Below are 70,995 nucleotides of genomic sequence, written 5' to 3'. Positions count from 1 at the left end.
TGCTCACGTTCTCTTTCCTGTTCCTGGCGCTCGTGTTCCCTCTGCCGTTCCTGGCGCTCGTGTTCCCTCTGCCGTTCCTGGGCTTCCAGTTCCTTTAATTTCACCTCGAGTTCCAGCCGTCACAGCTCTGCGGCGGGGGACTCTGCCCGCGATGGACCACCGCTAGCTGAGCGCGACCTGGCGGGCACCGCGTCTGTCTGACGGCGTCGAGCCCCTGCTCCTGTCGGCGAGTCCGAAACGCTTTCCGAGGCTGACCAGCCACTTTTTGCCGGGACAGGCTCTGCCCCCCCAGATCGGTCATTCTCTTCCAGCTGGGCAATCAGCTGAGCCTTGGTCACCTTCCCCACGGTTAGGCCCCTCTCTCTGCACAGCCCCACTAGCTCTGCCTTCAGGAGTCGGGTATAATCCATCTCCCCGCTAACTCCCGGGGTATCCACTCACCAGCAGCAGCTGCAGGAATGGCTCTGTTCCCCCTCTGGCTCTTGTGAGACTCCTTCCTTCTCTTGCGCTCAGTCAGCCACTGCTGGGAGCTCATTTGTGGGTGCAGTGCATCCCACTTCTGAGACCAGTGTGATGGGGTTCAGGGGTCCCCCGGCACTGCACCCCGTCCGCTGGCAGGAGTGACTTTCACTCAGCAGGTACAACAGAAGGTTTATTAGGCAACAGAAGCCCAGTTTCTCACAGAAGCGACAGTACAGCAGCCAGAGACAGTTTTTCCAACCCGTCCTGGGGAGAAGACCCCGAGGGGTGCCCCTCTGGGGTGTAGCTTTTCCCCTCCTCAGGCTGGCTGCCTTCCAGCTCTCCCTTTTCCTAGCCTCTAACTGCCGCCCCCGATTTAAAAACCCAGCTCAGCTCCTCCCTGCTCTTTGTTTAAGCAGAGGTGTTACCTGCCAGTTGTAGCCCCAGGGTTATCCTTAGCCACTGGGAGCTGCTGCTTGCCTCAGACATCCAGCCTGACTCACACATGCACCCCCCCCACTCCATCACACATGCTACAAGTGGATTAAGACAATGGGGTGTGATCTGTAGGGGCCATTCTATGTACACAGAGGGGCAAACCTGGAACAGTTTATTAATGTGTCTGCAGACAGAGCAGGAGAACTCCCAGCACATCTCCATAAAGCTTTCATAGATGTACTCTTTCATCCTGCTCAGTAGACTTCTGGGGAGGCCTGCCTTAGTCCAAACTCCATGGCAGAACACCTTTCCATGCCAAGCCAGCAGTAAGTGATCTGGTGTCATTGCAGCACAGGTCCAGGCTTCTGGCCACATTTTGTAAGCATCTGCTGCTTGTCATTCAGTGTGATTTGGAGAAGACTGAATGGATGAAGCAGGGGAAACTATGTGACTGATATCATGGAGGCAATGCACCTCTGTTTGTTCATCCCCAGTGAGTCATGGTGTGAACCCCTGTCTTGTAACCACATTCACATCCCTTGCCACTCTTCCCCTCCTCAAACTTCTGTGGGTAGGGAAAGTTGCACTCTCCTGGCAAAGGGTGTGCGTGCCAGTCACATGGCAACTCTGAGAACCGCAGCCCTGCCCTGCCGGCACGTCACCATGCTCCCCTTTTGCAAATGCAGAAGCTTGCATTGCTGCAGGGTTTCCCATGCTTTCAAAGCAGAAGTACTATTGTGAACCCCATTCTGTTCCTTATAATGTCTGCCAGCAAAGTCAGTTGAGAGCTCTGTGCTCTACCTGCTGCTTAGTGGCCATTTAAAAGCATAAGTTTGGCCTTGTACATAACACATAGAATCATAGAATCATAGGGTTGGAAGAGACCTCAGGAGGTTATCAGGTCCAACTCCCTGCTCAAAGCAGGGCCAATCCCAACTAAATCAGAGCCCCGTCAAGGCTTTGTCAAGTTGCAACTTAAGAATCTCTAGGGATGGAGATCTCACCATCTCGCTAGGTGACTTATTCCAGTGCTTCACCACCCTCCTGGTGAAATAGTTTTCCTAATATGCAGCCTAAGACCTCTCCCACTGCAACTTGAGACCATAGCTCCTCATTCTGTCATCTGTGATTACTGCAAACATCCTTTCTCCACCCTCTCTGTAACCCCTCTTCAGGTAATCCCCCTCATTCTTCTGTAGATTAAATAAGTTTAAATCCTTGCTTCTCCTCATAAATTCATGTTGACTATTCCTGATCACTTTTCTCTTTTCTAAGTGCTTCAAAATGGATTCTTTGAGGATTGCCTCCATGATTTTTCCAGGGACTGAGGTGAGGCTGACAGGTCTGTAGTTCCACAGATTCTCCTTTCCTTCCCACCCCCTCTTCATCCCTATTTTGTTGGACGCTACTCTTGATTCCCAGCATTGTTGGGTACCTCTCGCCTCCAGAACCTGAGAAAGAAACCAAAGCCCCATGGAATTAGAGGTGGGTCTGGAATTTCTAAAAGGGAGGTGGGATACGAATAGCTTTGGGCGGAAGGACCTTCATGGATGCCAGCTGCTTTATACAGCACTAGTTGCCTTTAAACACCACTATTCAAACAGCAGGGGTTGGCAGGACAGGTAGTACAATAGGTGGGTAGAAGGAAGATGGATGGAAGGAGGCAGAGGATGAGTGGCTGCCCATCACGACACAAAGGGCAGGGGGCACAAAGAGACCTGTCCTTGACCGTGCTTGCACTGTTCCAGTACTCCTGCACATGCTCTACTTGAGCCTGGCTTTTGGCAGTCTCCAATCCTGTCTCCAGTGTGGCTTTGGGTCTTAGCAACAGAACAAACTTCACGTGCATACAGTGTCTCCGGTTTGAAAACCTCCCCCAGCCCAGGGTGATAAGAAAAAATGAGACAGCTCCCAAGGAATGGGTACCCATGTGACAGATGTCAGTGGACACTGACTGGTCTGATTGTTTTAGCAGAGAGTCAATACGCACATAGACTGAGCAGCCTTCTCACTCCTAGGCTAGAGATAAGGGCCATGGCAGGTGGATGACAGACACTGAGAGGGGGAAGCTGGCCCAGCCACAGCTATTCTGAGGTTAGAGGACATGAGTTTCCAGTACACATGTGGAAACTGAGGCATAGAGCAAGAAGCGATGTGCCAGACAGTCTGCCACCAGAGTGCGCTGGTACAGCTGACACTAGAACCTGCCTCCTGTTTCCTCTGTTATAAAGACCAGACTCTACTGCCTCCCTAGAGCTGAGACCAGAACCCAGCAGTGCTGCCTCCTTGTCCAGTATACCTTATTGTTCTCCTCTCCAGCACCTTTCCTTAGCATGACATTACTAAGGGTCCCCGATAAAGCAGCTTTCTTCTTCCTGGGAAGTTTGTAGGTCCAGTCCCTGCTCTGTGCTGAGCTGGGATGACAGCATGCATGCAGTAGCAAACTCACAACCATCTTTATTTTGTTCAGCCACTAGAGGGGAACACAGACTCTTCTAGTATCAATTGCATTAGTATCAATGCTCCCTCTGGGTCTTTAGCAGGACAGGAGACAAAGCAGAAGGAAAAGTGACTGTAAGGGGCAGTTCTCTTTCTACAGAGGCTGAACAAGAGGAGACTTACCTGGTGGTCATGGAGTCAGCACCACTCCTCTTCCACCCCCAAGTCACTGAGTTCCAGCCAGTACATTTTAGGCTTAGGGAGGTAACTTGACAAAAAAATCTATGTGGGAAAACAGATGAAGAAAATAATTATGATCCAAGCAAGTTGTGAGGGGCATGAGGGGGGTTTCATGGGGCCTGTGTTTGCGACAAGTAGAGTCTGTAGCTGGAAATATTCACTCCTTCCCCTGGTTTTCCAACCCTTTCCATTAGGGCTGGCCACGCTACATTTCCCATGGTGCACCAGGCATTTTCATGGTACCTCACCCCATCTCTTCAAGAAGTCTGATTGTTGTGCAATGGGAGGTGTAGACAGACTGGGTAGCTTGACCACTGAAGAAAGGAGGCATGAGGTGTCTAGCCTCAGCTCCCACGAGGTACTGCTGCAGCTTGCCAAATTGAAATGTGACTGTTTTCAGCCAAAACTTTGCAGTATATCAGTTTTTGCCCCAACATGAATTTTTTCAGAGGAAAAAACTCCTCATTTTCTGACCAGCCGTACTTCAGATGCCACATCTATGCCCATTACCCTGCAAATATCTGCTTCAGAATGGGAAGTGGCCACTTCACTGCAAGTTGTGTGGGGCCAGAACTGTCTTTGTGATGTGTACATCACCAAGCCCAAGAGGGCTTCTAGGTGCTAACCTACTGCCAAAACAGTGGGCAGCCAGGAATGTTACCCCTGTGGTAAGCCAGGTCACCATGCATTGCAATGCAGGAGTAAGGACCTAGTGTGTCAACAGTGTGGCAAAAATGGACACAGTGAATGTGCCTGACACAAAACAAAAAGAGTCACCTCGCCCAAAGATGAACTACTCCATGTTTTGTCTTTGGCACTGGGCTCACATGAATACTTGGTAGCTCTATTGCTGGACAGCAAACCTGTACTCATGGAACTGGACACCAGTGCAGCCATTTTGCTGGTCTCAGCCTCTGTGTATAAGGAAAAGCTAAAGCACCTGCCACTAAAGGCCATGAAGATCATTCTGAAGACACATACAGGAGCAGTTGCACCACCATTGGGCACTACTGATGTTAAGGTGGAACTCGATGGACAGACTGCTGAATTGCCACTGTTTGTGGTAAAAGGCCACTGCTCAGCCTCGGTGGGTAGATCATAGCTTAGAACAGGGGTTGGCAAACCCTGGCACATGTGCCAAGTGAACTGATTTTCTTTAGCACACAGAGAAGTGCTCAGCCCCATCCATCCTCCTGCCATGCAGCTTCCTGCAGTAGCTCCCAGCATGGGGCCAGTGGCAACTCTGTGTCCCTGGCCACTGGTGATGGCTCCCTGCCTGGGTCTGGCGGCAGCTCCCTGCCCAGGGCTGGTGGTGGCTCTGCAGCCCTGGTCACTCGGGCTCCCCACCCAGGGCCAGAGGTAATTCAGCTCCCAGCCAGTGGTGTTGCCTGACAGAGCAGCAGAGCCCCGAGCCCCAAGCATCTGGTGCTGCTGGACCAAGGATGTTGCTGGACCAGAGAATCTGGGATAAGAGGTTTGACCTGTATAAAATTTTGGACTTAAAGATTTAAAGACTGAAATGGCACACCTCTGCATCTTAATTTATTTATTAATTAAACAGTTGTATCTAGGACAATTAGTGACTTTCAAAAGTATCATCGGAACTTGGACCATACATAGAGGTCAAAAGGTCAAATTTCAGCACTCCATCTCAGAAAGGTTGCTGACCCTTGGCTTAGGAAGATCCAGCTGATCTGGGCCGAAGTGCACTGGAAGAAGAGACAGCTCTGACCAAATTGTTAAAGAAACATACTGCTGTTTTTGGAGAGGATTTGGGAAATAATGAGGGGAATCACTGACCTCAGGAAGTAATTGATTCCACGCCACAGCCCAAAGTTATTATCTCCATTGTAAAGAGAAGAACACCAAGGAACAGACAGCTGAAGGAGTCAGTGGCCCAGCTGGAACTGAACCCAGGCCCCAGTTCTGTGCCTTACACAGCAGATTGTCCTTCTTCTCCACAGAGGCATAGGGGCAGCATGAGGGGCAGTGGGATGAAGGGAAGAAAAGGACTTTGGATTCCACTCTCACTCCTGTCGATGTCAGTTCAGGGAGCCTCTACGGAAGTCAGGAGAGCCTCTGCCTTTGCAACAGACCCCTTGAGACCAGACTCTGGCCTAGTGCCAAGATAAAAGGCTTTGCAGTGAGCTGCACGAGGCCAGGGATCTGCGTCGTCTGGGAGAAGGGTAGGAGGTAATAATGCTAGAGCCCCAAGGGGAATAGCTCTGCCCTGGGCCCCAGCGTGGGAAAGAAATGGACTGTATGGTCCAGTGCTAGTCAGCGTCATCACCTTTGCTTTCCAGAATCCTGTCCCATTGGCTGCACTTGCTGCAGTCACTACCAAGCATTCAAAGCAGTGATACACTGATCTAAGATGTTCAGGAGACAAATTAGCCACCACTGTTACTCCAAAGAGCCACAATAGGGTGAGTTCATGGTTTCTTTCACTGTAGTACTATCCACATTTAAACAGTATGACAGAGGAAATATAGAATATTATCTTCACACAATAAGTTAAAAGCTTAGTGCAAATAGATAACTTAATTAGTTAATAGCCTAGTAAAAGCATCCTGATTGGTTAATAATTACATCAGTGTTTGAATGTCAAATGCTGCAAAGAGCCACAGGAGACCCAGGACAGAGCCTCTGGCTGCTGGCAGCTCCCCGGCAGTTTGAGAATCGCCAGTTTAGTTAGATGATGACTGTTGAGCAGTACCACATCAGGCCGGCTGTGGGAGCTCCTCTCTCAGCTGTGGACTTGGGATCTCAGCTAGCACGGCCATACACAGATCCAGTGCTCACGTCCAAAGCAGGCAGCATTGTTCTATTTCCTGTGAAACAAAGTGAGCCACAATCCTCCCTCTGATGCCCAGCGTTGTTGGGTTCCCCTGGCCTCCAGAACCTGAGAAGAAAACTAGAGATCCCTGAAATGAGAATGAAGGTGGTCACGGACAGATATGTCTCCTCACTCCTAGATGTGGTGTCCTAGAGATCAGGGCCATAGAGGGTCAGTGACAGACAGAGTAGGGGGAATCTGGTGCAGCCACAGCTGTTCTCAGGGTTGGAGGACATCAGTTTTCAGTCCATGCTATTGGTGAGGAAACTGAAGCATAGAGCAAGAATTAATGCGCCTTGCAGCCTGTCACCAGAACACACTGGTGAGGCTGAGACTGTAACTCACAAACCCTAGTATCTCATTTTAGAGCACACTGATTCCTCCTCCTCCCCACCTCTCCCCAAGGATAGAACCCAGGAGTTATGCCTCTTTCTCCATTGACCACACCACAGGACTGTGCTGCTTCTCTCACCTGCTTTGCTCCTTAGCATGACATTCATAAGGCTGCACGGTAAAGAACTTTCTGCTCCCAGGTAACATCCCACATACAATGATGAGGTTAGAATGGAGACAGCTGACTCATAATGTCTTTATGTGATTTAGCCACTAGAGGGGACCATAGGCCCTTCTAGTATCATTTGCATTGTTCTCTACACTCCCTCTGGCTCTTTAGCTGGACAAGAGATAAAGCAGAAACAAGTGAATGTAAGGGGCAGTTCCGTCTCCCAAGAGGCTGAGCCAGGGGGGATTTGTTTAGTAGGCAGGGGCTGGAGGTCTCGGACCAGCGCCTGCGGGTGGACGAGCGGCGGCTCCATCTGCAGGAGCGGGCGCTGGCCTGGCACAAGGAGGCATGGGGGGCCTTATGCGCACATTTGAGCACATCGCGGACTACCTGACCCCCGCCATGCCGTGCCGGCCGCCGCTCTGCCCGCCCTGCCTGCTCCACCTGCTGCTCCACCCGCCGTCCCACCACCGTCCACCACCGAGGGGCCTTCCGCCGAGGGGGACCTGGGGCCTGCTGACACCCACTGGCCATATCTGCCGGTCTGCCCGGCCCCCAGCCAGACCCCTGTTATTTTATGATACCTGCCCCCCCACGTAAATAGTTCTCCCCTTCCTTGTGTTCCACTGTTTTTTGGTTATCATATAATATATAATATTTATATTTGTTGTAATAATATAATAATAAGAATTCAACGTTTTGTGGTTTCACGAACAACAGGTCTATTTTTATTTACAAGAAAAGTGGTGGGGGGTGTGCTCTTGGGTGCTCTGTGGTGTGGGCGTAGGGCCAGGGAGTGTTGTGGAGGATGTGGGGGTGCAGTGGGGGGTCTGCCAGCGTTCACCCCGCTGCCTGGTCGAAATGGGCCTGCAGGGCCTCCCGGACCCGGATCCCCTCGGGGTCCACCTGGCGACTGGGGGCAGCGGGTGGCTGCACGTCGGCCCTGCCAGCCTCCACAGCCCAGCCCTGAAAGAATGCCTCCCCCTTGCTCTCCACCAGGTTGTGGAGGGCGCTGCACGCGCCCACAATCTGGGGGATGTTGGTGGGGCCCGCATCAAGGCGGGTGAGGAGACACCTCCAGCGCCCTTTGAGGCGGCCAAATGTGCGCTCAACCACCTGGCGTGTGTTGAAGTGCTCCTGGCTGGCTGTGAGATGGCCTGTGTAAGGGTGCATGAGCCAGGGCCGGAGGGGGTACGCCACGTCTGCGACGACGCAGAGGGGCATGGTGGTGTCCCCCACAGGGATCTCCCACTGGGGGATGTAGGTCCCCGCCTCCAGCCGGCGGCACAGGCCCGAATTCCGGAATACCCGGGCGTCATGGGTGCTGCCAGGCCACCCAACATAAATGTCCAGGAAGCGGCCCTGGCTGTCCACCAAGGCCTGGAGGACCACTGAATGGTAGCCCTTCCTGTTCAGGAAGCGTCCTCCGCTGTGCTCCGGAGCTCGGATGGGGATATGGGTCCCATCTAGAGCCCCAAAGCAATTTGGGAAGCCCAGGGTGGCAAACCCCATGATGGCGGCATCTGGGTCCCCAAGCCGCACGAGCCTGTGGAGGAGCAGAGCGTTGATGGCGTGGACGACCTGCAGGGGAAGGACATGGGAGAGCACCAATGAGGGGTGTGCAGGGTGTGTCTGGCCCTCCCCTCCCAGGGCTCCCCTCCCCTCCCAGGGCTGCCTCCCCCTCCCCTTGGGTCCTCTTACCTCCATGAGGACAGCCCCGACAGTGGCCTTGCCCACGCCAAACTGCTGCCCCACGGATCAGTATCTGTCTGGAGTGACCAGCTTCCAGACAGCAATGCTGACCCGTTTCTCCACACTGAGGGCACGCTGCATGGCAGTGTTCTGGTGCCTCAGTGCGGAGGTGAGCCACTGGCAGAGCTCCAGGAATGTCTGCCAGCTCATACGAAAGTTCTGGAGCCAGTGGTTGTCATCCCACTCGCCAAGCACCAGCCGCTCCCACTAGTCGGTGCTCGTGGGGTAGCTCCACAGCCGGCAGCATGTGCGGCAGGGGGCGGGGGCGGAGGACAGCAGGGTCTGGGGTTGCTTCCCTGTGACCCTGTCTGCAGCTGTTCCTGGCACCCTTATTTCGATGTGTGCCGCTTTGGCATGTAGACGCTCCCCCACAGCGCCCACTTCGATGTGGTGCTGCCCAACGTCGACGGCACCAGCCCTGGAGGACATGTAGGCGTTATTCATCGAAATAGCTTATTTCGATGGCTATTTCGATGTAGCATACACGTGTAGACGTAGCCTGTGCGTGGAAGTGAAGTTGGTCTAATACAATGATTTGTGACTGCAGGTCACTGCTTCACTTGGATGATGAACCCTCTGATGTTACCTAGTGAGATCAGTCAATTGTCACTAGTGATTAATGATCAGCCTTCTGAGAGAGTCTGTCACGTGGGGGAGCAGCCCTCCCTGCAACCTCCCAGTGGCCAAGCAAGAGAAAGTGCACCCCAAGCTCCATGAATGGTCTTTAATTGTAGATTCTGGCTCCTGAGAAACAATTTCCTGCTCTTTCTCTGTTTTTCCTGCCTTCTTTCCTGGACAAGGAAGAAGAAAACCCCTTCTAAATGGAGGCTGCCCTGATGTTAGAACAAACAAGATGATGAACCCATACCTGAGTAGCCAAACAGCTCAACTATTTACAGAAGGTTTTACTAATTCACATTGACACAGGCCTGACCTCATGATGGGATACAGGGGTCCCCAGGCTCTTGCCCCCATCCACAGTCATGAGTGACTCCCTCTCACTAGGAAGAACAGGGGGTTATTATTTGACAGGGACACAGCGTACTACAGAGTTATCAGTATAGCAGCCAGAAAGAGTCAGTTCTATCCATCTTGGGGAGAGGAGACCCTCGGGGAGCCCTCAAGCCAGGGCCTTGGTTCCCTGCATTGTCCTTCTCCTTTAGCCCAAGATAACTGCCTTCCAACTCCACACACACTGCCAGCCTCTAATTCCAAACCAGCTGGCCTCCACCCATCCTTTGTTCAGGGGCAGAGGTGTTATCTGACAGCTTAGATTACAGCCAGCAGGGGGTGGTCTGCAGCCTGCGTGAGCTACTCAGGCTGTTATTCACACACGCAACCCCCGCTACATCACACCCCCTTTCTCTCTCTCTCTAATGGGCTTGGCATCCCTGCCCCCTTCTTGGCAGGTGAGGTTCAGGAGACTGTTTCAAACAGGGCAGTCAAAGCTCAGTTCTGCTGCCCTCTCCTCACTCTGTCAGGGGAACAAAGTGCTGTTTCTTTGCACTCTGATACCAAAGTCATTTGTAACCCACCCCCAGCTCAAAGGGGTCACATAGGCAAAGCACCTGCCTCTGCAAAGTTCCTAGTTCTTTTCTATGTAGCGGAATTGTTTGCCTTTGGGCCCTTCACAACGTCTCTTTGGAAAACTGACAACTGTCTTCAATTGTTTTTCCTCTAAGACTTGCTTTCCAGGAGATCTTACCTACCAGCTCCCCATGTTTGCTAAAGTCTGCCTTTTCGATGTTCATTTTCTTCATTTTCTATTTTCCCTCTTACCATCCCTTGGAACCATAAAGTATAGGTGCACCCTGGGCTCAGTGGCTGGCCCTTTTCATGATCATTTTCAGCCAAGCTGCATTCAACTTTAAAATTCTGTTTCTCCATATTTGTCAAACTCAGATTCAGAACAACCTCACCCCAGTAGCTTTCTCCAGTTTCTGAAATAAAAAAGAGCCTCCAATACATTCCAATAACTTGATTAGAAACAGAGAGGAAACCATGCTAGTCTATACACTATCAAAACAAAAAGCAGCCAAGTAGCATTTTAAAGACTAGCAAAATAGTTTATTAGGTGAGCTTTCGTCCCCATGAAAGCTCACCTAATAAACTATTTTTCTAGTCTTTAAAGTGCTACTTGACTGCTTTTTGTTTCAATAACTTGATGGTTAATTTGTCCTCTGGTGTGTTATTTTCCCATCAAAAGTCTAGATAGTTGAAATCTCCTATCACCAAGTCCTGTGCTTTAGATGATTTTGCTAGTAGAGCTAAGGTGTAGATTCTCAGGTGGAGAAGTAACCAATGTACTGTTCGGGAAGCCTCAGCGGGATTGTCCATAGAGCAGTACAAGGCCTTGAGGCAGAGGATATACACAGAGTGTTTCACCTCCTGAGCAGCAACTGATCCCTCGTCAAGCTGCTGACACCCATCTTCTAGCTCTCCAGGACTCCCCAGCCCCTCTGTCTTCCTGAGCCAGATCCTCTGGTCTTCCCCAGCCAAGGAACAGAGTTGGACTTACTGCCTACCCCCCCGCCCCCGCATAGCAATGTAGACACTTCAAAAGCAGAGCTCTGGGTGGAAGCAGTTCTAGGGCACAGCACACAGGGAATCAACCTCCATAAAGTTGAGAGCATCACTCTGAGCACTGCAGTTACTCAGGGCCAAAGTTCCTGCTAATTTTTTTTCTATTTAGGTGTGGAATAAATTTTGTTACATGCAGAGGTGCACCACCCGTAGGAACACACACTTCCGTCTGCGAGCGCACTGTTTGTCACCTGTGCAGTGCCTGAATCTCTTCTAGATGGGCCTCCCAAGTGCTCAGCTTACAACTAACGCTGCTCGGGGAGGAGTTTGCCCGCTGAGAACAAAGGTGTTTGTATGGATGATGGGAATAGCTAGACTTAACCAAGAGCTAAGTGGGAGAGAAAGAAACCCTCCTCATTGTGGGCAGCCTCAAATGAGCAAAGCCAGGAGTCGGACATAGGCCTCCTGAGTCCTGGGGCAGCTCCTTAACCACAGGTCCACCCTTCCCCAGGCCTGCTCAACTTTACCTCCTTTCTCTCTGCTGCTTTCTCCTGGCATGCTCAGTTCCACCTGCTCCGTGTTTTCCCATTTTTAATAGTAGCTGGCAGGCTGCATGACCGTAGAGGTTTCTGTTCCACCCCTGCGTGTTGGTGCAGTTTATATTGACAGGAGCTGTCCTCAGGCTTTTCTGTGGGAATGTATGCCTGTGCCCACACTTTCCATTCTGAATTGCTGGGGCAGGGACCATGGCTAAACCATTTCTTCTCCAAGTCAGTGAAGAATCAGAGAGCCTCCCTGGTCCCAATTTCCAGGCTCTCAAATTGCACATTTCCTGCTGACTCTCACTCTTCTAACTGGAAGTTTTAACATGGGCACATCGATCCCACAAGGGTAAATAAGCATTTGAAGAACTAAGGGGTCACTCTGCCCCAGTTTGGACACCCCAGGATCTGCTGAATCAGACACTCTCCTGTGGACTTTTCAGGGTTCATGAGGACATTTGCCAGGGAATAGAGGGTATCAGAACTGGCTACACCAACTGTAACTTGGCCAGAGGCTCACTCCCACCAGCGAGATAGGAGTTTAGGTTCAATGTCCACTCCCTAAGGAGAGACAGAGAATGTCCCACTGATGGAACCAATGTCACAGTTGTCTTTTGAGGGGCACATGGAGTGGGTCAGTAAACAGGCCAGCCATGCAAGAAGAAGTAGACAAAATCCTTCTTTTCCACTTGTAATTCTGGGGGAAGAAGTCCTCAGGAAGAAAGATGTGCAATTAAAGCAGGCTCCATGAGCAGCCATAGCCTCCCAGTGAGTCCATGGAGACAGCATTTCAGCATTTCACTGATAAGTCTAAATATTCTTGCTCATGGGAGTACAAAATCCACAAGGTCAGGTATTACACCATTCTAAGGATGGTCAAATCCAGCAAATTCACAAGCATGAAGAACAAATCAAAGACTGTGGAATCTGGTCTCCCCCATGATGGCCATTATAGGGGGGTTGTTGGATTGCCACCCTGACTTCTACACCCTTACTGCTAAACCAGCATCCCTGCCAGCAGCTCCTCCAGCTAGGGGAAGTTCCTGGAAGTGGGAATGAGGAGCCCAGTGCATGGTAGAATCCATCAGCTGGGGTGCTGCCAGACCTGCTCTTTCCTAGCTCCAAACTAGGAAACACAGGGTGCAGCAATAGTAAGGAAATAGAAGAATTCACCAGACTCCATTGACAACGCAGGAAGCCAAATCCAGTACCCAGGAGCCACGCAGAACCACACTGATATCTAAGAGACCAGGAATCACCAAGAGACTGACAACATGGGAACCACAATGATACATCATTGAGGATAACAGCAACAATGGGAGCCACGTAGGCATCAGGAGCCGGTGCTGGATGATTTTCTCACTTCTGTCACGATAGAACCAAAGCACAAGCACAGCTGCCATTTGGGGCGTACAGCATCGGGTGAAGGCTCAGAGCTGAGATGTACTCTAGGCAGCCTTCTGGGGGTCAGGTGACCCTTCCCATCTTAATTTTCCTACCACTATTCCTGCTTTCATACAGTTTTCAGGAAAAGGGCCACAAGGAGTGGGACTAGGGGTCAAATTTAGCTACGACAGACCAGGAAAGGGATCTTGGAGTTATAGTGGATAGTTCTCTGAAGACATCCACGCAGTGTGCAGCGGCAGTTAGTAAGGCAAATAGGATGTTAGGAATTATTAAAAAAGGGATCGATAATAAGACAAAAGATATCATACTTCCCCTATATAAAACTATGGTACGCCCACATCTTGAGTACTGCGTGCAGATGTGGTCTCCTCACCTCAAAAAAGATATATTGGCATTAGAAAAGGTTCAGAAAAGGGCGACTAAGATGATTAGGGGCTTGGAAAGGGTCCCATATGGGGAGAGGCTAGAGAGACTGGGACTTTTCAGTTTGGAAAAGAGGCGATTGAGGGGCGATATGATAGAGGTATATAAAATCGTGAATGGTGTGGAGAAAGTGAATATAGAAAAATTATTTACCTTTTCCCATAATACAAGAACTAGGGGACACCAAATGAAATTGATGGGTAGTAGGTTCAAAACTAATAAAAGGAAATTTTTCTTCACACAGCGCACAGTCAACCTGTGGAACTCCTTGCCCGAGGAGGCTGTGAAGGCCAGGACTCTATTAGGGTTTAAAAAAGAGCTTGATAAATTTTTGCAGGTTAGGTCCATAAATGGCTATTAGCCAGGGATAAAGTATGGTGCCCTAGCCTTCATAACAAGGGCAGGAGATGGATGGCAGGAGATAAATCACTTGATCATTGTCTTCTCTTCTCCTTCTCTGGGGCACCTGGCATTGGCCACCGTCGGCAGATGGGATGCTGGGCTGGATGGACCTTTGGTCTGACCCAGTATGGCCATTCTTATATTCTTATGTTCTTATGACTAATAGAGAGGGCAAACAACAACAACAACAACAACAACAACATGCTTGGAATACTTGGAAAGATCCAGGATCCTGCAGGGCTCCCTGGTTTGGTTCCAGTGAAATCAGCACAGAGTCACAGCTGTGTTTCCTCACTTTAGACATTAGGGGCATTTCTGATGAGCTTCTTCATTCTGGTTAATTTCTCGCTTTCTAATTCCAGATCTACTTCTGCACACAGTTCCATTCTGGAGTGTGTAAAAGTTTATAACATTGGGCCAGATCCTTAGCTGGTGTAAATGGGTGTATTAATCCCGGTGGAGTGATGCTGATTTTCACCAGATGGGGGTTTGACCTCATTGACTTCAATGGAATGATGCTATTTTACACCAGTGAGAGATCTGCTCCCCTAGCAGTCACTGTCAGGCATTTTCTGCATGGCAGTGTTCCACTGAGGAGGAAGGATGATAAATTTAGTTGGTATAAATCCATGTAACTCCACAGACGTTCATGGATTTTCATGGATTTATAGCAGCTGAGGACCAAGCATGTGATTTTTACTTGCTCTCAGATCATAAGGGGAAGGGAAAATTGTAGTTCTACACTGATAACTTGTGATCAAGAACCTGACCTCTCGGACCTTCATGATATCTGCTCAGAACAGCTCAGCCGGCTCTCACTCAGGTAGTGACTAGGGAGGATGCGCTTGTTTCCCAGCAACTGGTCGAAGAAGGAATTCTAGAGCCAAAAAAGCGTTAAGAGAACAAACACTTTGCTAGCAGGGCAATATAAAGCACCCTCCTCCCCAATTAATGTCCACCCTATACATAATACCAACATCATTCCAGCACCAACTGGCAAACAGAGAGTTAAAGAAATGTGTGCAGCCACTGAGAGCACATTTCTCAAGAAATGCAAAAGGAGGAAATAAGGCAAAGAAGAACATGCCCCTGCTCAGCACAATCTAGAAGCGGAACTATTAGGAAACATCTAAAAAAGAGGAATTCACTGAGCAGAAATTGACATTATACAGCCAAAGCCCATGTGTGTGTCCAGTATTGCTGACTAGAAGCTGGATGTACAATGTGCCAGGTTGAATAGTGACAGAGATATAGCTGTGATAGTCTGTATTCTATCAAAACAAAAAAAGCAGTCAAGTAGCACTTTAAAGACTAACAGAATAATTTATTAGGTGATGAGCTTTCATTGGACAGACTCACTTCTTCCAATCATTCTGTTAGTCTTTAAAATGCTACTTGACTTCTTTTTTGTTTTGGTAACGTACCAGGTTGTGTATGTGGAAACTGTGGAAGATGCCTTTCAAAATCCAGCACACCCAGAAGAATGGAAAGATTTACGGAATGTGTTTGAAAGGCAGTTTGGCCTAGGGAGGTCGCTTGTCTGGTTTCACGTCAGATGAGCCTCTTTTTGTCTCGTTTGTCTGCCATCTGAAAGCGTGAAAACCTGATGGTTAGATAGGGGATACCATTTGGAGCAGTACAGTGTTCTGCCCCACCAACAGGACTTATACAAAGCTTCCTACATCCAAAGTCAGGCTCAAAATGTTATCCCTCTGTAGTATGACCTTGAAAGCATTAGACAGATGAGGACACACTGGCAAGGACATAGTCACACAAGCTAATGAGGTAGGGACACATGCCATCTCCTGAAATGCCAGGATTTCTGCTATTTCAGGAATGTGTGAGCGGCACCCTTAGCTTGGATCAGCTTGTAAGAAAACCAAGGCTGCTTGCAAAGAGTCCTTCAAATGTCCAAAGAAGACAGATGATCCTTCCTGGAGATTCAGTTATCTGAAGAAATAGAAATATGTTCTGCAAGAGCTGGAAGGATAACAGGACAGTGCACTGATTTCCCAGGTCAAGAAACCAGATACCACTCTGAGACTGGAAATGCTTTGGAAGTGGAATGGAAAGGGTCCATTGGTGATGCTTCATATCTCCATAAATGTCACTGTATTTTGGGATGTCTCATGAGCAAGGGAAGATAGAACTCAGAAGATTATGGAAGTGAACTGCTGGATAAGAAAATGGTGGAGCGTTTTGGTTTTGTGGAACATCAGTTCACCTTCTGCACATTGAGGCTGTATGGTGTAGAAGGTCTGCACCGCAGCAGAAGGGAACCAGTCTCCTCGGAAACAGCCTGGCTACAGTAATCAGAAGATGATTTGTCATATGATGAATTTGGCCTCTCTGGCTGGCTCCCTGCTAGGGGCACTATGGTTCTACAACCCAGCCCCAAGAAGCAGCAGATTGAGAGGGGAAGGTGAGCAAAGGTGAGTTCTCCAAGCTTGCCTAGCTAGGAGTCTCTGGAGTGGCCATTTCAGAAACAACCAAGACCTACTCCTCCTTGGGCTAGAAGGGTGAGCAATAACCAGTCAGGGACCTACAGGCCCAAATAAAAGGCGTTCCTGGGTTCAGTGGTTCATTTCTGGACTTGGACCAGAGGATTGTTGTGGGGAGCTCCTCTCCAGCTTAAGGAGCCTGACAATCACAGTTCAAGGCTGGCTGAACTTACCAAATAGGGACTGCAGAGAGCGCAGAACATGCAGAGGCTGAAACTGCAAGAAAATGGGAGTTAAAAGGGCCCAGCAGGACTTGGTCCAGGAAAAACAGCCACAGAGGATTAGAGTGAGTAATGTGTGGCAGCTTTGCACAGGGTCCCGGCATTGGAACCAGGAACAGTGAGTGGGTCTGGGTTCTCTTACTGGTTACACATGAAAAGACATCAACCCCAGGAAGGAAACTGGGCTTTTTTGGGAGCCGAAATAGAGGGCAGAATTTAAAGGGCCTAGAAGTGGGCTGACAACTGTAGCAAGGGTATAGAGACAATTATTTGTCAGATTTTTGAATACGCTGGAATGTTTCATTTGGACTTCCTGATGTAGCTAGAGCACCAAGCCACTGAAGATCAGCCCAGGTTAGTCAGCAGCCTGCAGGAGGCCCTGGGAGCAAGAAAAAGGACTCTGGTACCAGACCCCGTTGCTCAGAGAGGCTCAGGAAGTTAGTGTTCCTTTGCAGGGCTAAACCAATAGACAAGGGAGAGGGTAAAAAGAGGGAAGCTGTGAGCACAGCACCAGCTGAAGATGCTGAGAACAAAATGAAACATGGAAGCGAAGGACATGAAGAGAAGGAATTTTTGAACTTAACCTCTAGACCAGTGCTAGGAGCCTAGGGAACAAATGAGAGATTGGAATTGTTCATTTATTAGCAAAATTGGATCTAGCTGGTAGTACTGTAGCCAGGTAGGATGACTCCAGTGACTGGAATGCTATTAACAATGGATGCGAGGCCCACTGTTAGGGATGGCAAAAGGGGGCAATCACCCCAAGGCCCAGGGATTCAAAAAGGGTCTCCATGTGTCACCGCTACCACGGTAGTGGTGAAGGCCAGAGCCCTGGGCCATTTAAATCACCACTGGCCCCTGCTGAAGTACTCCAGTCAGGTCTGAGGTTGCCTGGAGGGTGTGGCATGTGGCGTTCTGGGTGGTGCTGAGGCCTGGCTGCCTCTGCCCCTCCTCATTTTATCCAGTGCCCCCTTGATGGTTGTAACCTCTCTAGGGAGAAACCAGTGAAATGGCTGCAGATCTATCAGAGGCCTCAACTTTCTAATGAGCCGGGGGGGGGGGATGTTCAACCCCCGCTCTGCCACAGGCCCTGGCTTCACTCCACCTTTTCACACAAAGCCCTATGTCTGCACCACTTCTTCCCATCCCTGTTCTGCCACCTGTGCACCTCCAGCCTGATCTTCCCACCTCTTTTCACCCAGAGCTGCCATTAGGTGGGAGACACTGGGGGGAAGGGAAGGAGCTAATCCAGGGGGCTGCCAGGGGTGAACCCACCATTTTCCCCCCATCTGTACCACTGTCCTGGAGCACCCACAGAGTCAACGCCTGTGGGATCCATGTTCCGTCAGAGGAAGGACGAGATCAGGTATTAGTTTGTGTTGGCTGCGGACCATCATGTCAGTATGGGGAGCAGCTGATCACCTCCTTGTGCACCTGTCTGTAATAGAGATGATCATGAGGAACTTCAGTCTGAGTGACACATGCTGGGGGACCCCTGCTGCCACAGCTAACACGTCTTTGGCACATCCAAACATTAGAGACGACACTTTCCCCACTCAGAAAGCTGTTCAGCCACTGTGGGACAATTCTTTTTAACAGATCTTCTACTAACTGAGAAACAGAAAGTGGTCACAGAAGGAGGGGCATGTAGGACATGCCCTGCATGTGAGTCCACAGCCACAGGGGACAGGGCAGAGAAGAAGCTACCTAGAACCACAGTGTGCAGTACACTCCTCGTTCACCACAGCAAACTGTGGCAAACTTGGGGTGCCTCTCTAGCCTAGCCTAGCCACTCTACCCCCACCCACTACATAGTGTGACAAGTACGTGGCTGCAGGAGTGGAGGAGGCTGTTCTGGCCCACATGAGCTCCAGCCCAGGGGCAGCTTACATGGTTCAGCTTCAGCTCTGGGGAGGCTTCAGTGAGTAATCTTGTGGGTGGATGTGGGGTGCCTGGCTCAAAGGGGTGGCACCTCGTGGGGGCAGGGGCACTGTGACAATTCATTACACTTGCTGATGTAGGGAATGTGGCAGCAGGAATGCAATGCTGCTGAAGGCTGGGAGGAATGTGTCTCCCAGAGGTCATCTGCATGAGAATGCAAAGGGCGGCAGGTGTGATACTGAGGCTGGGAGGAGTGTGTCTCCCAGAGATCATTTGCATGAGAATGCAAAGGTGTGCATGTGTGATACCTTTTCAGGCAAAGCCTAATGGGTATCAAGTAAGCCATGAGATTTGGTCTATTGTAAACAAGTAGTTGTAAAATCACAATTTAAGCTGACACTTAGTGCGGGAGTTGTGAGATCTCACCAATGCTCTGGGTGGTTGTGGGGGACAGGGCAGTCGCCACAGATGCATAAGACATTGATTACACAGGGCTCCCTGGTTTAACGCATGGGAGAGGAGAAGGTAACTGGTTGAGTCAGCTTGCTGAGTGCCTGTGCTATATAGCTGTAATACTTGCTTGGGTAATTTTCTCTGCTTGTTGACAGAGGAGCTGGCTACTAAGGTGTTTGGGAAGCCCCCCTAGAAATATCAAGAGCTGAAATCAGAGTGGCAGCTGAGGCCATGCAGAGCTGAAATTGCAGTGTTGATGCTTCAGGGCAAACCCAAGTAGTGGGGATGGGGGCAAATAGCTGGAAGGAGAAGTGGGGGATGATGATGACAGTGACTAGCAGGCAGCTGGTAGGAGTGACAGCAACTGGTGGGCAGCTGGTAGGAGCTGCAGCAGACTGGAGGGCAGCTGGTAAGAGGGGCAGCAGACAGGCAGACGATGGTGACCGGCGGGTGGCTGGTAGGAGCAGTGGTGGACCAGCAGGTGGCAGCAAGGGGAGACTGCAGACAAGTGGACAGCTAGTACTGCCCTGGTGATGTATCTGTGGGCTTTGGGTTTGGGACTGCACCGCAGAAGGTACACCCTGTAACTGTGTGTGGGGTAAAGGGCCAAGAGCCCCAGCAAGAGACTGGGTTCTACTGCATATGGGGATGGTATCTGAGTAAAGGGGGTTTGTCTCTTCTTTGCTTAGATATACTGCATCTGTCACTGTAACCTTGGGGTAGGTTATGGTCGTTAAACAAGCCATTTCTATCTCAGACTCTGTGCTTGCGAGGTGGGGGAGGGGGGAAGAACTGCCTTACAGGCACCCAGCAAGGGGGTGAAATTGTCCCAGGCCACTGGGTGGGGGCTTGAGCCGGTTGGTTGTATCCTTGACAGGAAAACCCCACAGGAGTTGAACCCGGCCCTTCTGGCAGGCATCTGGCATTAATAGAAGGGTTACACTGACATTACAGAGTTTGGCTGCAGTTGCTCCCAGAGCTTTCTTCAGAGCTGTCCATCCATAGGATGAGGTGGAGAAACTGTCCCAGGCCCCATTCCTCAGGGCATGCTGGGGACAGGAGGAAGGGGAGGGCTGGTGCTTGCAGCAGGTGTCAGTCCAGTGCACTTATTCCTTTCATATTTTTTCCTGCGGTTTAACTGATCCCCACCCCACTCTATGTCCCCCGGATGAGCAATTGTGTCTCAGTTCCTTCTTCTGGCTCTTGGTATCGCTTGCTGACTGCTGCAGGGTCCAAGTGCTCCTCCATCTCAGTGGTGCTGCTCCGGCAGGCGGCCTGCACTGGGGAGCAGGACCTGCCCTGCCCTGCTCCTGCCCTTCCAGGCTTCCACCTTGGAGGATCAGACCCTTTCCTTTTCTTGCAGTGGGGCCCTTCACCAGCCTAGACGACCTCCTCCTAGCACAGATAAGTGCCAGCAGCTAGTCTCCATCATCTGTAGCCCAAAACTGGTATGCCTCAGTGCCCCACACCTCCCACTTCCAGTGCCATTCCCCCCTCTGTCCTTATCATCCCCAGCCTCGGGGTCCCTCTTGCCTTTTTCAGCTCTCCAGTAGCAGACTCCAGCCTTGGGGTTCCCCTCAATGCAGTACCAGGACCTAAGATCCCACAACTCCAGCAACGCCACCATGGCTGGCAAATTACAGAAAAAACATCAGAAAGCTTCCACCAATTTATGAGCTTCAAAACTTAACCTTTCTATGAGCCCTAAATTCTGACTGTTATTCTGATTGGAAATCTGCCTCCTGGGGATGTAGAGTAGCACTCATCCAAATCTGAGGTCATTTTACTAAGCGCCCCCGAGTTCAGGCTGCTCCCAAGCCTGTTCGCTTCTGTTAAATAGAGAGTGAGGTATTAAGCAGGGATAAATCACAGATAGACTTCATTGAGACAGATGGTGTGAATTCACCCCACTGTCACTGATCATAACTAAGAATGAGACAATCACAGCACCATTTAACAAAAGGAGTTTTGCAACAGATGCCTGTAGGGTGCTACAATTTGTAAATCATGGGTGCTGCCCCTTTGATTTTGATTAAAATGATTTTAATCTGTCTTCGGGGGCAGGGAGGAAGTGGTGGAAATTAGGTATGTGAATGATTCCTGGGAAAGGACCAGTATTAGGAGCCAGAGGAGTGGAGAAATTAGTGTTGGGGGTGGAGGGCAGGGGATGAGGGGATTGTGGTTAGGGAGATAAGTGGTGATGGGTGGGAGGGACTATAGAAAGATTGGGGGTTCAAGTGAGGAAGACATAGCCCCACCCAGCTCTTCCAGCGTGTCCCTAGATTTTGCTGCTCCGCCAAGGTCCAGTGCACCTCAGCTCTGCACTCTGACACATCTGCACCCCCAGCTGGCATGCAGTGGCCGGCATTAGAAGCCATGGAGATAAATGCGAAAACATAGTTGGGGTGTGCTACGAGGACTCATCGCTGAGGGAACAAGAACTGCCCTTCAAGCCCTTTGGCTTCTGAAACCCAAACACAGCAACAGCAAACAGGTATAATCCCAGTCAGGGCAGCTTCAGGGGCACAAAGGTTGTTTTCAAAGTAAAAAAAAAAAGAACTACTGAGCCAGCTCTGTCTGCAGAGAGCTGTGTGATTTGCCAGTCTGTCCACTGAAAGGGATGTAACACCACACCTAGATTACTGTGATCTGATGGCAGAGTTTGCTGCAAGGGAGCCCATGAGGATAGATTTCAGAATGGACGCAGTGTGACACTGAATATGATCAGTGAAGTTTTTTAATCAGAGGAGCTTAAGTATAAAAAAGTGCAACAATATAACATTATAATTCTTCAGCTGGGTGTTATCAATATTTAACCTGCAGCTAGCAGGTGCCCTTGAAGTTCACTGTAACTAGCCCCATACAGGGGCCTTTCCTGTCCCCTCCCACCTTGCCAGGATGGTCCTGGCTGTCCTGAAGGCTGCCTTACTAAGAAAGAGGCAGCCAGGAAGGAGAGAGGGGCTGGCTGGGGGTGAGCACCTTCCTGCTTCCCATGAGGGCTGCCCCAGCTGTTAGAAACCCACCTCCACACCCCTCAGCAGGTTTATAATACACGAACACTGGGATGTTGTTCAGTGGTATTTTCAAAAACACCTCAATATCTGTGGAATTTGCTTACTTGACTGTCCATTGTAAGACTTGCAAATCAAACAAGCAGCCACGTAGCACTTTAAAGGCTAACAAAATAACTGTGGTTCTAAATCACTTTAGAGAATTTTAGCTGTATTTTATGGTTGTGTGAATAAGACACTGGACTAGGAATCATACAATCTGGTTCGATTCCTGGCTTGTGCCACCAACTTCCTGAACGGCTATAGGAAAATCATTTAACCTCATTGTGCCTTCGTAAGGTGACCATCCATCCCGTTTTCAGCGGGATGGTCCCATGTTTGGGATACCAAAAGGCATCCCGACTTATTTTATAAAAGGGACCAATTGTCCCATATTTCCTGCACAGGCCCAGCTGCCTGCCAGAGAGCGCGTATTGTATGTCAGTACATGCTCTCTGCAGGAGAGGGAGCCTGCCGAGGCTTGGGGAAGGTGTGTGTGTGTGTGTGTGCGTGCGCGCGCGCAGCGCGCGCGCGCACAGCGGAGTGGAGCACACATGCTGCTCTGTCCTGGCTGCTTCTCCGAGGCTCAGGGAAACGGGGGAGCGCCATGGGAGATATGGTCACCCTAGCCGTTATTCCTAATCCATTAAGTTCCTGATAGTCCCCGACTTCCACAGACAGGCTTTTCTCTTTCCCTTTATCCTACTGCCTCCCTTATCCTATTTACAATGCTAGCTCTTTGCAGCAGGGCCTGTCTCTCACTCTGTCCATACAGCTCCTAACACAACTGGACTCTGCTCTCAGCTGGGATCTCTGGGCACTGCAGTATCACAAAGGGTGCAGAGTTTGAATACAAAATAGTAAATTGCTATAACAGTTAACAGAAGCAAGGGGGAATAGTTATCCATGTTTTCAGTAACAGTGTAACTACAGTCCAGAGAGATAAAGGGAGTTGCCCAAGGTTCTAATGCACATCAGTGACACTGCTGAGACAAGAAAGCAGCATCCTGACTCTCAGACAGTCACACAGTCTAGAGTCTCAGAGTCTCCGAATTTCACAATAGTTTTCCATGTGTCCACTGCATTTGGGTCATTATACTGAAGCTGTAAAAACACACATGTCTAATAGGCAATGATTTTTTTGGCGTGTGCTGGAACTTGCTGGTACTGAGTACCTGCAGCTCATCAGCCCCAGCTATTGGATTGGCTGGCAGGGAGAGGGTGGGAAAGTAGCTGAATACTGGCATCTCTTTTTGATTATTTATTTCTATTTTTATGTTTTTACAGAAAAGGCACAGTTAATCGGAATATAGTGGGCTTGTTGATTCAATAGGGGATCCTGACCCTTGGCAGACAGCTCACCCTGAGGTTCTCCTGATCATTGCAAACCCAACTGGCTGGTTCTAATCAAATACCTTCCCTTCCCTCCCCCAGATAGCTCAGTGGTTTGACCAGTGGCTTGCTGAACCCAGGGTTGTGAGCTCACTCCTTGAGGGAGCCATTTAGAGATCTGAGACACAAACAGATTAAAAAGAAATCTGTCAGGGATGGTGATAGGTCTTGCTGTGAGGGCACAGGATGGGACTCAATGACCTCTGAAGGTCCCTTCTAGCTCTGTGATATAGGTATATCTCCATATTTAAACATCCAGGTGAGGAAATCTACAAACAAAGGGAATAAAAATTTCAGCCCTCTACTTGCACATGCCCTCAACTTCTCCAGCCCAGACAGGCTGCAGTGTTACTGTAGCTACTGCACCGCATGCTGCTGGCTTTGGTGTGAACCATCAAGAACACCAGCCTTTCATCAGCCATGTGCATTACAGCCCTTCACCAAATCACTCTGCCCACCGCACTCAGCAGTTCACCCAGCAGCCACCTGCAATGGGGAGGAACTGAACTGGCAAGGGGAGCACCGTTCAGGGCACAGGCCACAGTTGGTGGCACATGGGCATGTGCACCTCAGCCAGGGATAAGCAGGGCGGGCAGCTTTCTAGCTTTCGGTGTCTGGGCTTTGCCTCCCTCCTTGGATGGTAGTCTGGTTGCAACAGTTTCCTCAGTGAAGACATAGGATCCTTTCTGACAAGCTTCCTCATTCTTGATAAACTCCCTGTTTCAAGGGGATGGGCTAGTTTGGAGCATGACTCCACACCGAGTAGGTGTCAGTTCATAATATAAGGGCCATCTATCAGGAAGATCTGCAGTTCTACACCAGTAACTGGTGATCCTCAGTCTAAGCCTTAAAAAGACAAGAAGTTGTGTGGCACTTATAGACTGTCAGATATTTTGAAGTATAAGCTTTAATGGGCAAAGACCTGCTTTGTCAGATGTGTGAGTGCGGGGGTTCCAGACGTATGCTCAGAGCAGCTTCTCTGATGTTCACTCAAACAGGAATGGCTGAGTTCACGCTTGTGTTCAAGAAGGCGCTTCAGCAAGTAAGCTTTGGAGAACATAGTCTGTTGGTAGGAAATATAATGAGGCCCCAATTAATGAGCCAGCACACGTGCTGTCATAGATTCTACTGACCAATAGCTAATGGAAAAGCAAAGAAATTTTTTTAACCACTGGAAAGGCATTGTTCACAAGCAGAGAGACGAGGATGTAAGGCAGGTGATCAACACCCGACTACCTCACCTCGGTCCAGACAGGACAGCGCTAACTACCAGGAAACACCTGAGAAATGGGAATTCCCTGAGCAGAAACTGACTTTATAAGGGTAAAACCCACAAGTGTGTGCAGTGTTTTTTTCCATTGATGGAAGGTTGATTTGTAATTGAAAAAACAGGTTTGTTACACTGATTAGACCAGACCTGTTCTTCTAGGACGGGGGCCACAAGAAAAGAGGACCTGGTTAGATCCACACCCGAGAGCGGGAAGAGGAACTTGAGTGTATTTTGTTGTCTATTTTCACCTTGAACTTGTACGCACCTGCATAGGAGGATGGGAGAGCCCCGAGTTCTCAAGAGAAAGGTCAGGCAAAGCCTTTAAGACTGGGCTTTATGGGACTATAGTTAAGCTTAGAGGTGGAAGCAACAGAGGTGATGTTTTAGTTGGTGTCTGCTATAGACAGCCAGATCAGGGAGATGAGGTAGATGAGGATTTCTGCAGACATCTAAGAGAAGCTTCCAAATCACAGGCCCTGGTTCTCATGGGAGACTTTAATTATCCAGACATTTGTAGGGAGACCAATGCAGCAGCACACAGACAATCCAGGAAGTTTTTGGAGAATGTTGGGGATAACTTCCTGGCACAAGTGCTGAAGGAACCGACCGGGGGCGTGCACAGCTTGATTTGCTGCTCACAAACAGGGAAGAACTAGTAGGAGAAATAGAAATGGGTGGCAACCAGGGCTGCAGTGATCATGAGATGGTAGATGGTAGATCTTTACAAAAGGAATCAATGTGAGCAGTAATATACAGACCCTTGATTTCAAATGAGCAGACTTCGACTCCTTGAGGGTACTGATGGGTAGAATCCCCTGAGAAACGTAGATGAAGAGGAAAGGAGTTCAGGACAACTGGCAATATTTTGAAGAAGTCTTGCTGAAGGCATAGGAGCAAACAATTCCGCTGCATAATAAGAAAAGCAAATATGGTAGGCAACCAGCTTGGCTTAACAGGGAAATCCTTGGTCAGCTTAAACTGAGAAAGAATGCATATAAAAATGGACACTTGGACAGATGACTAAGGAGGAGTGTAAATATACAGCAAGAAAATGCTGGGCAATAACCAGGACAGCAAAGGCACAACTAGAACTGCAGTTGGCAAGACTGGATATGAGTAAACACTGTGCTCTTGTAGGCAAGAAGGCTAACAGCATATTATGGTGCATTAGGAGGAGCATTTCGAGCAGATCTAGAGAGGTTGTTGTTCCCCTTTATTGGCACTGGTGAGGCCACATCTGGAATATTGTGTTCAATTTTGGGTCCCCCAGTATAAAAAGGAAGTGGATGTGCTGGAGCAAGTTCAGAGGAGGGTAACAAAAATGATTAAAGGACTGGAGCACATGACCCATGAGGAGAGGCTGAGGGATTTGGGCTTATTTAGTTTACAGAAGAGAAGACTGTACAGTGATTTAATAGCAGCCTTCAACTTCCTGAAGGGGAGCTCTAAAGAGGATGGAGAGAAACTGTTCTCGGTGGTGTCAGATATCAGAACAAGGAGCAATGGTCTGAAGTTACAGAAGGAGAGGAGTAGGTTGGATATTAGGAAAAACTACATCACCAGAAGGGTGGCGAAGCACTGGAATGCATTACCTAAAGAGGTGGTGGATTCTCCATCCTGGGAGGTTTTTAAGTCCCAGCTTGATAGGTTGTGGTTGGGATGACTTAGTTGGGGTTGATCCTGCTTGAAGCAGGGGGCTGGACTGGATGACCTCCTGAGGTCCCTTCCAGATCTATGATTCTATTGCCAATGGCCATCTGTCAGGAATCAAGGTTGGACAGAGCCAGTCTCTAAGCAACCTAATGAGCACAGCTGGCCTGTACCAAAGTGTGGGATCGGTGGGCAGGGTCAGCAGATCAGCTTTTAACCCCAGCAGCAGCAGTTCAGTAGCTGCTCAAAGTTTTTACTCCCAGTTATGATATAGCTCAAGCATCAGTGCAGCCCTGCTCCTGCCTTGCCTCATGCCAGGTAATCTGACCCTCAGCTCTAATTGCTTATCTCAGACATTGGCTCTGACCCTTGGCTCTGCACCCAGCTCCAATCCCAACATGGACTCTAGACTCCTGACTCCTTCCTCTTTCTCTGACCCTTGGCACTGGCATTTGGTATCTGGCTCTGACCTTGGTCTCTGGTTCCTGGCTAGTAGATCCTGCTGTGCACGCTAGACCTGACTGCTCACATCCCACTCTCTGAAACCACTGAGCATGGATAGTCATTAGCCACCTCTTTCATCTCCTTGGTAGGAGACAGCAGCCATGTTACGCTGTTACTACAGCACCACCTGGAACAGAGCTGATGTTCTGTCTGCATCTCCAAAGTGATAACTGCAGACAAGGGCTGAGGTGGACAGCACCATCTCAAGCATAAGTTACCACACTGTGATCTGATAAAAATCTGCTTTCCTGTTTTCTTTCTTGTTAATAAGAGCTACTTCTTAGAAAACGGCAGAGGCGTTACAACCACACCGCCTTAGATGACCACTTGCTTTAAGATTCATTAAGAATCACAGGACACAGAAATCTTTGACCATTATATTAGCAACCAAACAGTCAAACTAAGAAAATGTGATAGTTTCATCTAATCCATTATGACCATAATGTGCAAAGGAAATTGGATAGGCATGGGGACTCGCTGGTTAAGCAGGTGCACTGCAGAAAAGGATCTAAGGTTTCACGCAAACCACAAGTGGATTGGGAGTCTTCTGGGTGATGCTGACAATAAAAGGCACATGTCATTCTGAGGATGTAGTAACCACAACCAGGCAGTCAGAGATGAGAGGTGACTGTTCTCCTGTGCTCATCATGGGAGTACCATGTCTAGGTTTGGGTGCTGTGCTTCAAAAAGTATGAGGACAAATTGTACAGAGTCCAGAGGAGAGCAAAAGAAATGACCCAAGGTTTAGAAAAGATGGCCAGAAAGCAAAGGTAGAAAGACTTGGGCATATTTCGTCCAGAGTAAAGAAGGTTAAGTGGGGACATAACAATCTGCAAGTATATAAAATGTTGTTATAAGAAGGAGAGAGATCAAGGGTTGCTCGAGTCCCCCAAAGGTAGGAGAAGAAGAAATTAGTTTAGTTAGCACTGAGGGAGATTTAGTTTAGATATTAAGAAACTTTCTAAATCAAAGGATGGGTCAACACAGGAACATATGACACAGAGGTTGTGGATTCCCTGTGATTGCAAACTTTGAGAAGAGGTTGGACAAACACCTGTCAGGGATGTTCTAGGTCCACTTTCTCCTGCCTTAGCATGGTGGGGCGGGGAAATGGATTGTTTGACCTCCTGCCGTCTCTTGTAAGTGTACATTTCTGGGATTCTACGAAATGACGGCAGGGCCTCTGCACTCTGGTCTGTTTTTGCCATAGGGTATCAGTTACTCAGAAAAGTAAATGATGATGGGGCTGGGAGATATGGTCAGGCACAAGAAAGTGGGGTAGAGCATGGTGGTAAGACAATGTTTTTCTGTGTGCAACACTCATAGTTGATGTGAAGTATTCAACAGGACCTGAGTCATCTTGGCTTCCTGTCTGATTTCTCCAAGATAAGGAGGCCGCAACGCTCAGAATCCTCAGAACTCATCCTCTCCTGATAGTGTTTGAGCCACCATGGGAACCCGAGGTGATGTCCGTCCACTGAGTGAGTGAAACAAAGTCCATGGGCTGCAGTCTAGGATGGGTTTGGGAGAGTCCAGAGGAGTCCATGTGTCCATCTGCACTAGAACTAGAAGGTGGATGTTCCAGCTGGAGAAATCACAGTGGAGGTCACTTTCATCTAGCTAAACACTACAAAGAGAAGTGTTGCCATAGCTGGGGGAAGGGCTAGCTGCGCTGTGGTCTTGGACAGGGTTGTGTGCAGAGCAGCTAGCCACTGCTGTTACTTCACAGAATCATACAATTCTAGGGCTGGAAGGGACCTCAGAAGGTCATCTAATACAACCCCCTGCCTGAAGCAGGATGAACCCCAACTGTGCAAATATGGCCACACTTCTTTCTTAGCAGGGCAGCAGGGCAGAGCAGATCCAGATGTATCTCCTCACACTAGAATTTGCACCTGCATGGGTGTAACAGGCAATTTTCTCTGCTCCATCCAATGCTCACATTAGACGAACTGAGACTTCATGGAGACTCCCTGAAACACCCTTAAATTTATGGGGTCTGATTCCAGGGACTGTCTGAGATGGCCTCACCATGAGACCGGAGCCTGGATGGGACTAAGAAACCATTCATCCATTTTCGTAGACATTCAATCCCAGGGGATAACTGTGGATCAGTCTGGTGCTCAGGCTGGCAGTTGGAAGCTGTTAGCCTCGATTAGGTTTGAAATCTAAACTCTGCATGCCGATTGGCTGAGCGGTAGGCAGAGGGAGGGGCTCTCAGAAAGGCCAGAGCTTTTTAAACCCTGCTAGCAAGCGACCAAGGATCTTGCAAACAGGGTGGTTGCTAACAGGAGGGATTTTTTGAGAGGGGAGTTTAGAGGGGGAGCTTAGAGGGAGCTGGGGGACGCAGGTGGGCTTGGGGGAGTGTGGGAGGTGAGGGGGCGAGACCAAGGGGCGTTGGTGGTGGGCATGTGGTTTGGGGGCATGTGGTAAGGCTGCGCAGATGGCGGTGCCCATGGAGGCTGGTGGTGGCGTGCCCAGCTCAGATTGCCTGGGCTTTCAGGCCCAGTCCTGCGATCCCTGCACGCACATCCTGTAGCAACTTTGTGGGGCTCCATGGGCAGCCGCAGCCAGAAGAAGAGTTGGTAGCTTTGGCGGGGACCCAGGGTGCAGCTGGGCCGCGAGATCGGCACCTTCCTGGAGGACATGGGGCTGCAGCAGCACGTGGCTGGGTGTGGAGAGTCTGTGGGAGGAGGGGATCTGGGGGTGATGAGAGCTGATGGGGGACAGTGTGGTGAGGTGCAGGGACATGGGAGTGGATGGGGGGCAAGGGGGTGGGGAGGGGGGATCTGGGGGTGATGGGAGGCAGAGGGGTGGGGAGGAGGGTCCTGGGGAGGGGAGGAGGTCTATGGGGACACGTGGTGCCAGGGAGGTGCAAGAGGTAGTGGGATTGTTACCCACATTCTCCATGCCCCACTGCCTTGTGGGTTATCCTGGGAAGGAGCAAGGCTAAGGCAGTAAACCCTGACATTGACCCGGCAACTCCTGCAGCTGAGCTGGTATCAGATATAGAGGTTATTCTCTCCTTTGGACTACGTCAGTAAAGCCGAGAGGGGGACACTGGCGTCTGGGCAGCCCAGGGTCCCAAAAAAATTGCCCAGGCTCGCTCCTGGAGAGATACTCCAGCATCGCTTAACACCGTTGAACCAACACGGGAGGTAACAGATACCGGTTATAAACTCTTGCTCAATTGGCGTAGAAAACGAGTGCCAGGGGATGCCTCCGACGGTGGGAGAGATCATCGCATCTCACTGGACAGTCACTGCCCGCCTCAAGCTGGGCAGCCCCCAGCCAGAAGGGTACTGTCCTGCCACAGTTCACCTGCCTCACTGGGTGCGTGAGGCTTAAGGTTCCCAAACCTGACAAGTGACTGAAACTTGCGCATTAGGCAAACCAATAAGAAAATCAACAAGAAAAGGAAACCATCAAAGTTTTAAGCTTGCTTACTGAAATGTGCGGACCACGCTGATCGGTTTGACTGAAGATCTTCAGGACATCAGTGACACCCGAAAGACCACTGTCATCAATGAGGAACTGAAGAGGCTCCAAGCTGACATTGCTGCTCTGCAAGAGACGTGACTCGCAGATTCGGGATCTCTAAGGGAAAAGGACTACACCTTTTTCTGGCAGGGTAAAGCCCAAGATGGACTCAGGGAGCATGGTGTTGGCTTTGCCATCAGAAACGCCCTTCTACAAATGGTGGAATTAGTCATGGGAGGATCAGAAAGACTCCTTCTTGTCATACTTCAAACTTGCACCAGTCCTGTCCACCCGATCAGCGCTTACGCTCCAACCCTGTACGCCACACCAGAAGTAAAAGACAAGTTCTATGACATGCTTAGTGCTGCCATAGTGCAAATACCTGCTCGCGAACAACTGTACATTTTGGGTGACTTCAATGCAAGAGTTCGTGCCGATTGTGACTCATGGCCTTCCTAATTAGGCCACTTTGGTGTGGGAAAAATGAATGAAAATGGACAGCGTCTTCTCAAACTTTGCTTCCGTGCATCACAAACACATTTTTCCAAACCAAGCCACAGCACAGAGTGTCATGGAGACACCCACGCTCAAAACACTGGCATCATCTAGACGTGGTCATCACTAGACATGATAACCTCAGAAACGTTCTTCTGACACGCAGCTATCATAGTGCCGACTGCGATACAGATCACTCGGTAGTTTGCTCCAAACTCAAGGTGATTCCCAAGAAGCTGTACCGCTCTAAACCAACCAGAAGGCCCCGCATTGATGCCAGAAAGACAACAAACTGAGAGAGAGCCAAAAGGTCAGAGTGACCCTCGAGGAGAATCTGCGCAGCAGCCCTGGGGGTGCCGATGTGACATCCAGATGGCAGCATTTGAGGGATACAATTTACAACATGGCCTTGTCGGCGTTTGGAAGAAGAGCTAGAAACACAAATGACTGGTTCGAAGCTAACTCCGATGAGATGATTCCAGCCATCGAAAAGAAGCGCGCTGCACTCCTGGAGTACAAACGCTCACCGAGGCAGAGTACCCTGCAAGCGCTCAGAGCAGCCAGAAAAACAGTACAGCAGACAGCCAGGCGCTGTGCCAACAACCACTGTCTCCAGCTATGCAGCAGCATCCAGACCAGTGCTGACTCTGGTAATCTCAGGGGAATGTACGAGGGCACCAAGAAGGCATTAGGACCCACCCAGAACAAGATGGCACCTCTGAAATCCAAATCTGGTGAAGTCATCACCGACAAAGCCAAACAGATGGAGTGCTGGGTCAAGCACTACTCCGAGCTGTACTCACGCGAGAACGTTGTGGTTGATACAGCCCTCAATGCCGTCGAGCTCCTACCAGTAATGGACCAACTGGATCAGCAACCAACTGTGGACGAACTGAAGAAAGCCATCGACAGCATTGCAGTAGGAAAGGCTGCAGGCCAGGGTGGTATACCACCAGAGGTTATCAAATGTGCCACGGACACCGTCCTGGAACCCCTACGTGAGCTACTGTGCCTGTGCTGGAGAGAGGGTGAGGTTCCACAAGATATGCGGGATGCTAACATTGTAACCTTGTATAAGAACAAAGGAGACAGAAGCGACTGCAACAACTACCGTGGAATCTCCCTCCTAAGCATCACTGGTAAACTGTTCGCTCGCATCATCCTCGGCAGACTCCAGTAGATTGCTGAGAGGGTGTATCGCGAATTACAGTGCGGATTCTGCACAAAAAGATCTACCGTTGACATGGTCTTCTCTCTGAGGCAGCTGCAGGAGAATGCAGGGAGCAGAGAAAGCCACTCTACGTAGCCTCCATCGACCTGACCAAGGCCTTTGACTTGGTCAGCAGGGATGGACTGTTCAAACTGCTCCACAAGATAGGCTGTCCACCACGGTTACTCAAGATGATCCAGTCTTTCCACGAAGACATGAGAGGAACCATCCAATGTGACGGCACATTATCGGATGTTTTCAGCATCAGGAGCGGCGTCAAACAAGGATGCATCCTTGCTCCGACACTGTTTGGGATCTTCTTTGCACTCCTCCTGAAGCATGCCTTTCGACCTTCAACAGAGGGCGTCTTTTTGCACACAAGATCTGATGGGAAACTGTTTAATCTTGCAAGGCTGAAAGCTAAATCTAAGGTGAGGGAAGTTCTCATCAGAGATATGCTGTTCGCAGATGACGCTGCTGTACTCTCACACACAGAAGACCAGCTTCAGAAACTGCTGGATCAGTTCTCCAAAGCATGCAAGGACTTTGGGCTTACCATCAGCCTGAAGAAAACAAATGTACTTGGTCAGGACGTTGCTGAACCTCCATCAATCAGCACTGACAACTATGCATTAGAGGTCGTCCATGAGTTCGTTTACCTCGGGTCCACCATCACTGACACCCTGTCATTGGAGACTGAGCTAAATAGGAGGATTGGAAAAGCAGCCACAACTCTGTCCAGACTCAGCAAGAGAGTGTGGAATAACACAAGTTGTACACCCACACCAAAATGCAAGTCTGCAGAGCCTGCATCCTCAGCACCCTCCTTTAAGGCAGCGAGTCTTGGACCCTGTACGCCCGCCAGGAAAGGAGGCTGAACGTCTTCCACTTGCATTGCCTGAGGTGCATCCTTGGAATATCATGGAAGGACAGAGTGACCAACACCGCTGTCCCTGAGCAAGCTGGAATCCCATCCATGCACACCCTCCTCAGGCAGCATCGGCTCCGCTGGCTTGGCCACATCCACAGGATGAATGATGGAAGGATCCCAAAAGACATCCTGTATGGTGAGGTAGCCTCTGGCAAAAGACCTCCCGGATGCCCCCAGTTGTACTACAAAGATGTTTGCAAGACGGACCTCAGGGAGGTAGACATCGAGCCGGACAGCTGGAAGGAGCTGGCAGACGATCGCAGCAGATGGAGGCAGGAACTACACAAGGGCCTTCAGGAGGGTGTGATGAGGATCAGACAACTAGCAGAGGAGAAGAGAGCCCACAGAAAGCTCAGTAAGGACCTGCCAGACACCCATTACACAGGCAAAAGATGCAGCAAGGACTGTCACTCTCATGTCGGCCTTCACAGTCACAGTCAACGCTGCAAATGATGATTCCAAATGGAACTATGAAGGGCGCGATCCATATTCTACGTAGACTGAAGGATGTTTACTACTAGTCTGGTGCCTGGAAGCAGAGCAGCCAAAATGTTTCTCGTATTCATCCGCAAACTGTCTGTGCCCCAAAGGGCAAGCCCAGCAGCTGCTAATAGCCAGAGCGTAGGAGTATCTTGACCCTACCACTCACTTGTGGGGATGTGGTGGGGATGTGACAGAGCCAGGAGGCAAGGGGAATGTCGAGGTAGATGGTTAAGCCAGATTTCTGTAATGGCACAAAGCCGAGGATCCTAAATATTACTATGGTAATGAGAGCTATTAATGGAAGAATTGGTTAAATTGGTTTTACAATAGACTCACAGTAGCACAATCAAGCAAAATTTGTTCCGGAGACAAGGGCCAGGAGGTCTCTCTCTCTCTCTCTCACCTTATTTCTGTTTCAATAACAATTTAAAAATGTTTATTTTTCTTTCTCTAAAGTATTTTTCTTCGTGGTCCTCATCCACTCTCTGACACCAGGGAGCATTCAAGCATCAGCAGGTATGTTCCCAGCCTGACAGAACCGAATGTGATGCTGTGTGTGATGTGTTTGTGCCCATCACCACAGTGAACAGACCCTGCTTGCTCCAGCCCGGGAGGCTGACAAGTGAATCTGAGACTCTGGGGGCCAAATTGCTGTTGGGTGCATGTGAAAAAGGGCTCTGAGGGAGTGAGATAAACCTGGGGAATGGGACAGATGGTGCCAGGCAGCTCATTCTGGTTTCCATTCCCAGCAGGTGGCACAGAGAACTGCCCTGATATAATATGCCCAGCAAATGCCAAGTGTGTGAACAGCACCCACTGCACCTGCCTGGATGGATTCAAGCACCTTTGGAATCAGAGTGTCTTCGATGATACAACAGAGACCTGTGATGGTAACGGGGCTCCCTGACCTACCTCAGACAGGTCACGTACTAAAGGAGTGTGCAGGGAATGGGGCAGAGTGAAGGCTGAGCCGTTGGTCACTAGCATTTAACAAGGTTCAGCAGGTCTGTCTGGGAAAGGCAGGAGTTCTCCCAGCAGGGAGGCAGAGCTCTGGGAGGATGTTAATTGCAGCTACACACAATGCAGATTCACTGGCAGGAGGAGACATTTATGCCCCAGCCTTGTGCTTCTGCTAGAAAAGGCGGGTACGCTGAGGAGGCAGGGGGAATTGCTTGTCAATATTTAAAAATAACTCTGGAGATGATCCTGGTAATTACAGACTGGTAAGTCTAAAGTCAGTACTGGGCAAATTAATCAAAACTGTAATAAAGATTAAAACTCAGACACATTGATGACCATAATTTGTTGCGGGGCAGAAAGTCAAGATGGTATCTGTAAGGGGAAATCATACCTTACTATTATCAGACAGGTGGACGTGTTAGTCTGTATCTTCGGAAACAACAAGAAGTCCAGTGGCACCTTATAGACTAACAGATATTTTCTAGCATGAGCTTTCATGGGCAAAGACCCACTTCATCAGATACATGAGTCTTACTAATGCATACCCTAGTAATCTACTAGAGTTCTGTGAGGTGGTCAATAAACAGGTGGACAAGGGGGATCCAGGGAATATAGTGTACTTAGATTTCCAGAAAACCTTCAATAAGGTCCCTCAGCAAAGGCTCTAAGTAAAACAAGTTGTCATGGCATAAGAGGGAAGGTCCCCTAATGCATAGAAAACTGGTTAAAAGTCAGGAAACAAAGGGTAGGAGTAAATGAGAAGTAGGCAGAATGGAAAGAGGTATCTAGGGGTGTGACCCAAGGGTCTCTACTGGGACCAACCCAATTCAGCTTATAAATGAATCATCTGGAGAAAGCATTAAACAGTGAAGTGGCAAAATTTGGTGAAGATACTCAAGATATTTAAGAATAAAGCAGACTGTGAAGAGCTTCAGAAAGGCCTCACAAAACTATGCGATTGGACAACAAAATGGCTATTAGTCAGGATAGGTAGGAAGAGTGTCCTTTGCCTGTCAGAGGCTGGAAATGGATGTCAGGAGAGGGATTGCTTTGATAACTACCTGTTCTGTTCAGTCCCTCTGGGGCATCTGGCATTGGCCTTTGCTGGAAGACAGGATACTGGACTAGATGGAGCTTTGCTCTGACCTAGTATGACTGTTCTTATGTTCAGGGGGCCTGGGAGATTTTTAAAGTCCCTGGGGCTCCCAGCTGACAGCAGCATGTCCCATGACCCTTTTGGGATGGGGAATGTGGATGCTGATTCTGAAGCTCCCATTGGCTGGTACTTGTAGCCAGTGGGAGCTGCAGAGTCGGTGCCTTTGGACAGTGGTGAGTGAAGAACCCCTGCCTCTGCCCCTTGCATAGGAGCCACTGCCAAAGGAGTGTGCCAATGACTTTCAGGAGCTGCCTGCCACCCCATGACCCCTGCTGCATCCCAACCTCCTGTCTTACCCTACAGCCCGACTCCACACCCAAATTCCCATCCAAAGTCCTCGTTCTGCACCCCCTTCCTCACACAAATTCCGCCTCCCAGAGCCTGCATCTCACACCCCCTCCTGCACCCAGATTCCCTCCCAGAGCCCTCACCCTCTTTCTCATCCAACCCCCTATCCCAGAGCCAGTACCTGCACCCCCTCCCACCCCCTACCTCCCTGCGCTAGCCTGGCAAGAGAGAGGGTAGAGATGACTAAGGGAGGGGAGTTGGAGTGGGGGCAGGACCTTGGAGAAGAGGGAGGACCGGGGCATGGTCTTTGAGTTAGTGTGATTAGACAGTTGGCAACCCCGCTGGGCAAGCATGTGGGAGCCCTGGCTGTGCTGGAAGAATGCCCCCAGCAGGGCAGCTGGCAGCTGGCAGCTGGCTGAGCACCAGCAAGCACAGGAGCAGCATGACCCATCCAGGCACAGCTTGTACATTCATGGTAAGGCCACTGACTCTTTTGCTCTGGAACCCAAATTGCTGCCAGGGGCCTTGGCTCAGAATTCTGCTGGGTGCTGAGCCTGTCGTGAGGGATGCTGAATTCCCTCAATTCAATGGGAGTGGAGGTTGGTAGCTGCACCCTCTGGAGGTGTTCGGGACCTTGAATGAGTGGGGCCAGAGCTGGGCAATATAACCAGAACCATTGTCTCTCTCGGGTGGGGCTGCCCCAGTGCCTGGGTAACCCAGGAGGAGAGTTGTGAGCACAGCAGCATGCTCAGGGCAAGGCCCAGAGTGGGCAAGGAATTATTTCGCAGCCACACGGAAGTAAAACGTTTTTGGTTTTCTCTGAAAAACAAAAAATTGGGAAAAGATGGTTTTGGGTCAAATGAAATGTTTTGTTTCCACTTTGGCCACTTCTGATTTAAACCTTGGAAACATAATGGGGCAGACGGTGCTGTTCTCCTCCCCCACAACCACACACGGTTGCCGTATGCTGTAGCCGTGTTTTTGAGCACTGAGCTGGGATGTGCAAGATCCCTGTTCGAGTCCCTCCACACCAGACTTGGAACAGGGGTTTGAGCAATGGGTCTCCCACGCTGCAGGTGAGCCCCTGGCAGCAGCGTAGTCAGGATGCATTCACGCAGTGCCTGCTGTGGAAGCGGTTGTTGCCAGCTGCCGCCAGTCACAGCTGTTCAGCGCAGCTATTGAAGTCCTGCCAGCAGCTCTTCAGAAGGTGGGGGAGGTGCTTGGGGAGGTCAGAGAGGTCCCAGACTCTTGCGCAATGGGGGAGGGGTTGGAGTAGGGGTGAAGGAAGCAGAGCAATGGCTGGGAACCAGGGAAACGGGTAGGAGGGGGAGAAGGGGCAGGGCAAAGGGAGGGCCTCAGGGAAGGGATCAGATCAAGGGCAGGAAGAGGTGGTGCAAGGGCAAAACCTCAGGGGAAGTGGCACGTTGCGGGAAGGACTGAGAGCAGAGCAGCGGAGGGGCAGCCTGGGGAGATAAAAATTAGGAGCTCTGAATGGACAGATGATATAGTAGCTTGGTGAGGAGCTGGTCTACAGAAACTAAGCCACTCCGCACTGGACAGAGAAAGATGGAAGGAAATAGTGAGAGAAGCATCAGACACCAACGGGTGCCGAGCCCCCGGTTACTGATGATGATGATGATGATGATGAGCTCTGCTGGATCCTTTGGGATAATTGGTAGTTCTTCGAGTGATTGTTCATGTGCGTTCCGGTGTAGGAGTGCACCGGCGCACACCCAGGTGATGGAAATCTTTCTCCCCTAGATGGTAGCCATCAGGTCAGTGCAGCTCCCCCTGGAGTGGGACCATTATGGTTGCCAATATATACACCTCCTGAACCTCTTCCTGCTCGGTTCCTTCTCACCATGGTGACGGTTGTCAGAACTCCCTGTGCTCGTGTTAGTGTGTTAATAGTTCTAGTGTACATAGTTGTCGGGCCTGAGCTGGGGAGGCTGGTTCCCTGCTTTTGCAGCCCAGCACCGTGACATGCCCAGGTCTCCAGACTTTAAGCCACATAGCGATTGTGGTAAGTGCATGCCAAAGAGCAATCCCCACTCAGCCTGTCTGCAGTACCTGGGCAACAGCCATCAGAGGGATCGCTGAGCGATCTGCAGGACTTTTAAATGAGGACTCGATATGGCACAACGCCTGAGAGTCCTCCTAATGGAAGATGAGCTTTGCCAAGAGCATTCACCATCAGCAGGTCTGATCACAGTGTCCTCAGTGCAGAGTGCAACAGCACCGAGTGTGAATGGACTAAGGTGCTTGGCACTGGGGCGATGGGCTGGCACCCGCCCTTCTAGGAGTCATAGATCGCAGTCCCCATTTTGCATAAGTGGAAGAGGCATGATAGGGGTCGGTCCCCTATGGTGCCAAGGAGAAGGGATGAGCCCAAGATGCTGACGGTCAAACCACTGCAGGGGCAGGACTTGGAGAGCTGGACATTGACGCTGACTTGAGGACTCAGTCCTCACTCACATGAGATGCCATAGATGCCTGAGGCATTCCGTGCAGCACAAAGTCTCCCAAGGATCATGGCACCCACCTCACCTACAAGGACTTTGGCACTGCGGGTGCACCTGTGGAGCCATCCTCCATCATGGGGCAAACCAGCTACCAAGCATCGTTCCTGGTGGCCGGCAGATTCAGAGCTGCATTGACCACCTCAGGTCTGAACAGCCCTCAGACACAGTGGGCAACCTGTGAAAAAGAACACTTACTCACAAAAAGTGTCAACACTTCATAGCGTGGTGTCTCTCTCTCACAACAACACTTTACTGCCAATCAAAGAACTGATGCCTGCGTGGAATCTCAATTCGGTCTTCTGGGCCTCAACCGGCAAACACTTTGAGCCAATCGTCACGTGCTCTTTGCTGCACCTGTCCATGAAACTAACTTTCCTGGTGGCAGTCACCTTGGCACACAGGGTGGGAGACATCCCCACTTATGTCCAAACCACTGTGTTGAACCTTTTGTAAGGACAAAGTGGTCCTCCCCACCCACCCAAAAATTGTTCCCAAATGTACTTACCTCTTTCCACTGCAAAGAGGCAATGTACTTATCCATCTTCCTCCCTAAACCACATACCAACTGTAGGGACAGTACCTAGCATGCCCTTGACATCTGCTGGGCCTTGGCCTTCTATCTGCAGAGAATACAGCCATTTCAGAAGTCTCCTCTGCTGAATGGTCCCATGGCATGTCAGTCTCCAAACAATGGCTGTCCAAATGGATCTCAGGCTGTATAAGACTCAACTAGAATAACTTTAACTAAGGACCTCTGGTGGGCATTTGTGCCCACTCCACATGTGCAGTGGCCACCTCTACAGCCTTCCTCCAAGGCATGTCCACTGGTGACATTTGCAGAGCCACCACGTGGGTGGCTGCTCAGACTTTAACTCAGTGTTATGCCCTGCAAAGCTATGCTGACTCATAGAATAGATTCTGCCAGTATGTATTGTTATCAGCTGATGTACACCATCCGGACGACCCACCTCCAAGCAATGACACTGCTTTGTAGTCATCTAAAGGTGGAGCACCCATGGGGACCCTTGATGAAGGAGAGGTTACTCACCCTGTGCAGTAACTGTAGGACAACCATAACCACAACCAAATATGGGACAGGGAGATATGAGTGGGGAGAGGCGTCTCCTCCTGGCTGCACAAAGCCCCAGGGAGTTGGTGCTCTCCCCTTCTCCAGCCCCGGGGAAGTGGCAGCTACTGGTGCTTCCAGCCCCAGAGCCCTAGGAAAGCAGCAGCCATGGGCACTTCCAGCTCCGGAGCCCTGGGGAATTGGCAGCTGCAAGTGTTCCTGGCCCTGAGCCCTGGGGAAACAGTGGCAGCAGAAGCTCTCAGCTCCAGAGCCCTGGGGAAGCAGCATCCGTGGTCAGTCCTACCCCCATCCCCCAAGGGCCAAAATATGGGACAGTTTATCCCTTTTAAAAAAATAAGTAGGGATGCCTTTTTGGCATCCCAAATACAGGACTGTGCTGCTTAATACGGGAGGGATGGTCACCATAAGTAACTGCAGTTCTTCAAAATGTTGTCTCCCTGGGTTCTAAACCACCCACCCCTCTCCTGTGTGCTGCAGATTCCTTCTTTGGCTTTTGGATCAGAGAAGAGCTGGCTTGTCTGCCCATGTGCAGTAAGAGCAACAGGCGTCTCATGCCTGTGACCTGTACTCTGCACCTGTAGACAGCCAAGGGAGGGACACTGCTGCCTAAAAATCTAAGGCCAGTGGGTGCAGTGGGTCTGGTGCACCTAAAGGCGGAGCGCCCATGGAGACAACATCTCAGAGAACTCCAGTTACTGCACAGGGTGAGTAACCTCTCCTTCCATCAATTCAGTGGGAGTGGAGGTTGGTAGCCAGCACCCTCTAGAGGTGTTCGGCACCTTGCAGGAGTGTGGGTGGTGCTGGGCAATACAACCAGAACCATTGTCTCCCTGGGATGGGGCTGTCCCAATGCCTGGGTGACTCAGGAAGAGAGCTGTGAGCACAGCAGTATGTTCGGGGCAAGGCCCAGACTGGGTGAGGAATTATTTCAGATCCACCTGGAATGAAAATGTTTCAGTTTTCTCAGAAAATCTGGAAAAAGTGATTTCAGGTCAAACAAAATGTTTGGTTCCCATTTTGGCCACTTCTGAGTTAAACCTTGGAAACGTGAGGAGGCAGACGGTGCTGTTCTCCTTCCCCCACTTCACACATCGCCATATGCTGCAGCTCTGGTTTTTGAGCACTGAGCTGGGATGTGCAATAACCCCATTAAAGTCCCTCCATACCAGATTTGGAGAAGGGGTTTCGCCCAGGGTCTCCCACGCTGCAGGCGAGCCCCCTGGGTGTTAGAGCTGTCAGTGTGCATTTGGTCAGTGTCTCGTGTGGAAGCTGTTCCAGTGCCAGAGACACTTTGAAATCCCCCAGCGATGGCCTTCGTCACTTCCCTTGGCAGTAAGGGACTTGGACAGAGGGAGGCCATGTTCCTAGGGCAGCCCTGGAAAGCAGAAGGCACAAGTGTGTTAACAGAGGGCACTGGCAGAGGCCAGGAATCTGGTTGCCAGGCTCCAAACTCCAGGTCCCATTTCCAGCCAGAGTCCTGCGATGACAAATGTTAGTCCGTACCATTGGTGCCAACTCCCACCAGCCACAGCTGTTCATTGCAGCCACGGAAGGCCCTGCCAGCAGCTGTTCGGCAGGTCTGGGAGGCGCTTGGGGAGGGCAGAGAGCAGCGAGACTGTGGGGCAATAGGGGAGGGGTAAGAGTGGGGGGATGGAAGAAGCAGAGCAATGGCAGGGAATGAGGGAAAGGGGTGGGAGGATGAGAAGGGGCAGGAGAAGGGGAGGGCCTTGGGGAAGGGATCAGAGTAGGGGCAGGAAGAGGTGGTGTGAGAGGTGGGCTTCAAAGGGAGAACATCACAGAGGCAGCCTGGGGAGAAAAAAGACAGGACCTCTGCTAGGTCCTTTGGGGCAATTGGTAGTTACAAATAGTGGACCATCCAGTCAGGCAAGAGGAATGGCACCATGTGACTTTAAATGATTAATTACCTGACCCTAAGAACTGCCAGACTTGGTCAGAGCACAGATCCTTCTAGGATCCCAGCAAACAGTCACTAGGGACACCTTCCCCACCCTTCAGTGTTCCCTGTAAGCTGAGCACTTGGACAGCTGATCAGCAGAGATTCGGGTGCTGCCCAGCTGATCAGGACAGCACTCATAGCTGGCTTACGCTTTTTGCTGGTCGTGCACATGAACGTATGCCTGAGTGCACATAACAAAATTTATTCCACCTGTAGACAGACAAATTTACAGGGAACCCTGCAGCCCATCCTGGCTAAGAGCTGATGATGGATCTAGTCTGCGTGAACTTTTCCAGTTGTGTTTGAACCTGTATAGACGTATTAGGGTATCTTCTGGTGTTACTGGTTTGAGAACTTCCAGGTCAGATTTGTTCCCAGGAGCCCCATGTGGGAAGCACTTGCAAATGACAGCCACATATCTCATCTCACAGCAGTGAGGGCTAATTAGTGACCCATGATGGGTTTTGCTCTAACGTCACAGAGCAGCTTGTTCAGTGTCACAGCAGTGCCAGGTCTGAGGTGTTTGCATCAGGTGCCGTTGTCTTCAGCCCAGGCAGGGCCCCCAGGAGTCCTTGCTCACTGTTGCCTCAGGGCTCTGGACACCTGGGTTCCGCGTTCCAGGTTAGTGCAGGTGGGGCATCAATGGTAATGGCTCTGTGCATTGCAGATATCAATGAGTGTCTGGGACCAAACCCAGTAGATTGCGGGCCCTTCACCAACTGCACCAACGTGCCTGGGAGTTACTACTGCACCTGCCTCGAGGGCTACGAGTCCAGCTCTGGAAAAGCCAACTTCACATCTGCGAGTGAGACCACCTGCCAGGGTGAGTTCCCCTCGGCGTCCGCCATCCCCTGGGAAACCCACCCCCTCCCCAACTCATTCCAGGCCTGGTGGTATAGCACAAGCTGCTGCCAGCTGCAGCAGAGCCCCTTGATTCTCTCTCCAGATCAGTGACCAGTTGTGACCCTCATCGGCTCCCCCAGCATGTGGGGGCCAGGATCTCCCCTGCATCAGCCTTTGGACTGAGAATAAATGGCTAGGTTTGCAGGAGGGCTTTGGGAGAATGAAGGGGATCCTCAGTGCACCAAGGAAATCGCCTCTGGCTGCTAGTGCTCCCTGAGCATACAAAAGAGCCTTGTGTGTGGTCTATATACATTCCTGATATAGCTGTGAAGCAGGGAATGGCCAGAGCACAAGGCCCTCTGGGGTCTGTTGATACCTGTGATCTACCCTCTAGGACAGGCTGGCAGCAGAGTGGGCTCAGGGGCCTTGCACTAGCTCCCGGCTGGCTGTGGAGGCCCCAGCACGGTATGGCGTACTGTCAGAGCACATTGCACTGCTTGAGGCCCCTTCCAGTTCTAGTGTTCTGTGATTCTATGATTTTATGAATACGTCTCTAGGTTTGTAGGGGGCAAAGGTGGTGGGGCTGTGAGGGAATCCTTGTGATCCTCAGAATGTACCATCTGGCTGCCAGGGCCCCCTGCCCGAGCTGCCTGGGTGCTAGACTAGTCTGCATGCACTTGCTCAGTGTCTCCTATGGAAGCTGTTCCACTCGCAGAGATACTTTGAAATCCTCCAGCGATGTCCTTCATCACTCCCCCCAGGCACGAAGGAACTCAGAGCAGAGGGAGGCCACGTTCCTAGGGCAGCCCTGGAAAGCGGAAGGCTGTTGTGCACCAATATGTTATTGCAGAGGGCACTGGCAGAGGCCAGGAATCTGGCTGCCAGGCCGCAAAGTTCCAGGGGACATTTCCGCAGTCGAGTCCTGTGATGGTAAATGTGGGTTGGTACCATTGGTGCCAACTCTCACCAGTCACAGCTGTTCAGCCCGGCCACTGAAGGCTCCGGCAACAGTTGCTCAGTGCGTGCGGGAGGAGCTTGGGAGGCCTGAGGGCAGCAAGGTTCTGAGGCAGAGGTGGGAGTGATGGTGGAATTAGCAGCACAAGGGGAGGGAACCAGGGAATGAGGTGGTGGGGAGAAGGGTCAGGGCCTCAAAGGAGGGAGTAGAGCAGGTGCAGGAAGAGGCTGCGTGAGGCAGGGCCATGGTGGAAAGGGTGAGTGTGTGTACAGGCTCGGGGGAAGGGAGAGGGTGGGGATGAGGCCTCAGGGCAGAGCAGTGGAGGGGCAGCCCTGGGGAAAGATAAAAATCAGCACCACCTTTGCAGGCACTTTGGGACAATTGAGAGGCCATCCAATCGGGCGACAGGAATGGCACCATGTGACTTTAAATGATGAATTGCCTGAAGATGAGAACCTCTAGCTGGGGTCAGAGCAAGGATCCATCTAGGATCCTGTCAAGGAGGTGCTATTGTACCGTCCCTGCCCTTCCGTGTTCCCTGCAAAGTGAGCGAGCGCTTGGGCGGCCGACCAGCAGAGGTTCAGGTGCTGCCCAGCCGATTAGCAAAGCGCCCACAGCCATCACCCTGTGTTCCTATTGGTGATGCACATCCCCACATGGCTTCGTGCATGTAATAATATGGATGGCTGGAAAAAATTAGAAGGACCCTGCAGCCCATCCTGGCTAAGAGCTGACGTTGGAGCTGATCTGCATGAACTTTTCTAGTAATTTTTTGAACCAGTGTAATCTCATAATGGGATCTCCTGGGGTTACTGGTTTGAGAGCAGCCAGCTCAGATTTCTTCCCGGTAAGCATATGGGGACCAATTGCAAATATCTCACATCAGTCAGAGATAATTAGCGAACCATGATGGGCTCTGCTGTAACCTCCCCAGAGGAGTTTGCTCAGTGTCACGGCAGGGCCAGGTCTGGTGTGTTTGGAGCCGCTGCCATAGTCCTCAGCCCAGGTAGCGCCCTTAGGAATTGACTGAGGGCATTTGTGAGGATCTCCCATCTCAGCCTTTGGACTGGCAATAAATCACGAGGTTTGCAGGGGGGATTGGAAGAGAGGAGCAGACCCTCGCGGGGCCCAGCACAGAGCCTCTGGTACGAGTGCCCCCCTTAGCCTGGGAAGGGGCCTTGTGTATTGGCCACGGGTACAGCACAGTGTCTTCATCCCCCTATGGCTTGCGGAGCTCGGAATAGCTGCAATTCAGTGCACCCCAACCCTGCCCCCAGGGGCCCTGTGTTCAGAGAATAGCCACAGTACAAAGCACAACAGCTACACCTGCGATCTTGTCCCTGCAAGACTGGGAGGCAGAGAGTAGCTGCAGCGCAGGGCACCACAGCCACATTTCCTCCTCAGGGGCTGGGAGCAGGGTGGGGTCAGGGCCCCAGGCAGCTCCACATTGGCAGGGGCAGCCTCTGTGCAGGATGCAGGAGTCTAAAGTCACTGTTAAGTGTCCCTGTAGCCTAGTGCTGCCTCATGCGGGTGGGAATTTGTCCTGTGATTGTTAAGCTCCTCGTGGCCCAGTCCCCCGTGTCCTGCCAGATGGCTCTGTGCAGGGACTAGTGTGTGTGTGTGTGTGTGTGTGTGTGTGTGGAATATGGCGACATCTCCCTGCCAGGACTGTACCAGGCATCCCCTCTTGACAAGTGTCAGGAGCCTACTGGGCCCATTTGTGGAACTAACGCCAACTGCACCAATGTGCCTGGGAGTCACACGTCCACCTGCAGTGATGGCTACAAGCCCAGCTCTGGGAAAGCCAACTGCAGGCACACGAGTGAGAACACCTGCCAGGGTGAGCTCCTCCCTGCATCCTCCATGCCCTGGGGAAAGCCCCTACTGCTGAGTTCATTCTAGGCCTGGCTGCACCACAAACTGATGCCAGATGCAGTAACAGCCCCTGATTCTCTCCCCTGGCCTAAGATCAGCTGTGACCCTCAATGGCTTTCCCAGCCATTGGACAGACAGTAAATCACTAGACTTGCAGGGGGGTGGGAAGAAGGGACGTGACCCCTCACCGTCCTCTGGGCTAGGGCCCTTCTGAGCCTGGGAAGGGGCCTTGTGTATGGGCCACAGAGACAGCAAAGTGTCCTCTGCCCTCTGTAGCTCTGGGGATCAGGGAATAGCCACATTCCAGTGCACCCCAGCTGTACCCCATTCTGCCTGCAAGGGATCTGCGTTCAGAGAGTAGCCACAGTACGGGGCACTCCAGCTGCACCCACATCCTGTCCTGTGGGATTTTGGGGGCAGAGAATAGCTGCGGCGCAGGGCACTGCAGCCACATTTCCTCCTCAGCGGCTGGGAGCAGGGTGGGGTCAGGGCCCCAAGTAGCTCCACATTGGCAGGGGCAGCCCTGTTGCAGGATGCAGGAGTCTAAAGTGGCTGTTACATGTCCCTGCAGCCTAGTGCGGCCTAGTGCAGCTGAGAGTCAGGCCTGTGATTGTTCGGCTCCAAGAGGCCCAGTCCCCTGGGTCCTGCCACATGGCTCAGTGCAGGGGTTTGGGGGATGGGGGGCAGATGTGGCGACACCTCCCTGCCAGGACTGTACTGAGCGCCCCTCGTGTGCTGCAGATATTGACAAGTGTCGGGAGATGAACGGGACCATTTGCGGACCCAACGCCAACTGCACCAACCTGCCTGGGAGTCACATCTGCACCTGCAGTGATGGCGCCGTGTCCAGCTCTGGGAAAGCCAACTTCACGCACGCGAGTGAGAACACCTGCCAGGGTGAGCTCCCCTCTGCACTCACTGTGCCTTGTAGAAACACCACCTCTACCCCATGCTCATTACAGGCCTTGTGCTGCACCACAAGCTATCCAGCCTATGATCAGCTGTGATCCTCAATGGCTCTCCCAGGGCGTGGGAGTCAAGATCTCTTCTGCCTCGGCATTTGTATTGGGAATAAGTCACGAGGTTTGCATAGGAGCACTGGGAGAAGGGACCCCTCGCTGACCCCAAATTACAGCCTCCAGCTGCTAGTGTCCCCCTAAGCCCTCTGGGTGGTAGAGGAGTCAGGGTGCTATCATTCAGTGTCTCCCGTGCAAGCTGTCCCAGTCCCAGAAGCACTTTTAAATCCCCCAGCGATGTCTTTTGTCACTTCCCCCAGGCACTAAGGGACTCGGGCAGAGGGAGGCCATGTTCCTAGGACAGGCCTGGAAAGCGAATGGCACCAGTGTGTTATCAACAGAGGGCACTGGCAGAGGCCAAGAATCTGGCTGTCAGGCCACAAAGCCCCAGGGGTCAGTCCCATACCAGAGTCCTGTGGTGACAAATGTTGGTTGATGCCATTGGTGCCAACTGGCACCTGCCACAGCTGTTCGGTTACCCGGCCCCCACATGCAGGGGGAGCCGTCATGGGTCACAGCTGATCACTGCCCCAGGGAGTGGACTGGGAACCTTTGTTGCAGCCTCTGAAGGCACCAGCAGCAGCTGTTCATAAGCTGGGGAGGCACTTCTGGGAGGGCAGAGAGCTGTGAGACTCCAGGGCTTTGGGGGAGGGGTTCTAATGGGGGTGAGAGAAACAGAGCAAGGGCAGGGGAATGGTGGGGAGAGGGGGAGAAGGGACATGGCCAGGGCAGGACCTCGGGGAAGGGAGTAGAGCAAGGGCAGGAAGAGGTGGCACAAGGGTAGGGCATCTGGGAAAGATGAAAATCAGCGCCTGTGCTGCATGCTTTGGGACCAATGGTTGTTACAAAGAGTGGTTCATCCAATCGGGCGACGGAAATGGCATTGTGTGAATTGAAATGACTAATTACCTGAACATAAGAATGGCCAGAGTGGGGCAGAGCAAGGATCATAGAATCATAGAATTCTAGGGCTGGAAGGAACCTGAGGAGGTCACCTAGTCCAGTCCCCTGCCTAAAGTAGGACCAACCTCACCTAAATCATACCAGCCAGGACTATGTCAAGCTGGGACTTGAAAACCTGTGGGGATGGAGATTCCACCACCTCTCTAGGTAATGCACTGCAGTGCTTCACCACCCTCCTGGTGAAACGATTTTCCTAATATCCAACTGCGGCCTTTTTCTCTGTAATTTTAGATCATTGCTACTTGTTCTGCTATCTTTCAGCACTGAGAAGTGTCTCCCTCCATCCTCTTTAGAGTTCCCTTTCAGGAGGTTGAAGGCTGCTATCAAATCACCCCTCAGTCTTCTGTGCTGAAAACTAATTAAGCCCAGATCTCACAGCCTCTCCTCACAGGTCATGTGCTCCAGCCCCTTAATCATTTTTGCTGCCCTCTGCTGAACCTGCTCCAGTGTGTCCACATCTGTTTTCTACTGGGAGACCCAGAACTAGACTCAATACTCTAGATGTGGCTGCTCCTGTGCTGAGTAGAGGGGAATAATAGCTTCTGTAGATCTGCTGAAAATGCCAGGGCCTGTGATTTGGAAGCTTCCCTTAGTTGTCTGAAGAAATCCTCATCTATCTGATCTGCTGGTCTATAGCAGACACCAATCACAATATCAGCTCTGCTGCTTCTGCCTCTAAGTTTAACCCAAAGACTCTCAACTGGATTTTCTCCTGCCATATACTAGAGGATCCACATAGAATCCCAGGAAACATGCACTAGGGTCACCACCCTATGGTGTTTTCTGGAAGCTGGCAACTCACCTGTGACGGGGAGTTCCCACAGGTGCCCACTATGCCCTGCAGAAACTCAGCCCCCACCCCTCATTCCATACCTGGTGCTGCACCAGAGGCTGCTGCCAGCTTCAGCAAGGTGTCAATGGAGGGGAGAGACAGAGTAAGCTGGTGGGAAGGAAGGAAGTATCCTAATAGCTGCATGTTAAATGATGGGCAGCACAGGACTGGTGTGTGGTCAGAGAACAGCCTTCAGGCCTGTGAAGAGGAGGGGATTTTCCCCCCAGACAGTAGTGAGTTGATGTGAAAATGTGACGGGAACGTTCTAATATCTGCTCCTCTCTTCCCATCACTCCAAGTCCGCACCAATAACCACAGCACCGAGTTGGAGAGAATAAAAGAGAGGTGCAGGAATTTATCTTGGCAGGTACGTGTGAACCCCTCATACATTTGTTGGATATTTTGCCCTGTGTTTTCTGCAACTATAGAAATTCCCAGACAAAACCTTTTGCTGTTGGTATTACGGTGGCCTGTTTAAACCACAGCCACGGTCATGTCAACACCATATTTATTCCTTTCATTGCTGGGACCTGATCCTCCTCATCCTTCTAGACTATAACTTCAAATACCCCTTGTAACATTTTAATTCCCACTGTCTTCACAATCAGCTCCTGGCTCTTCCTCAGTCCCTGGTTTTCAGAGTCATAAAAACTGCTGGCTTGATCAACACCCCCAAGAGCTTCCTTTTGCCATTTGATAGGCATTGTAACCAGGTAGCTCCCTCATCTTTCCCTGTTAGTCCATGCCGTTGCCATTCTGCTCATGAGTTCATTGTTGAGTTTAGCATTTTCATGTACTATCACAGAATCATAGGAGTGGAAGGATCCTCAAGAGGTCATCCAGTCCAGTCTCCGGCACTCATGGCAAAGTTAGCTTTACCTAGACCTTCCCTGACAGGCATTTGTCTAACCCTCTCTTAAAAATCTCCTTTGATAGAAGATTCCACAAATGCTCCAATATTCCAGTATTGAAGCACCCTGACTATTAAGACATTATTCATAATGCCTTTGCTGCAGTTTAAGCCCAATATTCCTCTTTCTATCCACTGAGATTAAGGAGAACAATATTTCTTCCACCTCCGCGTAATAACCTTTTATGTACTTGAAACCTGTTATCACGTCCCCTCTCAGTCTTCTCTTCTCCAGACTAAACTACCCCAGTTATTTCAATCTTCCCTCAAAGGTCATGTGGCTTTAGATCAGTCATCATTTTTATTGTTCATCTCTGGACTGTCTCACATTTGTGCACTTCTTTCCTGAGATGTGCCTCCCAGAGGTGGGCACAGTACTCCAGCTGAGACCTAATCAGCATGGAATAGAGCAAAACGATTCTTCTCCTTCTTCAAGTGCTCCCCGTGGGTGCTCCACATCAGGCGTCGGACTCGCCCCCACACCACAGCTTGGAGATTTTTGCAGCGGTAGTTGGCTGGATTGTGCATACACAGCCAGTGTCCCACTCTGTTCATGCTCTTTTGATCATGTGTGTGGTCTGGCTCAAACCAGCTTCTCTCAGCTGCCCAGGGATGCAGCTGTAGTGGATGTTGTCTCCTCAGACTGCATGTTCAAAACTTATTCCTGTTATCTAATTCTTGTTTGTTTGTGTTAGCTGTTAGTCGTTGTTCGTGTTGTTAGTTCTAGTTAGTTTTACAGTTACTGTTTAAAAAAAAATCAATTAAAATCACAACCATGCTGGGCTCACCCCATTTTAAAAAGTGTAACTTGTGCCATGGGGCAATGCTGGCTTTGGACAGTCATTGCCGGTGTATTTGGTGTTTGGTGAGGGGCAAGTCCCCCAGAAATGCCCCCTTTGCTCTAAACTGACTGGTAGAACCCACAGAGACAGAGAGATGAGTCCAAATGATCCAATTCTACAAGGCTCTTCAGCCTGCAGACACTGAGCCTATGGCCTATGCAGATGCAGTGACCCACCAAAAGCGGAGATCCTCGTCACCAGTCTCAGCTCTGCATAAGAAAATTAGAGCATGGTCAACTCGCTCCTTGCCATTGTTGTCTAAGGGCAGGATGAGTGATACTGAGGACAGCAGCACCGCCACAGCTGTCTCCAAGTTGGAGAAACAGCCAAATTCTAAGATGTCCTCAACTCCAGCTCTGATATCAAAGTTTCAGTCGGAACTGAGAGCTGCTCAGGTACCACCAGCACCACCTGCAAAGACCTTGGTGCTGGTGCCTAAGCCCATCATTGCAGCATCACCACCTAAGACCTTGGCACCGGCGGTTAAACCTGCCGCACTGAGTTCCTGGCAATTATGTCCTCAGCACCAACCCCCTCGGCAACAACTGGAAACTCATCGGCAGTGGCCGCTTTATCAGCATTGTACACCTTGGCCCTGGTGGGAACTGCTTCTTCCCTGTCACTGCAAAAGGTGACCTCAAAATCCTGTTGGCACCATAGCCTGACCGTGGACTCCCGTCCACTGACCTTTTCTCCAGAGCCCTCACCGTTGCCTGCACAGTCTCACTCACCTACTCTGCTGCCTACAACAGAACAATCCAAATCTCTTCCGTCACCATTTTTAAGACCTCCTTCTTCTTTTCTGGACCAGCCTGAGCATGTCTACCATCACTGTTGACATCTTTCAATGTCTCCTCCACCTTCCTCCAGACCGTCTTTTGCTGGTGGTGATTGATTTGCAGCCCTTGACCTCCAAGATGCCTACTTTCACATTACCATCCAACCTGCTCACAGGCACTTTTTCCACTTTACAGTGGGTGAAGACCATTTTCAGTATTGAGTTTTACCTTTTGGTCTTTGGATGGTTCCCAGGATATTCTCCAAGACCACGTCAAAAGTCACAGCATACCTTCGTCACAACAGCAGCATAATATTTCCTTACCTAGATGATTTCTTTCTGAAAGGACGGTCATGTGTGGACACACTACTAACAGGAGGAATAGGATTACGCCCAAAGGAAAGAGAAGCCCCCCCTGGGGTTTTTGTAACTCCCAGTAGTTATCTAAAACAGCCCACGGGTTGGTGGAATTCATTGGCTGTTATCTATCCCAATTTCTAAGAGCTGTTATCTATCCCCAAGAAGTGTGAGTTTCGAGTTTCAGGGGATGGGACTACTTAAGGGTTAGTAGGGGGGTATGACATACAGACAGAAATGACATTCTGTCCTGTAGGACACGGAGGCTCAGCAGATCACGCTTCCCAGCGGAGGCAGCTTGCTTTCAGAACTTCCCGGTCATTGGGTCAAAGCCCTTTCAGGCGTTCTGGGGTGTTTTTGCCTCAGCCTTACACGTGACCCTTACAGGCTCATGAAACTAAAACATAAACACATCACCAAATAGACAGACTTGCCACAGGACAGGATACAAACAGACAGAATGCAAATAGAGTTAAAGAGAGCATTTACTGAGAGCATATACTTACATAGTTAAGCAGATACAGGAATAAGACGAACCGTTGCATCATGTTACTTCCGCTAGCTATACTACTAATACAGATTTTTCGTGGCACTGTTAGGTATTCACACCCTACTCTATCTAACTCATGAGCAGGCGGGAAGAGCGGCGAAGGGTGATCAGGCCCTGTCGCAGACAGCGTCCGGTCTCTCCAGGATTCGGGAGTTCCTCCTCCTCTTTACGTTGTAGCCCCCCTTTATTATCCTGCCGTTTGCTGGCTCCACCTGAGGCCTGACACATCACAGCCTGGTTGCTTCTGCTTCTCTTCGCTTGCAGCTCCCCTCAGCCCCTCTCCCCATTTTACATAACTATATATCTCATTCTTATTTTGTCCTTGTTAAAGTACGCAGCTGGCTCCTCTGGGCTGATGGGTCAGAGGCCATGGTCTTTCCTGTCTTTCAATTTAGGCCGAGAGGATGTGGATGCTGCTGAAGTTACATACTGCTGTTAATGCAGGCTGTATGCAGTCCAGTAAATCCCGGTGCTAACTGGTTCAGACTTGCCCAATTTACTCAGTTGCTCGGTTCTTGTCCTGGGGTTAAAGCTTTAGCCATTTTGTGCAGAGGCATATTTCTTTATGAGATTTTAAAAGGGTCTCTGTACCCTGTCTCCATCCCACATACCTCACCGTGTTGTTCAAGTGCCCATGCAATTCACCCTGACATGCCCTAACAGCGTGGCCGTCACTGAGGGGTCACCAGTTTATTTTGCACACCAGTTAATTGATCCGACATGCCAGACTGCATTTTTGCTGCCTACAGCACTGGATAGCAACTGTTTAAACACCCCTGAAGCACCATATTCACATAGTAACACCACCAGGCCACGTTCTACATTCTTTGCAGTGGTGGACAGTCCAAGATAATCTTTTGTCAGGCATGCCTTTCCATCAACTGCAACCTTCAGCCCTCATAGCTATGGATGCTTCCCTCTTGGGATGGGGGGCCCACATGGATGGGGTTTCAATAAAGGGTTGATAATCCCGTCACAAAATGTCCCTACATTATAAATCTGCTGGAGCTCAAGGCAGTATTCAATGCCTGCAGGCACTTCCACAGTTGTATTCACAACACAACAGTCAGAATTTTTACAGACAACATCACCATGATGTATTACATCAATCGTCCCGTTCTCTTTGTGGGGAAGCAACTTACCTCTGGAACTGGTGTATTCAAAATGACATAACGCCAGTCCAAGGCATCCTTCAGTCTGCGAAGACTATGGATCGCGCCCTGCGTAACTCCATTTAAGATCATCATTTGCAGCGTTGACTGTGACTGTGGAGGCCCACACGAGAGTGACAGTCCTTGCTACATCTGCTGCATATGTAGTGGGTGTCTGGCAGGTCCTTGCTGTCTTTTCTGCAGGCTCGCTTCTTCTCTGCCAGCTGTCTGATCTTCATCTTGCCCTTCTGAAGGCCCTTGTGTAGTTCCTGCTTCCAGATGCTGCGGTCGTCTGCCAGCTCTTCCCAACTATCTGGGTCGATGTCTACCTCCTTGAGTTCCCTCTTACAGACGTCTTTGTAGCGCAATTGGTGGCATCCAGGAGGTCTTTTGCCAGAGGCTAGCTCGCCGTACAGGATGTCTTTTGGGATCCTTCCATCGTTCATCCTGTGGATGTGGCCAACCCAGCGGGGCTGCTGCTGCCTGAGAAGGGTATGCATGGTTGGAATTCCAGCTTGCTCGAGGACGGTGTTGTTGGGCACTCTGTCCTTCCATGATATCCCAAGAATGCATCTGAGGCAGCGCAAGTGGAAGACATTCAGCCTCTGTTCCTGGCGGGTGTACAAGGTCCAAGACTCCCTGCCTTAGAAAAGGGTGCTGAGGATTCAGGATCTGTAGACTTGCATTTTGGTGTGAGTGTACAGCTTCTTGTTGTTCCACGCTCTCTTGCTAAGTCTGAATAGAGTTGTGGCTTCTTTTCCAATCCTCCTGTTTAGCTCAGACTCTAGCAACAGGTGCTGGTGATGGTGGACCCGAGGTAAGTAAACTAATGGAAGACCTCCAGCATGTAATTGTCAATGCTGATTGATGGAGGTTCAGCAACGTCCTGACCAAGTACGTTTGTCTTCTCTAGGCTGATGGTAAGCCCGAAGCCCTCACATGCTTTGGAGACCTGATCCAGCAGTTTCTGAAGCTGGTCTTCTGTGTGTGACACTACAGCAGCATCAACTGCGAAGAGCATATCTCTGATGACGACTTCCCGCACCTTAGACTTAGCCTTCAGTCTTGCAAGATTAAACAGTTTCCTGTCAGATCTTGTGTGCAAAAAAGATGCCCTCTGTGGAGGATCCAAAGGCAAACGCTTCAGGAGGAGTGCAAAGAAGATCCCGAACAATGTCGGAGCAAGGACGCATTCTTGTTTGACGCCATTCCTGATGCTGAAGGCATCCAATGATATGCCGTTGTATTGGATGGTTCCTGTCGTGTCTTCATGGAAAGACTGTATCATCTTGAGTAACTGTGGTGGACAGCCTATCTTGTGGAGGAATTTAAACAGTCCGTCCCTACTGACCTAGTCAAAAGCCTTGGTCAGGTCAATGAAGGTGACATAGAGTGGCTTCCTCTGCTCCCTACATTTCTCCTGCAGCTGCCTCCGGGAGAAGATCATGTCAATGGTAGATCTCTTGGCACAGAATCTGCATTGGGATTCAGGATACACCCTCTCAGCGAGCTTCTGGAGTCTGCTGAGGATGGCACGAGTGAACAATTTACCAGTGACACTTAGGAAGGAGATTCCACGGTAATTGTTGCAGTCACTTCTGTCTCGTTTGTTCTTATACAAGGTTACAATGTTAGTGTTCCGCATATCCTGTGGAACCTCAACCTCTCTCCAGCACAGGCACAGCAGCTCATGTAGGGGTTCCAGGAGTGTGTCCAAGGCACACGTGATTACCTCTAGTGGTATACCATCCTGGCCTGGGGCCTTTCCTGCTGCAATGCTGTCAATAGCTTTCTTCAATTCAACCGCAGTTGGCTCCTGGTCCAGCTCATCCATGACTGACAGGAGCTCGATGGTGTTGAGGGCTGCATCAACCACAGTGTTCTCGCGTGAGTACAGTTTGGAGTAGTGCTCAACCCATTGCTCCATCTGTTTGGCTTTGTCAGTGATGACTTCACCAGATTTGGATTTCAGAGGTTCCGTCTTGTTCTGAATAGGTCCCATTGCCTTCTTTATGCCCTCGTACATTCCCCTGCGATTACCAGAGTCAGCACAGGTCTGGATACTGCTGCATAGCTTAAGCCAGTAGTTGTTGGCACAGCGCCTGGCTGTCTGCTGTACTATTTTCCTGGCTACTCTTGAGTGCTTGCAGGGTACTCTGAGTCCGTGAGTGTTTATACTCCAGAAGTGCAGCACACTTCTTTTCGATGACCGAAATCATCTCATTGGAGTTAGCTTCAAACCAGTCGTTTGTGTTTCCAGCTCTTCTTCCAAACACTGACAAGGCCGTATTGTAGGTAGGCTTCATACGTACTGAGGGTCAACCACATCATGGCAGATGTTCACCAAATCATGAATGGGAGCTTTGCACCAATGTTCTCCAACATATATTTCTACTATGGGGATCCCCTCACATAGACCTTTTCATGACCTACAAAGACAAAATATGTCACAATTACTGTTCCAGAGCAGAAGTGTGACTGGGCTTCTTGGGTGATGCCTTCCTCCTCAGCTGGAAGGGCCCCCTCCTATACACTTTTCCTCCCACAGTTCTCATACCAAGAGTCCTGGAGAAGGCCGATATGGAGGGAGCCAGACTAATCCTAACAGCTTCAGCATGAGTCCGCCAACATTGGTTCCTGTTTCTCCAATGGAGAAGGGCTTTCTCCAATGGATGTCACCATATTGTCCTTATCTGCTCCCCAACCTTCCAGGTCTTCTGACCCAGAACCGGGGATTGTTGCTGCATCCCCAGCCTCACACTCTCCACCTCCACCTCACAGCTAGGCTGATTTTTGGTTTGATAGCTCTAAACACCTTTGCTCTGAACAAGTCAAACAAATACTAATTCATAGCAGATGCCAGAACATGCATAATATTTACCTTGTGCAGTGGAATTGGTTCATAACTGGTGCTCCTCAAGGCACCTGGCTTTGCTTGAGGCTCCAATACACATGATCCTCAATTATTTAATGTATCTGAAACGAGGGATTTGCATTAGCATCACTAAAGATGCATCTGGCAGCAATGTCAGCCTTTAGACATACCATTGAGGGCACATCAGTGTTTGCCCATCCAATCACTAAATGCTTTTTCAAAGGTCTAGGCAGTCTCTACCCTCCTTGCCAGCCTATTTCCCCGTTTTGGAGCATGTATCTGGTCTTGGAAACATTGTCCAAACTACCTTTTGAGCCTCTAGCTACTACCTCATGTCAGCTGCTCTCTCTAAAGTCTGTTTTTCTCTTGGCTATAACTTCCACTTGCAGAGTCAGTGAGGTGGCGTCCCTGATGGCAGTTCCACCATATATCATTTTCAGGAAGGAAGGGGTAATGCTCAAGCTCCACCCAGCCTTTATACGAAAGGTCTCATCTGACTTCCATATCAATAAACTGATCATATTGCCCTTGTTTTACCCAAAACCACAAGCGTCGACTCATGAGACAAGACTACATTCTCTGGATGTATAAAGGGCTTTGACCTTTTATACTGAAAAAACTAAGCCTTTCTACAAAATGGATAGGTTATTAATATCAACCGTTGCCACTCCCAGGGCGAGGCTGTATCTTTACACAGACTTTCCAAATTCAATATTTCATGCATTACTAAATGCTACTCCCTGCATCACACACCACTACTGATGCAGCCGAGGGCTCACTCCACAAGGGGAATGACGCAACATCAATGGCATTCTTCAGAGATGTTCTGCTTAGAGACATCTGCTGTGCAGTGATGTGGTCATCCTATGACACCTTCATCAGATACTATGCCATCCATCACCACCTGACTGGGGATGCTCTGCTCGCAATAGCTTTTCTTTCTGTTGTAGATAAGCCTTAACTGTGGTACCCTTCTCCATGTTTTCTGTATACTGCTACTTAGTCACCTGATGTGGAGTACCCACAGGGGCCACTCGAAGAAGAAAGAGAAGTTACTCACCTGGGTGCAGTAACGATGGTTCTTTGAGATGTGCCCCATGGGTGCTCCACTATCCACTCTTCCTCCCTGCTCCAGAGATTTTTCTTTATTTTTTTCAGATTTCAGGGCAGATTCGAGTAACTAGTTTGAGCCAGACCATAGTTTGACCAGAACCATGCACATAATCAAAAGAGCATGAATGGAGCAGGACACTGGCTGCACATATGTGGTTCAGCTGGCTGCCATTGTAAAATCTCTGAGCTGTGGCACAGGACAAGCCAAGGCACAGGACAAGCCTAACACCTGATGTGGAGCACCCATGGGGACACTTCTCAAAGAACAATCATTGCTGCACTAAGGTGAGTAATTTCTCTTTCCTTTTGTCTTATTCACAATACTTTAGCTAACACATACCAAAACAATGGCATATGCTTTCTTTCTTTCTTTTTTTCTTTCTTTCTTTCAGTGGTGTCACATTTTCCATTCATATTTAGATTCTTTTCCACTATGACACCTATATTTGTTTTTACAGTACCCCATCCCAAGCAGGCTTTTCCCTGTTGGTATATGTGCAACTGATTGTACCTTGCTGAGTGGAGTACATTGCATTTGTTCTTACTGATTTTCATCCTATTTACTTAAGAGCATTTATCCAGTTTGTCCATGATTTTGAATTATAATCCCATCAACCAAAGCACATGCAATCTGTCCAGTGTTTTTCTTGTCTGCAGCTTTACACATGTACTCTCTATGCATTTCTAAATCATTGATGAAGATACTGAACAGAAACCAGACCCAGGACTGATCCCTGCAGCAAACCCTTCCATAAGCACTTCTCGCTTGACTGATAACTACGCTTTGGGAATGTTTTTCCAACCAGTTAGGCACCCTCACTTCATAGTTGTTCCATCAGATTGTTTATGAGAAGGTCACACAAGACAATACGAAAACCCTGAGTAAAGTCTACGGCTTTCCCTCTATCCACAAGGCTTGTTACCTCATCTAAAAAAGCTATCAGGTGGGTTTGACATGCTTTGTTCTTTTCAAATCCATGCTGACTTTTATTTAGCACCATATTATTTTCTATATGCTTGTAAATTAATTCCTTCATTATTTGCTCCATTATATTTTCTAGTATAGAAGTTAAGCTGAGGGCCTGTAATTCCTGAGATTGTCTTTATACAGTAGTCCCTCGAGTCCCATGCACCCTCGCATAACTCTCTGGCTGCTTTCTGGAAAAGCATCAGCAAAAGGGCTGAGCCTCGACGTACCCCAGTTGTTTTTAGAAACTCTTTCCTTTCTCTGCATGAACCTGTTGCTGTGGGAACAGCCCCATTGTACATGTGCTAGGCAAGTCTGACAGAAAAGTTTCTTCACACAACTACAGGTGACAGGATCAGGTCCCTGTATTAGTCAAACATCAATGTGAAGTATCGGAGGGGTAGCCATATTAGTCTGGATCTGTAACAGCAATGAAGGGTCCTGTGGCACCTTATAGACTAACAGAAAAGCTTTGAGCATGAGCTTTCGTGAACACAGTGAGTCTGTGCTCACGAAAGCTCATGCTCAAAACTTTTCTGCTAGTCTATAAGGTGCCACAGGACCCTTCGTTGCTGTTTCATCAACATGAGTCGCCCTCCAGTGCTGGCTAAACTCACCCTCTCTCCTGGTTCTCTCTGCAGGGAGAGCTGAGCAGTGGCAACAGCAGTTTTGGCTCTTTCTTTGATTCTACCGTAAGGATTTTGAGGTCTGTGTGCAAAGATGGGAGCTCAGCATTATCACTGGAGGTGAGAGGCTCTACCCCTTGACTTTGTCCTACCGGCTAGTGTCCCCACTCATGCATCTGATGAAGCGGGTCTTTGCCCACGAAAGCTTATGCTTCAAAATATCTGTTAGTCTATAAGGTGCCACAGGAGTTCTTGTTGCTCCTGACTAGTGCCCTTCTGAGCACCCCAGAGCTTTGTGTGCTGCTGGGGCAGTTTAGGGGTGAGAGACAAATGTTGATACTCTTCAGAAAATAAGTCTGTGTCCTTCACTACCAGAGGATAGGGGGCACACAGAAATTTTAATGCACGCGTGCTCCATAGTGGTAGGAGTGCGTGTGTGCATGCTTACTTGCTCTATAACAGGCATTGCAAGCTCAAAGCCTACCGAGAGCCTCACAAATGAAAACTGATAGCTTTCAGGGCCAACAAAGAGAAAGTATTTCTATCAGAAAGTAGTAATTATTTATTATTATAGATTATGTGTTAGGTACATTGTGTAATATTTTCAAGTCTTGTCTGACTATAATACAATTATTTTAACTGAAAATTTAATACTTAATATGAATTTTATTGTTTTATCATTTTATTAATAGTTAATCAAATTTAAGAAAAGACATTGCAAGCATAGAGGTAAGAAAGAGATGGAAAACACTGATGATAAAAGCAGACCAGGGAGAAGAGCCAAATCAGAAAAGCCAAAACATCTTGCAGAAAGAAGGGACAGACGGTTTTGCAGTGAACATGCAAAGCCAGGTGTCAGGATGCCTGAGTTCTATGGTTAGCTCTGCACTCCCTGTGCTGTCAGTGTCATCATATCTAAAAATGGGGGTAACCTCCCACACAGGAAAGTCATGAGTTACCAACATGATTGAATGAATGAATGAATGAATGGGCTTTGAGATTTGTGTCTGGAAGGAACAGCAGCAAGAGTTGATTTTAAGAAGCAGTATCTGAAGGGGATAGAGCTGTACTGACTGAGAGAATGATGATTAGGGTTGAGAGAAACTGATCACCACCAGCTTGCTGTTATGTTGTTAAGGGTGTACTTAAGTGAGAACATTTCCATTCTACAGGCTTTGCTTTGTCAGTTGTTATGACCAGGACTGAATGATGCTTTGGCTGATATTATGTATTTTCCTCTCACCTTTGCACAGGATGGGTGCCCAGTGAAACCCCTCCCTTAATAGGATTCACTCCTCCCTTCCCCACAGAAGTGCCCTGGAGCTCCTGGGCTGCAGGGGAAGGGTTTGGCCCCAGGCTGCTCTCAGGAAGAGCCCTTTCACTGTGTGTGTGTGTGTGTGTGTGTGTGTAAGAGAGAGAGAAGGGGGTGGGAGGGTGGTGGGAACAGGTGAGGCTCATCCTGCAGGAGAAAACACATACACCACTGCTTTTCATTGACTACCCCTGCCTGCTGTAAGATCAGCCGCCTGCCTGGGGAAAACGTGTGTGTGGAGGGGAGAGAGGCAGGCTGCTCTCTCGGAGCCTGATTCAAAACCTACTCTTTTCTGACCAGGCATGGAAAGAAAGACAGAGAAACCTGTGCACCAGGGCCATGGCAGGCAAGCGGGACTGGGAATGTGCTTGAACGAAAGGCAGCAGCGTGAGAAAATCACTGGCCAATCCCATCGAGCCCCTGAGCTCTTAGAAAACGCATGCTATCACAAGGCCCAAGGAGAAAGAGCACTCCTTCCTCCCCACCCCTGAGCCTGGGGCTAGCAGCAGGCAGAGCAAGCCCCCCACTTTTCTTGTGGCTTGGCTGAACAGGTTTTCTTCTTTGCAGCTTCTTTTTTGCACCTTCTTTCCTGGTAGTTTTTCCTGCTCAAACCTCTTTTTTCCCACTACCTCTTCTTTCTCCTACTATTCCCTTCTCTGTTTGCGGCTCTGAGAGCAGGGAGCAGGGCACATCATAAGCACCAGCAAGGACCTGCTTTTCCCCTGTGGAGCCAAATGACCATCTACTCCCTTTTCTACCCACCTCTCCCATGCAGCTCGCTCTCAGGGGGTTAGCCTTTCCCACCTCCACAGTGTTTGGGCTTCTTCCCTGCAAAATTACTCGCAACAGCCAGGTCCCCAGAGCACGCCGCATCATCTCTGGCACAAAACAGGCCAGTCGAACAAGGGGCTTACAGCCCCTGGCAGCAGTAAAAAGGGGGCTCAGCTGGTGGCTGCAGGGGCCGGGATAGGTGTTTGTTCCATCCCCTGCCTCCTTGGGCTGTTCATTTCTGACTTAGGCATATTAAAACCCCCATGAGCCAAAAGCCGAGGAAGCCTGTTTCTCCAACCGTGCACAGCAGGGGATCCTGGGCTGGCCACACTTCGATGTTTCATTAACATCCCATTGGGGGCTGCAAAGACAAGAGATAGGGCTGCATGTGGCCCCATAACAGGGTGTTTGACATGCCTGCTCTATAGTTATACATTGGTGTTAGTCCACCCACATCTACCTCTAGTGTTCAGAACTACTGTTGTGCGTCAAAGGCAGTATACGGCTAACACTTATTGGGGAGTCTCCTTCAGCTCATCTGTCAGTGAACGGGTTCTCAGGCACCAGGATCTGGGTTCAGTCCCTGCTCTGCTGTCAGTTCCTGAGTGGCTGCAGGGTGCAGTGTAGAGGTGATCTAGGCAGCAGTGGGCTTGTGACAAGGTTGTTCCCTGGCATCTGTAATGGAGGGATGGGCTGTGGGGCAAAGGATGAACAAAGGGTTCTTTCACAGCTGGCTTCAGGTTTGAGTGGGGCCCCAAGTCAGCTTCAGTTGATCTCCTTTGTAAAGGGCTCCCCCACCCCACCCATGTGCACAGCAACCCCCTGAGGTTGGAGAGGCTGTGCCATACAAAGTCCCCTGGAAACACAGAGGATGTGGCAGCTGAATCTTCAGACTTTGTACTCCCAGGGCCTCCCCTTTCCTCTCCTGTGCCTAGGAAGTGATTCACGCCTTGAACTCCAGCCTCAACAGGAGCTCTTACTGGGCCAATGGAGGCAAAGAGGAGGTTGCGGAGGCCGTGACGTTCCTGCTGCAGGTTGTGGAAGTAGCTGCGCTGGATGATGCGCTCCGGTCTCCAGGGAATATCACACAGAAAGCAGTGACACACTCTGTGGGTGAGAAGTGGTGTGGGGCTCTCGGCACCTGCTGGCAGCCGTGAGATCCGAGTTCTATATGGTGCCTCAAATCCACAGGAGGTTAGGAGCCAATATGGCTTTGTGCATGTGCTCTTGTGTTCACTACAGAGCCAGAACAGCCCTGCCCCAGGCCAGGGAACACAAACCAGCTCCACTGTGTGCTTGGGAGCAACAGCAGTGTCCGGAAAGGCTTTAAATGCAACATTTCGCATCCCCGGCTAAGGGCACCTCTGCTCATGCCCATTGTACCCCTCAGCTGAGGAGGCAGCTGCCCCAGGAAGACATAGGCAGGTGAAGAAAGGAGATGTGTTGGGGCTGGTAATCAATGTAACTCATGGGGGGGCTCCAACCATCTCCCTCCCCCATCGCTGAAGAGCCATGAACCCCATCAGCTTCCAAATGGAGTGAGGAGGGGGTGGAGCTGGGCCAGAATGTGCGGTTTCCCAGTGAAGTGGTTACACAGCGAGGGGCTCTGTTGTTCTCCCCCAACCCTCTGCAGCTATTGAGACACGGCTCATCACAAGGAACAACTGCAGGCCGGACAGTGAGCCCTTGAGGCTGAGCGCTTACGGGGAGAGCATGACTGTGCACTGTGATACAGTCCTCGGAGCAACCACACAAGGTACCATCCTGGGGGTGGAGACAGCCAGGCCCCAAACTATAGCACAGAGCGGCTCCCAGGCACTGAAACCCAAGGATTCCCCCAGTCCTCTTTCCCATCCCATGCGCCTCCCTGCCAGGGCCCTGGAGCTCTTCCTGCTGGCTGAACCTGCAGTTCTCAGCCTGTGGGCCATGGAGTGGACCTTTGCTCTGGGGCTTTCCACAGCCCAAGCCCCAAGCAATGAGAGGTTTTGAGTGGAGAGGGGAGATGTCTCATTGGAAGGTCTCTGTTATGAAGAGGGCCAGAGACTGGAAAGAGCTGGAATGCCCTATCTTATCTAGACCCCTAAATAGAGATGGGGGGGAATCCGGGTAACATGTATCCTGAGCTGCCATATTCAGGGTCCCGAGTCCTCCAGCCCCAGGGAAGCTCATCCCTGCCCAGCCCATCTGCAGCTGCTGCTGAGAAAAACTGTATCTTCAGCTCTGCTTCCTGTAGCTGGACACTTCCAGCCAGGGGTACTACTGGGTGCTCAGAGGGAGCAAGCAGCAAAGTCTAGTGATGAATTGTGGCAAGGAGTTCTGGGTTCCATTCCCAGCTCTGCGTCAGACTTCCTGTGACCCCTGGGCACCTGCCTGGCTTGTTCTTTGACAAAGCCTCTCCTTAATGAGGGATTGTCTCCTCTCTCAGCAGGGTTGGGGGCTGCTGCTTTTATTGCCTACTCCACCCTGCACTCCATCTTCACGGGCAATCTGCTGGCTACAGGGAAGCTGGAGAACACTCGTCTCAACTCAAGAGTGGTGAGCGGAGCCATTGGAGATGGGAGCCCCGTTAACCTCTCCACACCTGCAAACTTCACGCTGAGCCATGAACAGGTGCGTGGGAAAGCTTCCCTTCAGCACTCCATGTTTTGGGGCTCCAGGGAGGTGCAGGGCAGGCTGCATCTGCTGGGCATTTGCACCATGCTGCTTTTCTGCCTCCCGATGGCTCTGATAAGCAGAGACCTCCTTATGGCCGAGGCCATGGGGCTGTTCTACTGCAGGACGATAACTGGTCACATGACAATACATGGTTATGCAAAGCGTGCTGGGGTAACAGCTCCAGGTCGCTCACCTGGATTGTGGGCTTCAGAGCAGCAGCATGAAACATTTTGATACAGTAACAGAGTGTTCACATGCACATGCAGCACTGCCTTCTGCTGGATGCAGTCAGAACTGCTCAGCTACGTGTCATATGCCCAATAGTGCTAACCCTCAGCACGGATTTCCCTTTTGCTCCTGTACATAGCCTGTGCCTTTGGAGCATCAGAGTCTGGATTCTCTTTCGCCTGTCCCTGTAAGGGTGGCAGTGGGCCTGTGTGGGGAGAGCTGTGGAGCTGGAGGTGGCCTAGGGTGTGTTATAGAATCAGGATAATGGAAACGAGGGTCTTTGGTCCTGTGGGGACGTTTCTGTTGTGTTTCCAGCTCAAAAAGGAGGAGGAAAGGGCCATCTGCGTCTACTGGAATTTAGTGGACAAGAAAGGCAGCTGGTCTCCTGACGGCTGCGTCACCCTGTCCGTGAATGACACTTACACCACCTGCAGCTGCAACCATCTCTCCAGCTTCGCCATCCTAATGGTTCCCAGCGTAGTGACGGTATCTGGACCCTGAGCTCCGTACCCTGTCTAAACACAGGCAAAGCTCTCATAGGAGGGCTTGGAGGATTTGCTGGGGGAAAGGCTGCATTGGATGCTAGTGGCCTGGGCTGGATTAATGGTGATGCTCCCTTGCTATATTACAGGAGAGTTACCCACTGACCATCATCACCTACGTGGGCCTGGCCCTCTCCCTGCTGTGCCTCCTCCTCGCCATCCTCACCTTCCTCCTGTGCCGCTCCATCTGGAACATCAGCACCTCCATCCACCTGCAGCTCTGCCTCTGCCTCTTTCTGGGCAACCTCCTCTTCCTCATTGGGATGACCCAGACCGAGAGGAAGGTATGGACCAAATCTCCCCAGCTTGGTTCCTCTACTCACTACAGGGCCTTCGTGTGCAGCTTTGATCCCAGCAGTACCCCTGGGTTCTGGGCCATTCATGACACAGGCAGGACTCCTGGGGGGGATGTTTCCACTCCCTGTGAGGCCCCTGTATGCTAGGCACAGTGGCCTCAGACTCCATACCACCAGGAGTTCAGTCACTTCTATTACTGTCTCACAGACTCCATCTGTCTTGCTTCCTCACCTGTGTGATTTGCCCACAGTTTCTCTGCTCCTATCCTCCCTACTCTAACCACTAATCTCTGCTCCTCTCCTGCATCAGCAACATGCAGCCGAAGGAACCTGTAAACTGAGGAACCTGTGTTCTCTGGGCCATGGAGTGGAGAGCTGGAGAGCTGCATTAATAGCTGGAGAGCTGCATTAATAAGAATCCTGTTGTGACACCTCCCCCTCCCTGTCAGGTCTCTCCCATACCGAGCAGTTCCCATCCCAGCTGCAGTGCCCCTGAGCTGTCTGTCTCCCCCAGGTGGCCTGTAAGGTCATTGCTGGCCTCCTGCACTTCATCTTCCTGGCCTGCTTCACCTGGATGTTCCTGGAGGGGCTGCACCTCTTCCTCACCGTCAGGAACCTGAAGGTGGTGAATTACACCAGCGCCAGCCGGTTCAAGAAGAGATACATGTACCCGTTTGGCTACGGATTCCCAGCCCTGATAGTGGCTATTTCTGCAGCAATCAAGCCAGGTGGCTACGGAACTTCCCAACAGTAAGTGCAGCGTCCATCCATGGGCGGAGTCAATCGAAGAGACAGGAGAGAACTGGGTGGTGGGAAGCTGCAGAGGCTGAGGTGGCTGGTGGGGTGGAGGGTGTGGGGAAGGGCTGTTTGCTTGCTGCCTAGGGAATCAGCCTTGTTACCAGCAGGCTCAGAGCCATCTCAAGTTGCGAATCAACCGGCCTGCAACGCCCTGTCACTCTTGTGTGGTGATGGGAAGCAGGAGAGGCTCAGGCGGCTGTGGGAGCTCTTTGCTGGCTGCCCATAGAATTGGCCATGTCACCATCTGGCTCAGATCCATCTCTCTTTTGAGAGCCAACTGACCTGTAACACTGTCTTGCTCCCCCGGAACTGTCCCCACGTTCTCATGTCAGGGTAATGCGCTTCTTCTTCCTCCCTACCTCTAGCTGCTGGCTCAGCTTGGACCAAGGCTTTCACTGGAGCTTCCTGGGGCCAGTCTGTGCTATAATCCTGGTGGGTGCCTCACAGAACCACAGGGCCCCTTCTCGTCTCCCCTTGGTGACTCCACTCAGTTCAAGGCAGTGGGTGGAGAACATGGCCCGCAAACCACAAGGAAAGACCCAGTGAGATTCCACCTGGCTCATCCACTTTGGCCACTTCCAAGATTTGCCCCTGTGCTGTGCCCCCTTGGCCTTTTCTCTGGGAGCGGTGCCCAAGTAGTCAGTAGGAGTTTTGCCAAGGGAAGACAGTTTGCTCCAGGCTAGTTAAGGACCTATGCAGCAAGGAGAGAAGTGGGTTATACTACACAGTCATTTTTGTAGGGGTGGGGAACAGATGTAGGTGAAGAGGGAGTTCCTTGCACGCTGAAAATGGCAGAAAATATTCTAGAGGCAGGACATGGAATCTCTCACTTACACCAGTCTAAACTCTGTTTATTCCACTGGAGCGGCTCCATATTTAACTGTGAAGAATCTGGCTTCTGTGATCCCATTGCTCTGTCTCGGGGCCAGGAGCTGCCAGGAGATGTTACAGGACAGGGAATGACTCCCATGGGACATGAGCTGTCTCCAGTTCTGCTGCATTTGGCTCAGTCTCCTGGGATCATTCTCAGCCTCAGCTGGAGTCATGAGCCCCATATGGGACGTGTCCCAGGAAATATTTCCTGCTGTCCCCGCAGATAAATGTGATCTTCTTTGCCCTGACCCTGTGGATGCTGAAAGACCGACTCTCCTCCCTCAACACAGATGTGTCCACCCTTAGAGACCACAGGTGAGATGACAACAGCATCATTGTGGAGGGTCATGTGCCTTGGTTTGGACAGTCCTTGCATGGGGAGAGCAAGAGGAACTGCAGGAGAAGGACAGTGTGCCTAGGATCCATGGAAATAAGTTCCAACTGTGTTTTGCATTGAGAGTAACCTTGTCCCAGACAGGAAAGCAGGGGCTGGTAGTCCCTTCTCACCCTGGTCAGCCCTTCTTGACCCAGTTGCTCTTCGTAGTATTATTGTAACAGGTTCTCTCTATCTGGCTTTATCCAGGCTACTGACCTTTAAAGCCATTGCCCAGGTCTTCATTCTGGGCTGTACGTGGAGCCTTGGTCTCCTGCAGTTTGGCCCAGCAGCCAAGGTCATGGCGTATTTATTCACCATCATCAACTTGCTGCAGGGACCCTTCATCTTCCTGGTGCACTGTCTGCTCAATCGCCAGGTAATGCCCCTGGCATCTCGATGTCCATCCAGCACCTTCACTGCCTCGTGGTAGCCACCTGATCTTCTCAGAATTTGTTACTTGGTGCAGTGACTGTGTTCTTCACTCCTCAGGTGAGAGAGGAGTACAGGAGGTGGTTCAGCAGAATCCAAACATCCAGCATGAGATCTGAGTCGTACGACGTATCCATGTCAACTGTCCACACCAGCAGCTCCAAGGCGGTAAGAGATCATCTGCTGTGTTTCAACAGCAGCCTCTGAAACAGTCATCTCTAGCTTTTCTGCAGTGGTGGTTGGCTCTCGGAGAGACCCATGGTTTGTTGTAAGCCTGCTGGGAACACCACTGCAAGTGAGAGTCTGTCACTGTCAAAGGGCATCGTACATCTTTGGCACCAGAACAGAATGGTCTTTGTCCTGGCACCTCCATGTCCCTTTCTCTGGAAAGCTCCAGGGGTCACTGACTGTGGGTAGGCAGGCGCTGGCTTCTGCTATGTAATGGTCTGACTATATCCGATTGTCCCCTGGCACTGACACCTTGTCAGTGCAGATGGCCTGTCCCCAGTGAGCAGTGAGCACTGTGAAGAATTTCCCTTGGCTCAGAATCCAGGGCTTCCCTGAGACAACCCAGCAATCTGCCCATAATACTGTCAGTGGCTTTGGAAACAATCACCATTTTTCTGTTTTTCTTGCCAGATGTAATTCTGCTGCCATATGGGGTGAGCAGCAGCTAGGGCCGTGTTCAGTACTTAGGAGTTCCAATGCAAACAGAAAGTGGCTGGAGCTGTCACTCTGTCATCTGGGAATACATAAGACCAATATGTCCCCCCTCGCAAGCACCATCTCTGTTTTTAACAAAGAACTTTATTAAAATGCGAAGAGAACTTGTCTTTCATCTGGGAAACCTCACACCATAGGCGCCAGCTCTGTGGGAGCTCCAGGGCTGGACCATCCAGTGAAACGTTGAGTATCTGCCATCCACCCTGCATCAATGCGTCCCGTCTGCTTGCCTGACCCATGGATCGGCATCCTTTGCCCTGCACCACCGGGAGTGGGCAGGGGAGCTGGCGTAAAGAAATGTCTCTGCTGCTGCTGCCACCACAGCCTATGCAGCTGAGGTCTGGTCTGCACTGCAGGGCTTGATCCGTGTAACCACATTGGTCAGGGGAGCAAGAATCTACAGTCCTATGCAATGGGGTGATACAACCTAACCTGTGTACCTAATGCTGCGATATTGTCATGGGTATTTTTAATAACAGGCAGGGAGACGTCACAGGCAATAAATAAAAATTCGTGACCCTTGACCTTGTCCATGACTGATATCATACAGGCCCCTGATTAAATTTTAGTGAGCGCCTTTGCTGGAGGGTCCAGTGCTGGGGGCGGTTTAGGACGGCATTGCTGAGAGAGTCTAGGGGCGGAGGCTTGAGGGGCTGCTGCTGGAGAAAGTGGGGCATATGCTGCAGTGGGCAGCAGGAACAGTGGAAACATCCTGGGACTGTTGTTGTGTACTGCACTGTAACAGCTGCTCTAGCTGCCACTGCCACTGGGACCGCTGGTCAGGTTGTTCTTGGGGCCAGGTGCACCCTGGACCAGCAACACTGCCACTGCTCAGTGGTTTCTGACACCAGTCACATCCCCTTTGGCTTACGCAGTCCTTGGAGCCAGGCACCTGCTGTCACCCAGCAGTGGCCAGTGCAGCTTGCTCCAGGGCTGGCTTCAGCAGTGGTCCATGCAACTGGTTATGGGCCATCCAAGTGGCTGGCTGTGGGACCAATGAGCTTTGGGGTCATTCCAACAGGGGCTAGTTTGGCTGTCCTTGGGGCCACCTGAGCACTGGGGGAGGGTGGGGAGTGTTAAGCCTGATCCCTCCTCTGACACTTTTGAGAGCAGAAAGGGCAGACCTGCAAGAGATCTTAAAAATACCTTGCCTCTCGAGTTTTCACCTTAAAAGCTTCCCAAGATCACAGATTCCCTGACCCTGCGAGATAGCTTCAATCACCCAGGTGATAAAACCCATCTTGAAAACACAGGAAGACACACTTGGGATGTCTCCCTGTGACATAACCCCAGGCTCTTAGCCCTCCTTTAGGAGAGAGCTAGAAAACAAAGAGGAAGAAATTAAGCTGCAACCTGATAGCTGACTTTTCAGTCTTAGGCAGTGGTCTGCAAACAAAATAGCAAGAAAAGCCATTTTTTCAAATTCGGTTACAAAATCAACACTTCAAGAGCTGCAGTGTGGGAATGTGAGACAGTCCTTCATAAATAACATCAAACTGTACTTTTTGTAACCCCTATTTTAAGAACAGTGCGCACACAATGATTTGTACTAGTGTAGCCAGACAGAGCTCTCCCCCCACTTTTGCTATACTCCATTTCTGCTTCTCGAAGGTGCTTTAGGCATGAAAGGGTTAAAAGGAACGGCCCTGTCATGGAACGCCCGAGAGCGAGAGCGCAGATGCGCTTATCTCTTAGCACAAGTCTTTGCTGCTCCGGAGCAAGAGTCAGACTGACCCTGACTGGGCCAAAAACCCAGACAACAAAGAACAACAGAGTCACAAATCGCCAGGGCCTCGGGCTGCCCTTGACTGGTACTGGTGATACCGGTGATTAATACGCCCACCTGGTCCCAGACGAGGAATCTCTGGCCCATTAAGAAAATATGCCCCTAAATTGTTAAATTGTCTCTACCTCTCAGGTATGAAGTAAGCCCTTGAACTCCCTGTGACAACCAGCATCAGTTTAATTCATTTGGCACCCTTTTTGATAGGGAAAAAGCATGCGTGACCCCAGAGCTATAAGAGGAGGGTCTGGCAGACCCACCTCTTTGAGCTCTAATCACCTTCACCTGCCAGACAGGAAAGTGATTGTTCTCCCGAGGTCCCCGGGGACGCCCGACTCCTCGAGAAAAAGGAAAAAGGACTTTTTCCCAAGGGATTGAGAGAACCTGGCCATGCCAGATTGGTAACGCAGGGGTGAGAATAAGACCTGCTAGGTATTTTACTTTTCATTTTTTTTTTTCTTGCATTTAACAAGTATAGATCTATGAATTACAGTGTATGCTAGCTATTTGTAATCAAAGTATAAACCTTGTAACAATTGTAACCGGATTGGCCCAGCCTCACCCGTACTCATGTTATCAGGAACCTTACAAAATGGAGTTTGTCCTTACAAAATGGAGTCTTACAGAAACCGTTCTATAACATAACGTTCCATTTACAAAATTCCCCAGAAGAGAGGCAAGCCAGCCTGTGGAAGTCAGGGAGAACTGGGAAGTGAATGGATTATGAATAAAGGCGCAAAGGGTAAATTATTTTTCCATAGTCATTTAGGAAGTTTGTGGCAGAACCAGGAATCAAACCAGATCATCTGAGTCCTAGTCCAGTGCTTTACTAGCAGAACCCTCTCTCTCCTTATCATAAGGATAAAATAAAATACAGGTAGAATTTTCTTAAGCTCTTTGGTGATTTAAGGCCACAAGCCTTACAATGGACAGCCAAGGAGACTTGGGCTACGTCTACACGTGCACGCTACATCGAAATAGCTAATTTCGATGTAGTGACATCGAAATAGGCTATTTCGATGAATAGCGTCTACACGTCCTCCAGGGCCGGCAACGTCGATGTTCAACTTCGACGTTGCGCAGCCCAACATCAAAATAGGCTCAGCGAGGGAACGTCTACACACCAAAGTAGCACACATCGAAATAGGGATGCCAGGCACAGCTGCAGACAGGGTCACAGGGCGGACTAGCGCTTCCGGGGCAACAGCTAGCCGCTCCCTTAAAGGGCCCCTCCCAGACACACTCAGCCTGCACAGCACGCGGTCTGAGGAGCCATAGGCACACAGACCCCGGGCGCCGCAGTCATGGACCCCCAGCAGCAGCAGCAGCAGCAGCAGCCAGAGGTCCACCCAGCCCTCAAGCCCTGCTTCTTGCCATGCGGGAGGCAGCTGAGCACCTCCTTGCTACACCGGAGGAGGAGCTGCCCCCAGGGCAGCAGGGCTCAACCCCTAACCCTGCAGCACCTCGCCCCCCCCCGCCTCACACGCCGGCGGCTGTGGAGCTACCCCACCAGCACCGACTGGTGGGAGCGGCTGGTGCTTGGGGAGTGGGACGACGACCACTGGCTCAGGAACTTCAGGATGAGCCGGCAGACATTTATGGAGCTGTGCCAGTGGCTCACCCCCGCACTCAGGCACCAGGACACTGCCATGCAGTGTGCCCTCCCAGTGCAGAAACGGGTCGGCATCACTGTCTGGAAGCTGGCCACTCCGGACAGCTACCGATCCATGGGGCAGCAGTTTGGTGTCGGCAAGGCCACTGTCGGGGCTGTCCTCATGGAGGTAAGGGAACCCACGGGGGGGAGGGCAGGGCAGGGGAGGGGGGCCCGGGCAGAGGAGGGCAGGGCAGGGCAGGGCCATGCACACCCTGCTCACCCCTCATTGGTGCTGTCCCATGTGCTTTCTCTGCAGGTCGTGCGTGTCATCAATGCCATGCTCCTGCACAGGCTCGTGAGGCTGGGGGACCCAGATGCCACCATCGCGGCCTTTGCCACCCTGGGCTTCCCCAACCGCTTCGGGGCTCTGGATGGGACTCACATCCCCATCCGCGCCCCACATCACAGTGGAGGACGATACCTGGATCGCAAGGGCTACCATTCTGTC

The 70,995-nt window shown here is 50.6% G+C and overlaps 1 protein-coding gene across 1 annotated transcript; it reads left to right on the top strand.

Annotated features, from left to right (window-relative positions):
• Positions 1–16,379: 16,379 nt before the first annotated feature.
• LOC142003401 (adhesion G protein-coupled receptor E3-like) lies at positions 16,380–67,612 on the top strand. Its single transcript, XM_074980324.1, has 19 exons — positions 16,380–16,395; positions 28,212–28,366; positions 33,941–34,000; positions 34,234–34,374; positions 42,122–42,277; positions 45,869–46,024; positions 48,238–48,305; positions 58,123–58,227; positions 61,126–61,303; positions 61,824–61,946; positions 62,616–62,800; positions 63,389–63,559; positions 63,705–63,899; positions 64,426–64,661; positions 65,075–65,141; positions 65,806–65,897; positions 66,166–66,334; positions 66,448–66,555; positions 67,027–67,612. The coding sequence occupies exons 2-19, from the start codon at positions 28,336–28,338 to the stop codon at positions 67,030–67,032; spliced, it is 2,247 nt and encodes a 748-aa protein (XP_074836425.1). The 5' UTR covers positions 16,380–16,395; positions 28,212–28,335; the 3' UTR covers positions 67,033–67,612.
• Positions 67,613–70,995: the final 3,383 nt, after the last annotated feature.

This window comes from Carettochelys insculpta, chromosome 29, assembly GCF_033958435.1.
Source record: "Carettochelys insculpta isolate YL-2023 chromosome 29, ASM3395843v1, whole genome shotgun sequence".
Classification (NCBI taxonomy): domain Eukaryota; kingdom Metazoa; phylum Chordata; order Testudines; family Carettochelyidae; genus Carettochelys; species Carettochelys insculpta.
The sequence above is the reverse complement of the archived record's forward strand: the minus strand, read 5'-3'. Positions and strand labels throughout refer to the sequence as shown.

Excerpts from the sequence above, each read along its gene's own strand:
- LOC142003401 (XM_074980324.1), top strand. The coding sequence starts at position 28,336 with ATGGGAACCCGAGGTGATGTCCGTCCACTGA. Across the intron at positions 48,306-58,122 it reads GCAGGAATTTATCTTGGCAG|GGAGAGCTGAGCAGTGGCAA; the intron begins GTACGTGTGAAC and ends TTCTCTCTGCAG. Across the intron at positions 65,142-65,805 it reads CAGTCTGTGCTATAATCCTG|ATAAATGTGATCTTCTTTGC; the intron begins GTGGGTGCCTCA and ends CTGTCCCCGCAG.